The 69,113-nt window shown below is 54.8% G+C and overlaps 2 protein-coding genes across 4 annotated transcripts; both read right to left on the bottom strand.

Annotated features, from left to right (window-relative positions):
* Positions 1 to 7,634: 7,634 nt before the first annotated feature.
* On the bottom strand, positions 7,635 to 26,274 carry SLC6A12 (solute carrier family 6 member 12). Its single transcript, XM_027093135.1, has 15 exons — positions 26,200 to 26,274; positions 23,757 to 24,057; positions 20,200 to 20,334; positions 18,544 to 18,684; positions 17,709 to 17,796; positions 16,578 to 16,710; positions 15,053 to 15,187; positions 13,643 to 13,746; positions 13,279 to 13,403; positions 12,794 to 12,906; positions 12,242 to 12,379; positions 11,380 to 11,482; positions 9,576 to 9,676; positions 8,966 to 9,136; positions 7,635 to 7,784 (listed from the first exon to the last, which is right to left on the bottom strand). The coding sequence occupies exons 2-15, from the start codon at positions 23,977 to 23,979 to the stop codon at positions 7,641 to 7,643; spliced, it is 1,854 nt and encodes a 617-aa protein (XP_026948936.1). The 5' UTR covers positions 23,980 to 24,057; positions 26,200 to 26,274; the 3' UTR covers positions 7,635 to 7,640.
* A 7,478-nt stretch (positions 26,275 to 33,752) lies between these two features.
* On the bottom strand, positions 33,753 to 68,903 carry SLC6A13 (solute carrier family 6 member 13). 3 transcript variants are annotated; one of them, XM_027093270.1, is made up of 17 exons: positions 68,155 to 68,897; positions 67,602 to 67,749; positions 66,476 to 66,901; positions 63,566 to 63,772; positions 54,082 to 54,216; positions 51,053 to 51,193; positions 47,492 to 47,576; positions 46,754 to 46,886; positions 45,782 to 45,916; positions 39,777 to 39,880; positions 38,835 to 38,959; positions 37,179 to 37,291; positions 36,811 to 36,948; positions 36,031 to 36,133; positions 35,451 to 35,551; positions 34,221 to 34,391; positions 33,753 to 33,917 (listed from the first exon to the last, which is right to left on the bottom strand). In XM_027093270.1, exons 4-17 carry the CDS (start codon positions 63,765 to 63,767, stop codon positions 33,810 to 33,812), a joined length of 1,794 nt encoding a protein of 597 aa, XP_026949071.1. In that variant the 5' UTR covers positions 63,768 to 63,772; positions 66,476 to 66,901; positions 67,602 to 67,749; positions 68,155 to 68,897; the 3' UTR covers positions 33,753 to 33,809. The 3 variants fall into 3 exon arrangements, 2 of the variants coding, with proteins under 2 accessions (XP_026949071.1, XP_026949072.1); XR_003430033.1 differs by lacking the exon at positions 33,753 to 33,917 and adding an exon at positions 34,833 to 35,026 and having other exon boundaries at positions 34,294 to 34,391; positions 68,155 to 68,903; XM_027093271.1 differs by lacking the exons at positions 66,476 to 66,901; positions 67,602 to 67,749; positions 68,155 to 68,897 and having other exon boundaries at positions 63,566 to 63,614; positions 63,647 to 63,736.
* Positions 68,904 to 69,113: the final 210 nt, after the last annotated feature.

Below are 69,113 nucleotides of genomic sequence, written 5' to 3'. Positions count from 1 at the left end.
GGAAGGGGAGGGTGGGACGAATTGGGAGATTAGGTTTGACATAAATACACTACCATGTGTAAAACAGTGGGCACCTGCTGTATAGCACCGGTAGCTCAGCTTAGTGCTCTGTGGTGACCTAGATGGGTGGGATGGGCGGGGGGGAGGTGGGAGGGAGGGGATATATGTATACCTATAGTTGATTCGCTTCACTGTACAGCAGAAACTAACATACCATTGTAAAGCAATTATACTCCAATAAAAAAATTAATTTTAAAAAAGTTACAAAAAGGACAACAGGATAATCACAAAGTAAGCAAAAGGAAGGAAGGAAATAATAAAGACAAGAGCAGAAATAATGAAACAGAAAATACATATACGATAAAAAGGCTTAACAAAGCCAAAATTTAGTTCTAGGTCATGACTAATAAAATTGACAAACCTCTGGTAAGACGATCATGAGAGAGTCGGCCCAGAGAAAAGACTTGAGGGTGAGGAAGTGGGACTGTTGTCCCGCAGAGATTTTCTTATGAATGGAGACAATACTACAAATAAGCCATAAACTCTGACAGTAAGTTTGAAAACCTTCACAGAATGAACATTATTCTAGAAAATATCTCACCAAAACTCGTTCAGGAACAAGTAGAACATCGGAGATGGATAACCCTTAAAGAAATTTGAATATGTAGTTTAAAATCTATTTACCATCCTCCCTAAAAAGCAGCACCAGGCCAGATGATTTTTTTAAATAAATTTATTTATTTATTTACTTTTGGCTGTGTTGGGTCTTCGTTGCTGTGCGTGGGCTTTCTCTAGTTGTGGCGAGCGGGGGCTGCTCTTCGTTGCAGTACGCAGTCTTCTTGTTGCTGTGGCTTCTCTTGTTGCGGAGCACCAGCTCTAGGTGCGCGGGCTTCAGTAGTTGTGGCTCGTGGGCTCTAGAGCGCTGGCTCAGTAGTCGTGGTGCACAGGTTTAGTTGCTCCGCAGCATGTGGGATCTTCCCGGACCAGGGCTCGAACCCGTATCCCCTGCATTGGCAGGTGGATTCTTAACCACTGCACCATCAGGGAAGCCCCAGGACAGATGATTTTATAAAATTCTACTATATATTCAAGGAACAGACAGTTCTGATCTCTTGTTAACTCTTTCAGAGAAGAGAAAAAGAAGAGAAAATTCCCAAATGCCTTTTTATGAGTCTAGTGTAACCTTAAAAACAAAAACTAAACCAGACAAAGACAGTATGAGAAAGGAAAACTCTAGGCCACTCTTGCTTGTGAGCATAAATGCCAAATTCTGAACAAAATATTAACAAACTGAATCTAGCATTGAATTACAAAACTACCATACACAATGACCAAATTAAGGTTTGTCCCAGGAATTAAAAGATGGTTAAATGTTTTAAAAATCCATCAATATCATTCACCACATTAAAGACTAAAGGATAAAAACAATATGATCCTCTCAAAAGATGTAGAAAAAGCAATCGCTAAAAATCAACACTTATTCTTGATTTTTTAAAAAAAACAGCAATCTTGGAAGAAAACTTCATAGCCAAATAAATAGTATCTATCAAAAATCTGCAACAACGATCCTACTCAGTGGTGCAACGTTAGAATTCCTTTCAAACTGGGAAAGAGGCAAGGATGCCTGCTACCACCACTTCTAGTTACCAAGTGAAGGAAGACGAGAAAAAAAAATGAAAGCAGTGAGGATCGGAGAAATAAAGTATCAGTATTTCCTGACAGTCTGATTATCTATGTAAAAACCCTACAGCATCAAGAGGGGGAGATTTAGAATTAATTCAGAGGAAAAGCCTGCAGCTGGTGAGGGGCCCTTCCTCCTCTGGCCCACTGGCCTGCTCTAGCCACCCTCTGTCCCTGTCCCCACCCTCCTCCTGGACCCTCCTCAGGATGACAGACCCAGATCCAAATGCACTGCTGAGGCTGGACCGGCCACCTGCACTTGCGCCTGCAGCTGGGAGTCTATGTCTTGCTGGGAGGGGCTTGTCCGCTGCTGGTGACCGTGGATCGTGGGAGTTCTGGCCTCAGGGCCAGGCCCTTTCGGTGAGATGGTGTGGGCAGCAAAGCCTCAGAATGCGGCTGCGTCAGGAGTTCGGCTGGATTCTTGCTACAGCAGTGGGGTTGGGCACTGACCCTGCAGAGGGACCCCTGCCATTGAGGGCTCCCCTCTCTCTCTGTGGCATCACCTGGCAATTCCCTGCTCACCTCCTGGACCCCTTGCATGACAGTAGGGCCCTTCAGACCACAAGAGCGAGTGACCTGGCCGTGCTGGCTGGCGGTCCGACTGGAAGCAGAAGGTACTAGAATGCAGGGCCCCGGGGCCTGGGCACCAGCCGGCCTCAGCCGCACTGTCTTCCTGATGGGTGATTAACAAGCTTTTCACCCCTGTTGGGTCCAGTCAGCTCTTGTCACTTCGCTGAGCAGCTAACCCTGCAGGGAAGCCAGGCACACTGGGTCGTCAGGGAGTGGGCATGTGAGGCTGAGGGCAGCAGGCCTTCACCGGCCCCAGAGCAGACAGAACAGGGCAAGGCCAGGGTCAGGGAGGGCTCTGTGTGGGTCAGGAGTGGTGAGGTTGTAGAGGAAGACAAAGGACTCAGTCAGGAAGAACAGCAGCAAGGCCGCCCCTTCCCAGACCCTCAAAGAGGGTGCTTCATGTAGCCGGGGAAGCCGGGGGGCTGTATCAGCTATCGACGCTGCCTAACAAGTTACTCCAAAACTCAGTGGCTAAAACAACAATACGGTTCACTCTCTCTCACTTGGGTCAGGAATTCAGGACCCACCTGGCAGGGCGTTTCTGGCTCAGGGCCCCCTCATGAGGTCGCAGCCTCTGTCGGCCAGGCCCACAGTCGTCGGCGGGCTCGCTGGGGCTGCGGGACCCACTTCCACGTGGCTCACTCACTGGCGGATTCCCGGGGGTGGCTCCGTGGGGGCCTCTCTGTTGGGCGGCTTGAGTGTCCACACAGCATGGCAACTGGCTTTTCCCAGGGTGAGTGATTGGAGAGATCAAGGTGGATGCCTCAGTGGCTTCTAGACCCACTGCCGAAGTCACCCACCTGCAGTCCATCCACATCCCTGAGGGTCACCGGGCCGTCTTGGAGGCTGGCTACCAGGCCTGAGGGGCCAGCAGGTGGAGGGGCTGCAACGTTACCCAGGGAGCTCCTTCCGCACCCCTGGCCACTGAAGGATGAGGTGCAGGCCTTTCCAGGGAGCTGAGCTCTAGCCCTGTGATTATGCGATTATATTTCCCCACACCTCTCTCCTCCAGGCCTCCTCGTCTGTGTCCCGCTGCCTCCCTCCTGCCCCGCCGAGACATGATCCCGTTCCTTTCTCCTGCCCCCCATCCCACTCCCAAGCCCAGTCCCCTCACCTCGGCAGCTGAGGCCCTACAAGGCTCACAGGCTGAACGGCCTGCATTCTCCCTCTCTGACTGGGGGGAGGGGGGGTCCTGACCTGAGGCCCAAGAGCCTGCATCCCTGAGCAGCACGGACACAGAGCGGGAGGGCACAGCTGATGTTTCTGTCCCCAGCGGGGCAGAGCAGCGTGAGGCCCCGACCAGAAGTTAAGGGTCTGCCGCAAGGTGGTCTGGACCTGGAGGGTGGTTTGGGGAGCTGGAGGGGGAGCCCAGGCCATTCCTCTCTCGTGGTGCTCTGTGTGGAGTGGGTGGGAAAAGCTGTGAAAGGGTGATGGCAGGCTGGGTAGGGGGGCAATTTGCCCTGGTCAGGTGCCCTTCCGGCCTCACACACACAGACCACAACCTTGCAAATGCAGAGTGCACTTACAAAGGGTTAGGGGCCCCAGTCTCAGCAGAGCTCAAGGCCCTCCTCAGCTCCCAGATCTCTCCCAGCCCGGGGGCAGGGGGTGCGGGGCCCGAGCACACCTGAGCTCACTCCTGCAGGGCACAACCTGCACCCAGACAGAGGGAGGGGCTCTCAGCTGAGACAGGAGGGGAGAGTCCAAGCCCAGCCAGCACCAAGGCTCAGCCTCGGCAAGGCGGACATACGGGAGGACCGAGGTGAGCGCAGGGGACACCATCGGTGGCCCTGGAGAGCCAGCTCGGCAGGAAGCCCAGCCTGGGGAGGATGTGGGTGGTGGCGGATTCCCAGGAGGAGCTCCAGGCACCAGGAAAGCAGGGACATAGAGAGGAGGAGCGCCTGTCAGGTAAAGATGCGCCTGCCTAAAATAAGGGAGAAGGGGGATGATTACTGAGCACATCTGGATGGACTGATGGGGTCGGAGACAGAGGTGACCCCAATCTGCAGAAAGTCCAGCCGAGTTCTTCTGGGCTTTGGCGTCCACTCTGCCATGGCGCGGGGTGGGGGGTGGGGCTCTGTGGCCTGACACTTCAGACCTAGTTTGTAAATAAACTTAGCCAGCACCCTTCTTTGGGAAAGGGAAGGGCCTGGTGGGAGGGGGATTGACCCGGGATTAATAAACAGCATGAAAGGGTCTACTGAATGGGAGTCCACACGTGAACAAGCTGGGGTTGGTGGCTGTCTGACAACTACCCCCTTCCGAGGCACCGGGGCTCCGGAGGCCGCTGGCTTGTGCTTCCCGCTTCTGCTCAAGCAAGGTTTCTGGGCTGCTCCACCAGGGCGCGGGCTACGAAGGTGTGAGAAGGTTGGATAAGGGTAGTAGGGAGTGGTGGAGCCTGTGGCTAAATGGAGAGGGCCTAAGGCATTTACTTGAGATTTCTTTTTAAATGCCGCACTGGCCAAACAAATCATAGCTGCCCGCTCAGGCCATCAGTTTAAAACTCAGCGCCAGAGATGAGACGAAAACACCCGAAGTTATAAGCTGCACTTGCTCCGTATGCACACGAGTGTGTACACGCACGCACGCACACGCGCACACACACACACACACACACACACACACACACACACACCCTCACACCCCTGAATCAGTGCTCTGGGCACTTTAAAGAGTTGAAACACTTGCTCCCTGCCCATGCCGTGGACCTGATACGAGCGGGTTCCCATGAGCTGTGCAGGGGCCTGAAGTCCCTTCCCTTGCTCTGTTCCCTCCAGCCCACACCCACCCATCCTGACGCCTTTGGACTCACGGGTCAGAGGCTGTACTGAGTGCCAGGACAGGAAAGCAGTCAGAGGGAGGGATGTTACAGACACAGGCCTTCAGCGGTCCCCATGCCAGAGCAGAGAGGCTGTGAGTGTAAAGTGGGGATCAGGGCCGCTGAGAGAGCAGGTGAATTATGGGGGGGGGGCTGTGAACAGTGTTCAGAAACGTGAGGCCCGGGGCCCAGCGAGCTGGAGACAGCCTGTGCGCCACCCACGCACAGAGCTGCCCGACTGCCTGTAGCAGGCGATGTGGCGCCCTGGCTGCTCGGCACGCAGCACTCGGGGCAGGTGGCCGGTGGCCGAGAAGCCTGCTGGCCCTCACCCCGCGTCCCTGGCAGCTGGGCTGCCCCAAAGGCAGCCGACTCTCTTGGGCACACCCGTCGGGGCCACGGGGAGGGGGTGTAGGAAGCTTTCATTTCTGGAGGTGACAGCTTGCACGCGGAGGGGGCAACGCTCAGTCTGTCCATCTGTCCAGCGAGGGCATTGGGGAAGGGGCTCAGGAGGTGGGAGGCAGGGCTGGGGAGGCGGCACTGTCCCCTTATGCCACTAGGCGGCAGCAGAGGGCACCATGCCTGCCCCACTCAGGTCCCCAGTTTGGTAAATGAGGGCGATCTGGCTGGCGCAGACTTCCTCTCCATCCCCTTCTGCTGGACCTCCTTCTTTACCCACTGACTCGCCAATAAAAGTGAGTACCAGGGACTTCCCTGGTGGCATGGTGGTTAAGTATCCGCCTGCCAATGCAGGGGACACGGGTTCAAGCCCTGGTCTGGGAAGATCCCACATGCTGCGGAGCAACTAAGCCCGTGTGCCACAACTACTGAGCCTGCGAGCCACAACAACTGAGCCCACGCGCCACAACTACTGAAGCCCGCGCGCCTAGAGCCTGTGCTCTGCAACAAGAGAAGCCACCGCAGTGAGAAGCCCACGCACCGCAACGAAGAGTAGCCCCTGCTCGCCACAACTGGAGAAAGCCCACACGCAGCAACGAAGTCCCAACGCAGCCAAAAATGAACAAATAAGTAAATAATAAATTAAAAAAAAAAAAAGTGAGTACCAGTGCGCGAGCAGTCCGAGGCAGAAGGGAATGTCCAGAACCCAGGGGTCTGGACGTCTGCTTGTGCCCAGGGTGCCAGCGTCCCTATTCTCACAAGCTGAGAAGCCCTTGCAGATCTGGGCGAAGGCTGGCGGATGATCTGAGGATGCCTGGGGCTGTCAGGCTGGAGCTCACCCTGGCTGGACCACAGATTTTTCCTCCAGTCACCAGGCAGTGACTTTTCCTACCTTCGCATCACTGCAGGCGGTGGCCCTTCTTCCAGACCCCAGGTTCTCCCCAGGACACTGTCCAGAAGTGGCCTACCCCCCACAGACCACCCCCCCACCTTGCCGTTGGAACACAAGACCACAGAGCCTCCTCCAGGAAGCCTTCCCCAGCCAGGGAAGGGTCTGGCGCGGTTTGGCAGGGGCCTGGGGAGAGAAGCACCCCACACCTCTCTCCGTGGGAGTCAGGGGGTGGCTCTCCCAGATGCCCAGGCAAACCCTGGGGGAGGGGAAGTGGAAAGTGGGACGAAGACCAAAGTCCAGGGAGGAAATCCGGTCAGAGGGGCATGGGCTAGTGGAGGAGCTGCCAGGGTAGGGCTGCCAATCTGGGCGGGCTGCTCGAGGGGGACTCTCTCCCTCCCACCCCAGGAACCACAATGAACAGAAAGGAGGCTGGCACACACGGCAGGTGACCCACGGGTGCTTGTTAACAAGGCAGGAGGGGGCAGTGGGAGGGACACCAGCCCGAGAGCAGGACACCCGGCTTTAGTCGTGTCTCTGGCCCCGAGGCGCTTCATGAACTTCAAAAGTCATTTTTGAAGTCGGGGTCGGGAGCTGCCAGGGGCACTGTCTCTGGAGGGCATCAGCTGGGACAGAACATGCAGCCGACCAGCCATGTCTGTCCTGGGTGCAGGCCCGTGGTCGTGCCTATTTGCCAAGTGTGCGGGCCCTCCTGAGCCCCTACCTCCCCAATGCTCTGTGCGTCAAGGACACCGCTGCAAGGCGGGCGTGGAACTAGGGCTGGAGCTGGGGACACCTTGCGACACCGCCTCCGGGAAAATGCAAGACAACGGTGGCCGTTTCTCTGGTTCCTTCCCGCGGGCTCCAGGACACTAAGCCAGGTGAGGAAGCCCTCCAGTGGAACGTCAGGACCCAGCATGGGGTGTTCAGTTGTCACATGCAACATGGCGTGTATCTCTATGGGCGCTACCCTCCCCAGGCACAGAGATCCTAAGTGCTAAGAGGAAGCCTCCCTACAGTGGGTGATCCGCTGTTGCACACTGCAGTTGTTCTAACCAGACGGTGGGCTCCGGAAAGACCACCTCCTTCACAGATAAGACGGGGTGTTCCAACAGGCAAGGCAGGCTCTGGCGGCACCCTCTCTAGCCCACCGGGAGGGGATGCCCACGGACATCACAGAGCTTCTCGGCAGGGCTGCAGGAGGGGGCAGAGGTGAAGGCTGTCCGCCGGGGGCACAGGGGCCCTGACCCAGCTTCCTGGCTCAGTAGCCACCTGGTTTCCAGCCACATCCTACAAGTGCGTCTCCTTCTCCCCGGCCATGAGACCCGCCTTCGCTGGGGAGGGCCCGCAGTCCCGGCTGCTGCCACCGTCCAGACACAGGTGTCGCTTGGGCTGTGGCAGGCTGGGGTCAGGGGTGACGAGCTGCCGCAGGCGCTGCGGGGAGAAGAGGAGTCAGTGGTGCTGGTGGCAAGAGAGGCAAAGACGTGTCCTCGTGTCTGTGTCCCCAGGGCCCAGCACACAGCTCAGCGTGAGTGAGTGAAAGGGCACAGAGCTCGAGAAGCGAGAAGAGGCAGTAACGTGTGACCGAGCGTGTGAACCGCCTGGCTCCCGTCCTGGCTCTGTTACTGACGCCTGCGCGGTCGTAGGCACCCCACTGAACCACGCTGTGACTCGTCTGTAAGGTGACAGCACGCACCTCAGAGAACAGTGCCCGGCACAGGGTTAAGTGATCAGCGAGCGTCTATTTTGTTCTTGTTGTTACTGTTCTTACTGCTGCTATTATCACACGCTCAGTAAGTGTCTATCATTGTTCCTCCTAGTAGCAGTCCTACGATTACCGCTGTTACTGGTGCCACCTCCTTCTTGCTTTGAATGCAGACGTGATGACTGGAATCAGGACAACCTTCTTGTGAGCATGCGGTGATAAGCATGATGATGAAAAGACAACATGACCAGGATGGAAGTCCAGGAATAGAGGAAGCGTCTGGTCCCTAACGGCCTCCTTAAGCAGCTGGACCAAATGCCAGGAGCCCCCGTCTCTGGTCCTCTTCATATGTAAGAAGAAACCAAGCCCGTTTGCTTATTGCACGTTGGGTTTTCTGTGACTTGTGGGCGAGACAGATTTCCACAAATGTAAGGTCTTTGTGGGACACTGGCTCTATCCCTTCCAGGAAGACATGTCCCGAACCCTAAACAGGGAGCCTTTTGCATATGGTTCACAGGCAGGGCTGAGAGGAGGAGAGAAGCCGGGAGCCTGTGTGGATGAACCATGGCTGCTGGTCCCAGTTTCCAAGAGCAGGAATCTGTGCTCTATGACCCTCTGCGTCTGGCACCTTGTGTTCTTATTTGTGACTTACTCTCCCCCTTAACCCCTTGACAGCTGCCCTTGGTCAGCCTGCCCAGATGATCTGCTGGAGGTCAGATGCTGAAGGTCTAGGACTCTAGGACTCTTGAACATTTCTGAAAATGAAGCCCTTCTTCAAAGGTCCTTCTCCTTAAGATTCCCTTAGACCGAAGGGCAGCCCGGCACTCAGAGCTGGCCCGGCCGTGGTGTCCTGCCCAGAGTCCAGCCCCTTCGGTGCCCTCCTTTGATGCGCCACCTCCCCAGCCCCTACCTTCCTGAAGGAACCCTGGGTCTTCAGGAGGGCGACGACGACGAAGAGCGGGACGCAGCTCATGGAGGAGCCAGCCAGGAGCCAGCCGATGAAGTAGCCCCAGGCCGGGTACACGTAGACGTTGTTGTATCTGAGAGGTGTGTACTTGCTCAAGGAGAAGAGGAAAGTGGCCTAGAAAGACAGTGGGAGGACGCAGATGCAGGAGGAGCCCGGGAAACCCTCTCCTCGGGATGGAGCAGTTAAACACCAACACACTGGCGCCTCTAGAGATGGAGAGCAGAGGCTCCCTCTACAAGTGCGTCACAGACCGCGGGCTCAGAGGCAGCGAGGGGAGACCAACAGCTGGGAAATCACGCAGGCAGACAGACAGACGGAGGTGAGGTGCGAGGGAGGGAGGGATGGAGCAGGAACTAGACCAGATGGTAGTGCTGGTAAAGCAAAGAGATGGGTGAGAAAAGGGGGGCGGGGAACCAGCACATAAGAAGGCACGAAGCAGCCCCTGCAGGTAACTGCGCAGGCGTAGGAGGGAAGGAGCCCCAGAACTCTGCCCGTGCCCCGAGATGGCTAGAGGCAGGAGGAGATGGGGGTGGTGGTGCTGGAGGGCACATACCAGGCAAAGGCCCGGGGTCAGGAAGAGCCAGGAGATCTTCACTAGGGGCCACGGCCGGTAGCCAATCATGTCCTCCACGTTGTCATAGAAACGGTCGGCCCCTGACCAGGTGGGTGGGGGGAGAATGTGAGGACAGGAAGGGGACGGCGGTGGGCTCGGGGAAGGACTCACCTGCTCTGTCCGCCTCCCCGCACCGTGGTGGGGAACCTGGATCTGGACGCGTGAGTGACACTGGAGGCAGGGAGGCGGCCACCAACCGAGAGCCCCTAACCTCCCAGTGTCTCTCTGCTCTCAGGTCTGCGGATGAAGACCCGAGTCCTAACACAGAGGAGGGGGTGAGCCCAAACGGGGCTCAGCGGCTATACACATGCTTATTGCGTTGCAGAGGTGAACTCGGCTTCAAGTAAAAATAGCAAAACACCAAGGGAGCCGATGCTCGAGCCCAGCGCTGAGCCCTGTGGGGCGGGGGCGGCACCTGCACCCCAGACTCCAGGGGGCCCCTCTGTGCTCCCAGTGAAGCACAGAAGGGGGCTGGGCTGTGGCCATGGAAACACTGCCTCCTGCACTTGGTTTAATGTCCTTAGGTTTCCACATTTGCTCCACCTTCTAAGAAGTAAAGAGCCACTGACTGGGAAAGGCCTGGGAGCCCTCTAGCCACCCCCTCACCACCACAAAAGGAACACTGCGAAATGCCACCGCTAGACAGTCGTCCCTGTGGCTTCTTAACCTCCCCCCAGGTGAAAAGGAGATACCGCTGCCGTAGGTGTGACATATCATCAGCCGTTTACACCTCGCTGTGATCGAGTTTGTCAGATCCTCTCTGAGAACAAGTGTCGAAAAGCAGTGGGGAAACCAGAGCGAAAAGGTAGGAGACACGTGGGGTGGGAAGGACGCCAACGAGGAAGGCCTAGGGTAGCAAGATAAAACCCTTCCTATTCGGGGCTCGTCCTGAGGCCCTGCTGCATGGTACCCACGCACCCTCTCTGCCCTGAGCTTTGGCACACTGACAATCCGTTCCCCCAGCTGGTGCGGTGGAGCCAGAGGGACCTGCGGCATGATGACGGCTCCTCCACCTGCCTGCTGTGTGAGCACAGGCAAGGGACCCAACCTCTCTGAGCCTCGGTTTCCCCTGTGAAGGGCTGTGGTGCAGATTACGAGACAGCACTCAGCACTCAGCAGTGCAGTGCTCGGAACATAAAGGCTTCTCCTCTAACCTCACCCCAGACCACCGCCGCCGCCGTCATCAGGAACGATAACAGCCTGGATACCATGTGGTCAGCACCGCTGGCTGACTTCCTCGGTGCCGAGGGGGCGGGGCTGTTGGTGGGAGTCAGTGGAAGCCAGAATTCACCAAAGTATCAGAAAGAAATGCACGACCACCACAACAGAAAAGGCTACGTCAAAAACACGGGGATGAGCTTCCTGTCCATGGAAGTGTTCAACCAAAGCCTGGGTAATGACTTTGAAAGCGCATGTGGGAATCTCTGAAGGATCAGACTAAGTGGCCCTGGAGGTCCCTTTTGACTAGGATTCCCATGGGAGAAGGCCTCCAACAGCCTCTGCACCCAGAAAGCTGTGCACAGTTATTTATAATCATTCTCACTCTTCAAAGAACTCCGTTGTCATTAGTCCAGCTCCACTGCCATAATGAGAAACACCTGGGTTCCCAGCAACGGCTAAACTCCTCAAGTAAAAAGGACCAGGACAGCAGCACAAAGACCCGCAGAGACCAGCGGGCCCGTCCTCACCCTGGGCACATCCTGCCCTTCGCATGGCCCCAAGCCTCCCCCACCCACCCACTTACCGTACACCCAGCCGATGCAGATCACTTCAAACACGGAAAGGAACAGCAGGCACGTGCCACTGCAGGCGTAATAATCAAATAGCTGGAAGATGTACATCCCGCCCTGTGGGGCAAGAGGCAGAGTGAGACCTCGGCCGGGGGGCAGGGGACATGCCCCAGCCCACACGAGATGACAGGAGCCCATCTGGGAGGCCACCCTGCCCGGTCCAGGGAATTCATCCCTTGCAGCCAAAAAGAGTTTGCCCCGCCTGTCCCTGACTCCCAGCCTCCCTGCCCTCATCTGACAACATCTCTGACATCTGCAAGGACACCGGGGACTGTGGTGCACGTACACCGTGCTGTCTATCCAGCATCCCACCTTCCGGAAGTTGCCGAGTTGCGGCCACCTCACTCTGAGTGTGCGCCCCTCCCTGCTCCAGGCCTAAAGAAGAGCAATGGCCAATTCTCAGGGAAAGAGCCCTATCCCCCCAGGGGTTGGCTGGTGGCAGAAGGGAACCCTGAAGCTGCCCAGAGCTGTCTGTAACATCCCAGGAGGGAAATCTGCCCAAGAATGACATCACCAGAGGAAAGGGAAGTCAGGAGATAGAGGGGAGCATCCCCAAGGATGCCATTGGAGCTGCTGGATACAACCGTGCCTGAAACCGAAGCATCTCTAGACTTTTCTGTTTCCTAACCAAAAAAATTCACCTTCCTGCTTAAGCCAGCTTGTTTGATTTCTGTCACCTGAAACCAAAGGAGAGGGAACCAACACAGGAAGGTTCCGCAATGTGGTACCTCGCAGTGAAGGGCCGGGCAGGCGAGGGGAATGTGGCTCTGAGGGTGTCAGGGGGTCGCCAGCCTGCAGGCCGCCCCCGCCACTCACCTCGGTGACCAGGAAGAGCCCGATCAGGTAGCACAGGACCACGATGGCAAGGATCAGGAGCTCCCGCCGCCCGCTCTTCCGGAGCTGCCTGGGGAACATGTCCACGGAGGCTGTCACCAGGCACTCCACACAGACAAACTGTGGGCCGGAGGGGGCTGGTAAGAGGGGCCGCTGCCTCCTCGCTCCCCAACCCCACGCTGGCCCACAGAGTGCATGGGGCCAGAACCGGGGTGAGGCCAACCCTGCCTCAGCCTCGTCTCCACCACGGAAGGTGCCAGCCGCGAGGGTTGGCTGGGCGGGGCTGGGCGGCCCGAAGGTTTGGGAGGGCGCGTCCACATCTGCGCGCGGAAGGGTCGGGCCTGGGGGAGCAAAGCAGGTGGCCCCTCCCGGAAAAGGAGGCCGGGCGTCCCCCGACCAGCCTCAAGGACAGGCCCCGGATGCCGGGGCCAGGGCTGGGAAGTCCGGTCGGGGGCCAACGAGGTCGGGGAGGTTATGGCGGCGGACGCAGAAGCTAGTAAGGGGGTCGCAGGGCGGGCGGGGGCGGGGGCGAACCTGGCTGTCCAGCCCGAGGAAGATGAGCATGATGAAGAAGAGGCAGGACCACAGCTGGGACAGGGGCATCATGCTCACAGCCTTGGGGAAGGCAATGAAGGCCAGACCGGGGCCTGCCGGGTACAGAGGCCATCAGGAGCCCGCCCCGGTGTTCGCGCGCATGTGCGCGCGCCTGCGTGCGTGCCTGCGTGCGTGCGCCTGCGTGCGTGCGTGCCTGCGTGTGCGCGCGCCTGCGTGCGTGCGTGCGCTGGTTCCCGAGGGCCGGCTGGCTCTTCTACTGCTCTGGCGAGCACGCTTTCCACTCGTGCGTCCGTCCTCCCACCCGTCCCCGCCTCCCTCCTCCCTCCCCTGGTTTTGGGGTTCTGCTCTGTGCCTAGCACGGCCGCCTGATGTTGAAAGGTTCCTACAGTACGCAGCTTCTGGGACCCCTGGCCTCCTGTCCCCTGCCCCTCCTCCCCGGCCCCAGGCAGCAAAGCAGCGCCCACCTGACTCGGCCACCTCAGAGATGGGCACCCCCTGCTCCTGGGACATGAAGCCCAGGATGGAGAAGACCACAAACCCGGCCACGAAGCTGGTGGCGCTGTTCAGGAAGCAGAGGGCGATGCTGTCCCTGCAGAAAATGGGAAGGAAAAGGGAGAAAGAAACCCATCGTGGGGGGGACATCCAAAGACGGTGAGCGGTAAAGAGGACAGAGGAAAGGAGGTGGGGGAAAGGAGCCCAAGACCTGGTACCAGAAGGTGAAGAGAAGAAAGGGAGGGAGAAAGACCAGGTCTGGAAAGGGGACCACAGCTTCGGGCCCCTGCTCACAACGGAGGAAGGCCCCCCTCCCAGGACCTGCGCCCCGCTCACCTGTAGCAGTTGTTGTGGTACTTGTTGTAGCTGCCCAGGGCCGTCAGGCACCCCTGGCAGATGGCGAAGGAGAAGAAGATCTGGGTGCCTGCGTCCATCCACACCTGCAGGAGACCCCGAGGAAGCGGTGGGAAGATGGGGGGAGCCCGCCAGGGCCTGGAGCAGTGACCGCCCCGCACCTCCACAACCAGCGGCCCCTCCGTCCCCGCAGAGCCCACGTTGCAGCCTACGCCCACTCACGCATCCTCTTCCGCTGGGCACTGAGCACACACCACGTCGGTGCGCGTGACTGTAACTTCTAGTTGGTTCACCACAGACGGTGAACCAGAGAAGGAGGCCTGTCTGCAGGGCGGAGCTGAGGACCTGGCCGCCCTCAACCTGCAGGTGCCCCCAGGCAGCCATGTGGGCAGAGGCCCTGGCCTTCAAATATAGAGAGAAGACACCCAGACTCCACGGGGGGTGGGGGGGAGTGGGAGGGGCAAAGAATGTGCTCAGACAAGTCCAGAGGGGCAAAATGTCCAACATCGCACTAGTAAAAATGAAAATGGCAACATGCTACTACTTTTACCTATCAAAGGTCAAAATTCACTCTACTTCAATCTCTCATGGGCCACAGAAGGAAGGGTACCCACCAACACGGGCGATCAAAGTCCACAGCACACGTCAAGAGCCTCAAAAGGTGTGTACTCCCTGACTTTAATCCCACCTCTACGTCTGACTACTGTCAGGAAATAATCAGAGATGTGGTCAAAGATTTAAACACAAGGTGTTCCTCGCAGCTGTCTGTACAATCATAAAAAAAAAAATACATGACCTAAATGTGCAGGAACGGGGAAGAACTGAGTAAAGGCCGAAACCTGCCCTAGGTGTGGATGCCCAGAGGTCATATGTCCGGGTCTGTCCGCCCGCTGCCCACACCAGCTCTAGAGAGGTACCTGGACTTATGGGACCGCAGTACATCCTGGCTGGATGAGTGAGCGGATGCATGGGGGATGGAGGAAACATTATGCAAATGATAAAATGACATTTACAAATGGGTTTAATAACAAGGAAGATGCTTACACTATAATTTAAATGAAAATATATTTATCTCCACGAATAATTGTCTCAACTACGTGAAAACACACACACACACACACACACACACACACACACACACACACACACACCAGATAGAAAAAAATATTGGAAGGAAATATACTAAAATGCTAACAGAGGTTATAGCTGAGTGGTGGGGTTACGAGAGGTTTTTAGTTCCTTTTTCATAATTTTCTTCTATATTATCTACTTTGTCCTCCAGTGGGCACAGATTGCTTCTGAACAGCGAAAAGCAATCAAAGGTTTTCAAAACTCCAGATCTGGTTTGGGGCGGGAGATGCCTGGGGAAACAGTCCCCCGTGAGGTTCCTACCTGGGGGTCCTTGAGCCGAAGCAAATCTGGTTTTAGATAGTAGATGATGCCCTCGTAGGCTCCGGGCAGGGTGATGCCCCGGATCAGTAGGATGACCAGCATCAGGTAGGGGAACGTGGCTGTGAAGTAGACAACCTGGAGGGGAGAAGACCGAGGTCACCCTTCCCCAGGCAGCGCGAGCCGCCTCGGAGGAGGGGTGAGCACAGGAAACTTCCCACCCCTTCCTTTACACATTCTGGGGTGTCTGGGGCTCCCCAGCAGAGGATGAGACACACATCAGTGAGGCAAAGGGACAGGAGGAAGGACAGGGAGGGGTATGAGTTTCCACCTGTAACATTTCAAGACCTCTTTTTTTTTTTTTTTTTGGCGGTACGCGGGCCTCTCACTGCTGTGGCCTCTCCCGTTGCGGAGCACAGGCTCCGGACGTGCAGGCTCAGCGGCCATGGCTTACGGGCCCAGCTGCTCCGCGGCATGTGGGATCTTCCTGGACCGGGGCACGAACCTGTGTCCCCTGCATCGGCAGGCGGACTCTCAACCACTGCGCCACCAGGGAAGCCCTCAAGGACTCTTTTTGAATCCAGATCCTGGTCTCTCTTAATCCCTTATCCCTGCTGTTCGCCCGCCCCTTGCCCCCTTGAAGAGGGTGGGACTCCCCCGCCCAGGGGGAAGGTGAGCAGATTTGTACAGTGATCAGTGGGGAGATTTAGACTGAACTTTTCCAGGCTTAAGGTTGGGGGAGCAGCATTGGCCTGAGCTCTGGGGGACGGGAGACACACGGGGGGCTCCACTCTGCCCCTTCCCCGAGAGGGCGGCACTGTCCGTGTCGTTATTACTACTATTTTTATGTTATCATTATTACAACAATCTGTGGAAGGGGGAGGCTGCCTTGGGAGGGGGCTAATCAGGGAAGGTGGGGCCCTGTCTGTTCCCGGCTGTAACAAGCGTGGAGCACCAATGTCAGACTCCCTGGGTTGGAAATGATGCTCCAGTGTGAACTCTGTACACACAACAGGTCACTTTGTCCACCCTCAGCCTGAGCTCCTTCAGAGGTTGGAAACCCACCACCTCAAAGACTGTTCTGTTTGCCACTTCATCCTAGACGTGGTCTTGGTGTGTTGTTAAACGAGACAAGCACGTCGTACGAGTGTGTGATCCTGATTGTGCGATATTCACACAACACACTCACACACATGCGTATAAAGGAAGCTAGAAGCCGACCAGCAAAACGCTGACAGGGATGAGCAGACACCCCTCCAGCCCGCTGGTGGCTCAGCTCTGACACCGGGACTTTCGTGGTTCTTATTTTGCTCTGCACGTCACTTACGTAAACAGGCCTTTGAAAGTCATACCGAAAAAGAAAGCCTTCCCTTGTGTTGAGCTAAATCCTGCCTTCCCGCGACGTCGCCCTGTTCTCAGCAGGCCTCTCCCTTTCACTGCTTTCTCTTTCAGGTCTCCAGAGGGATGCCATGTGTCCCCGTGGACCCTGGGGGCCACAGAGAGTGGTCCCGGAGCCAGGACCCCTCACCTTGCCCGTGGACTTGACCCCCTTCCAGATGCAGAAGTAGCAGACAACCCAGGCAAGCAGGAGGCAGAGGGCCAGCTCCCAGCGCAGGGCCCCCAGGTCGTGGATGCCGGAGCTGATGCCCAGAACACGTCTCCTGCGGACGGGGAGACACACAACCAGGTGAGGCCGAGGGGACAGTGGCCTCCGCCATCAGGTGTCCTCATCCTCAGAGCTGACCCCACGGGTCTCAGAGTCCACGCCTCCCTGCCCCCACCCCTCCCCTGCCCCATGGCCAGCACGTTCCCACCTGTGGTCTCTAAGCCCCTGGCCGTTAGACGGCCACGTTATCCCATAGATATCTGTCTAACTCATTCAGCTTTCTCTGTTGTCAGAGAGATAGAGACAGAGGGTGAGGGCAGTAAGCGTCTGAGCGAGCTCGAGCCCATGGGGAGCAGAGACCCACACGGGCAGTTGATGAGCAGGTGCTCGGGAAGCAGACAGAGGGGCAGGATGGGCGTCAGCATCTGAAGAGTGACTGGGGTGATGGGAACACGTGTGTGCTGGGGTCGGTGGGCATGAGGGCGGCGTGGATGCCGGGAGGGCGCCCCGGGGAGAGTGTCGGTGAGTACCTGTGGGCCAAGGTAAGTGTGAGGGCGGGTAGACTTGTATAAGCGCAAGGGTGGACACGTGTGGACGCTGGGGTGCAAGTGCTCGTGTGGAGGGTGCAGGCGTGAGTGTAGAAATTTGCCAGTTCCTGTGGTGTAAATACTCCCACTTCGGCCAATTTCAAGCCACCACCAGGACATCAGGGCACACGGAGCTGGCGCAGACTATTCCCAGCTCGCGTTGGCCGTCGGCCGTGGCCGTCTACGTGCAGGCGGGCGTGTGGGTGCGGGTGGGTGACTGTAAGAAGGCATGTGTGCGATGCAAGTCACGTGGACGCGCGCGTGAGTCCAGGTGGACACAGGTGGATGCGGGGCGAGCGTGAGGGTGTGGACGGTAGGTGTGGAGGGTCCCTCATCTCCTAGTGACGTGAGTGCTGGAAAGCATGCACAGAGAGGTGTACACCTGCACCCCCAGTCCCGGGCCCCAGACATCCAAATTCCCTCCGCCTGGGGCCCCCGGGAGGCGGCCTCCAGGCCGGGCACCTACTCCCAGAATTCCATGACGGGGGAGGTGAAGTTCACGGGCGGGGCCGCCGCGCCAGCTGCTGAGCGGTTCGGGAAGTCCATGCAGTGTTCTGCAGGGGACAAGAGGGGCGTCAGCAGCGGGCCAGGCGGGCAGAGGCACCCTCACACCCCGTCTGCCCCCCTCTGGCCTCGCATTCCCGGTCCCCAGAGCTTCCTCTGGAGCCCCCGCTTTCCAGCATCAGGAGTCCCTGCTCGGGTGGCTCGGGTGACCAGCCCCCGTCCCTGTGCGCCTCACACTGCTCTCGTCCTGGTGAAGCTGGCTGCTCCTCTGGCCATGCTGCCAGCCACCTCTGACCCTGTCCAGACCTCAGGCCAGGCCCCCATGCCCACGTGTGCACCTCACTCCCCAGCGATGGGGGAATGGGCTCGCGGGACGGCCCCGCCGGGAGTGGTCCCCATGCAGGCCCCTGCCCGTCCTTCCGTGGTCACCCGTCGAAATCTGCCACTGTTCTGTCCGCTCGTCTGTTCCCAGCGCTTGACTGTCCCTGGTGCGGGCTGGGCTGGATCAACCGGGCCCACCACCGGGTCTTGAAGGTCTGGCACACAGTAGGCCCGCAGTGAACACTGGCTCGGTGGGTGGACGTTGGGGGGGTGTTAGCGCCTGGCAGCCGCTCGTCACCCACCGTCCCACCGGGTTGTCGGCTGTCCTGGCGGCTGGTTGGAGATCCCACACGGGGTCGGCCAGCAGAGTGGCCACCTGTGCCCGCCCAGCTCGGCTTAGGGGCTGTTCTGCCGGGAGCTCCATCACTGTTCGCCCGGCCCCAGCTGCCCCGTCCCAGGGCCGACACGACAAGTACCTGTGTTCCAGGAGTGGGTGCAGGCAGTCCAGGGCAGCTCGGAGGTAAAGGAGCTGAACAGGTAGAAGAGGGCCCAGGAGAGGATGATGATGTAGTAGACGTTCAGATAGGCCTCGATGACCACAGACGCCAGGCCAATGCCTTGTGTGGGGCGGGGAGTAACAAGGGGGTCCCAGAGACCAGCGTCAGCCTGGGAGCCGCCCACCGTGCTGGAAGGACGGAGGCCACAGAGACCCCGCGGGGCTCATTCACGGGCCTGAGAGGCCCTTTACTCCTTATCTTTCTAAGTAAGAAAAGCAGGTGACAGAGCACCACCCTAGGCATTCTCCCAGTTTTATGATGTATATCTGAATGCATTTGTTTTTTCATGAGAGAATCTCCGGAAGGAGCATCATCCAGAGGTTAACAGGTGGGTCTCTGGGTGACAGATTTCAGTTCACTTTTAAAAGTTCTTTTCTTTCTCTGGTTTTTCTAGTTTTTCTGTGACAATCAGCATCACTTGTGAAGTCGCAAGGGACAGGAGGAACAAGGCACGAGGCCAGAGGCAGGAGGTTCCTGAGTTCGGGTCTCACTAGGCGTCTGAGCCTCTGGGGGGTGGAGGGAACCCACGCGTGTGTGGGCATCAGGCAAGGACCCGGGCAGCCTCGGTGGGGCCGTGGACCCCAGGGAGCAAGCCGAGGACAGACTCCACGTGGACCACACACAGCCCACACGGACCGCAAGGATCCGAGGAAATCATCCCAGACACCCCACAGGGTCCCCATTCTGATCCCACAGGGACCCCCCCCAAGGACCCCACAAAACCATCTGACGCCCCAAGAGGGATCAGCTCCAGACTAGCCATGCCCCGCCGCCCAGCCCCTGGTCAGGCTCCCAGTCTGCTCAGGAGCCAGCGTGGTCCCACCACGTTCATGCTGTCCAGCGGAGGCTTGGCGGCCCCCAGACAGGCCTGTCCTGGGCCCGGCCCCTTAGGGCCTGGCGTCTGAGGCAGAGTCCTCCCTCCCCTGCAACCATGCAAGGAGCCGCTCAGGGACCAGGAGGTCCCTGGGTTTCCCACTGGCCACCAGGGCGCCATCAGCTGAACAGAGGGTGGAAGAGGACATCCCCACTGCTCACATCAGTGCCAGCAGATCCCCAGAGGGAGGGCAGGGGCTGGGACCAGCTTAGTCCCTAACACAGGACACAGCACAAACCCACGGAGACCTGCGTTAGTGAATGGCCTCATTTTCTCATCTTACGAGGGTAAAGCAGACGCTCCCGGAGGGTTAGGTGAGGACACAAATGCGTGTGACGTGCTGACGTGAGCCCTGGCACGTCATCACCATCATCACCATGATTATACCCCGCGGAGGCGCGTCTGGGACCAGGCCACGTGCTCAGGAGCACATTTCCCGCGAAGCTGTGAAGACTTAGCTTCAGGGTTCCTCACTGGCAAGGACTCCTCCCAAGACTCTGCACCTCATGTTGTGCCCAGTTATAATTTTGTATCGTCCTTCCTGGAGACTGCTTCCACCCAGGTTCTAGAAGCTTTGGGCCCCAGGAAGCCTGATGACACGTCCTAGCTCCTCTGCAGCCCTCAGCACAGGGTGGATGAAGGAAGCAGGGAGGGTGATGGCCGGGGGGTGGGGGGGTGGGGTGTGGCTGGAACGCACTCACCCTGGAGGAGGGGGCAGATCTTCCTCCAGGCTGTGACGCTGCCCTGGCTGGTGTACTGGCCCAACGCCACTTCCAGAAAGAACACTGGGATGCCGCAGGTGAAGAAGAAGATGAAGTAGGGGAAGAAGAAGGCTCCTGCCGAGGAGGGGGAAGGGGGCTGAGCTGGCAGCCAACCGCTCAGCCGCCCCCCGCAGCCCCCAGGGGCCCAAGACAGCAGCTTCCTCCTGCCTGTGAGCAGGGCCCGGCGGAAAGTTTCCAGTCCGCGCCCCACCCGGCATAGGAAAGGCCTTCGAAGGGAAATGAATGATAATGGAGATGGAGACCCTGATATACGCCCTGTGTATTTTCTCAGTGTGCTTCACAAGTCTAACCCATTTATTCTTTTTGGAACCGAAAACGTGTTCCGTATAATTTGATATATTAAATCATCAAGTTTGTTACGTTTTCGAGAAAAACAAACAAACAAAAACACCTGGGAAAACGATTTTCCCTGTAATCATTTTCAGAGGGTATTTCCCCTCCCTCAGGCTCTGGTCTGAGCTGGGCCCCCTGCAGACAGGGCCGCTCCTCTGCTAGCCTGCTGCGGTGAGGACCTGAGGACCGCTGCCCACATTCTCGTGCACTTGTCTACTCTGCTCCTTAGTTTAAACTTCCAGCAGAGGAACTGCTGAGTCAGAGGGCAAGAGAAATGGACCTTTTTTTTTTTTTGCTTTTTCTGTCATAAAATGTACGTAACATAACTTTTACTATTTTAACCATTTTTAAGTGTACAGCTCAGCAGCTTTCAGTTCATTCACACTGTTGTGCAACCATCACCGCCGTCGGTCTCTAGAGTTTTCTCATCCTCCCAAACTGAAACTCTGTCCCCTTTCAACACTCACTCCCCTCCCCCTCCCCCAGCCCCGGCACCCACCCTTCCTCTTTCTGTCTCTACAAACTTGATCATTCTAGGCACCTCATGGAATCCTACAGTATTTATTCTTTCATGACTGACTTATTTAGCATAATGTCTTCAAGTTTCATCCATGTTGCAGCATGTATCAGAATTTCCTTCCTTTCCAAGGCTAAATAACTACCCAGTGTCACTATAGGTCACATTTTGTTTATCCATTCATCCACTGATGGACGTTTGGGTTGTTTCCACCTTTTCAGAATAAACTTTTTTTTTTTTTTTGGCCATGCCACGAGGCATGCAGGATCTTAGTTCCCCGGCCAGGGATGGAACCCGGGCCCATGGCAGTGGAAGCGCCACAGAGTCCTAACCACTGGACCTCCAGGGAAGTCCCAGGGGTGAACATTTTTAAGGTCTTTGACCGGCATTTCCAAATTGCCCTCCCAAACTCTTGTACCATCTGCCCTCCCAATAGCAACACGTGAGAGCAAAGACGGACTGGTGAGTCTTCCCAGGCCTGCTGCTGCCAACCAGCTCCGTGGTCCCAGGCAAGTGGTTGAGGTCTCTGGGCCCCTGTCCTCCTCTGTGGAACAAGGGCTCTGACGAGATCATCTTTGGTCATAGCCACCTCTATGTCTGTGACACTGCGGCCGGGGCAAGAATAAGCCACCTCATCCTCCCCCAGCATTAGTTCTCACCCCAGCCCTGGCCTGCCTGGGAAGTCCCATTTCTATTTCTTTGGAGTCATCAGTTTAGGCAATTTGCAGTAAGAACTGTAAGTTTTAAAACAGAGAGCAAGGGACTTCCCTGGTGGTCAGTGGTTAACACTTTGCCTTCCAATGCAGGGGGTGCAGGTTCGATCCCTGGTCAGGGAACTAAGATCCCACATGTGGCCAAAAAAACAAAACGTAAAATAAAAGCAGCAATATTGTAACAAATTCAATAAAGACTTTTAAAAAATGGTCCATATCAAATAAATGAATAAAAGGGGCTTCCCTGGTGGCGCGGTGGTTAAGAATCCGCCTGCCAATGCAGGGGACACGGGTTCGAGCCCTGGTCCGGGAAGATCCCACATGCCGTGGAGCAACTAAGCCCATGTGCACCACAACTACTGAACCTGTGCTCTAGGGCCCGCGAGCCACAACTACTGAGCCCACGTGCTGCAACTACTGAAGCCCACGCGCCTAGAGCCCGTGCTCCGCAACAAGAGAAGCCACCGCAATGAGAAGCCCGCGCACCGCAACGAAGAGTAGCCCCTGCTCGCCGCAACTAGAGAAAGCCCACGCACAGCAACGAAGACCCAACGCAGCCGAAAATAAAATACATAAATAATTTTTTTAAATAAATAAACAAAACAGAGAGCAAGACACGTGGTAGATGTTCACTAAATATTGTCAAATTAAATAGAAACAGTGTTTAGAAGGATTTTCTAAACTGGTTATTTTTAAACAGGAATGTTCCTTCTTTTTTACCTTTCTGGAATGTTTCTAATATCCACATATATCATTTCCACAAGAGGAATACAGTTATTTTCAAAAGGCAAAAATGAATCTGGCCAGTCACACATAAACTCATCTAAATGAATTCTTCCATTTACGTGAAATATTCCAAATAGGTTAATCCACAGCCACAGGAAGTAGATGAGTGGCTGCCCAGGGCTGGTGGAGAGAGGGCTCGGCGGTGACTTCTAACAGGTACAGGGCTTCTCTGGGGGGTGATGGAAATTTTCTAGAATCAGTCGTGGTAATGGTTGCACGAGTCTGTGAACATACTAAAACCACTTAATTGTACCCTTACAAAGGTGACTCTGATCCCTCCCCACCGTGCCCCTGCTCATTTTTACTACCAGCGCTGAAAAATATAAAACTGTTTCTTGAATTAAAAAAGAAAATCATAGGGCTTCCCTGGTGGTGCAGTGGTTGAGAGTCCGCCTGCCGATGCAGGGGACACGGGTTCGTGCCCCGGTCCGGGGGGATCCCGCGTGCCGTGGAGCGGCTAGGCCCGTGAGCCATGGCCTGGAGCCTGTGCTCCGCGACAGGAGAGGCCACAACAGTGAGAGGCCCGCGTATTGCAAAAAAAAAAAAAAAAAATCATAGACAAGATAATGTCATTTCTTTGATCAACATTCCTCAGTGGCTCCCATGTCACTCAGAGCAGGGCCCGGAGGGGCTGAGCCCCGACCTCTGGCTCCTCTCCCGCCTGTCATTGTCCCCTTGCCGTCCCCTGCGTTTGGAATGTTCTTCACTTGAACTGCATCCTTGAGACTGGCTCCTTCACCTCCTTCAAGTCTGGGCTCAAAGGCCACCTCCCGGACGGACCCTTTCCTGGTCCCCTCGCTTCCCATCTCACGCCCCTCCCCGCCCCTCCTCCCTGCTCTGCTTCTGGCCCGTCCGCTCCCCACCATGTGACAGACCACAGTGGACGTATCTGTCTGTGGTCTGCTGCCCTTTGCTGGAGTGTAACCCGGAGTGTGTTGTGCTTTGTATCGAGCACGGTGCCTGGCAAGGGTGGCCAGAGTGTGAGCTGCGAGGAGCTCACCGTGAGGAAGCGTCCCCATTTCACAGCGGGGGGATGCTGGAGTCAAGCTCCCTGCCAGCCTCCCTCCACTGCCCAGGCAGGAGGTGCCCAGGTGGGCACTGCTCTCCCCACCTCAGAGTGAACTCACCTCCCCCGTTTTTGTAGCAGAGGTAGGGAAACCTCCAGACGTTGCCCAGCCCGATAATCTCCCCGGCCACGGACAGCACGAACTCCATCTTGTTGCTCCACTGGCCCCGATCCTTCACCTGGTCCTTGCCTTCCTGGTCCAACTTCTCTCCCTCCTCAGGGACCCAGGAGACCACAGAAGGCCCATCCTTGGGGACTGCCACTTTTCCGTCGTTTGCAGCCATGGACGGGCTGGGAGGCCACAGAGGGGAGTGGGCAGGACGGCAGGAGAGGCGCGGCCTGCGGGGACAAGAAGGAATGAGCTGGGCAGCCCCAAGGACACCCGTCACCCCCGCTCTCTCCATCCTAACCTTTCATTATTGCTGGAATGCTGTCGAATAGTGTCAGACTATTGATTTTCCTCCCAAATTCTTGATATTTACACCTAAAGTTACACTTTGCTCTCACAGCTCTGAGAACAAACAGGGAGCAGTTTGTTCTTAGTTTGCCCATTTTGCAGATGGAAAAATCCAGGCCTTGACAGGTGAAGTGACTTGCCTGAGACCATTCAGGACCAGATTGGGATTGAAACCCAAGCTCGGGGACTCTTATTCCAAGTCTCTTCTGATCTTCACAGTCAGCTGCCGTCCCCGCTGGCCCTTCTGCCCGGCTGCTCAGTGTCAGTGGGTGTCACCCGCCCAGCCTCTGGCCTCCAGGCCAGAAGGGATCAAAGGCTGTCGGGGGTAACAGGAGGTCAAAGGGCAGGTGTGGCCCGGTAACTGCATGGTCTTCCCTGGGCCAGCTGTGTGCTCGTAGCTGTGCCAGCGTGATCGATTGCCTCTGGGTAAACATGGGAGCCCGCTAACTCCGGGCATCTGATTGGGAGGGCAGAGGAGGGTGGGGCACAAGGCCAGGTCGGGACAGGAGCGGCCTTCGAGGGGACCCTGGTTCTTGAACCTCTGTCCTGAGAGCAGGCGGGGTTCTGGTGGCAGAAGTGGCCACCGGAAGGACCCTCACTTGGGCGCTCACCTCCGGATCCGAGCGGTCCCCTCAAGGGAGACCCAGAAGCGACTGCTCACCACGGCAGGTCACTGCCCTTCCCACCTCCCTGCCCTGCTAAAGAGCAGCTACTCTCTGCTCTACCCTGTCCCTCTCGCGGGCTGTTTATCTGCTGCCAGGAGACAGACCGATGCGTGCTCTATCCACAATCCTTGCTGGCCTTCCCTCCCCACACTCCGCCACCTCCACTCTTGTTTCTGCCAGGAAGACGTGCCGGGCTGCTGAAGGGTCCTCTCCCCCAGGCCCCCCGCTTCTGCCTCCAAGGGGCAGTGGGGAACCAAAGTGACCAGGAGCTACCAAGGGCTCTGCTCCTCCAAGTTTCTAGAGAAACACAAGGGATTCTTTTTATTAAAAGAAGAGTCTGTGTTTACTTGTTGGTGCTTTTAACCCAGGCAGCAGCCCAAGCCCGAGTCAGTTAGAAAGGTGTGGCAGGGCCATCCGAGGTCATGGAAATTTTTGAAGGTGACTTGGAGAGTGCAGGTTATCCCAGGAATGGCAAAGAATGTCGGGGTGAAACTCTGGTACTGGGACCTACTCGGAGGCTTCCGTGGCAAGGTCAGCCCAGGAGGGAAGGCGCGGAGAGAGGCACCCCGTGGAATCAAAGGCCTCACCCTCTGATATAAAGGAAGGGGCGGGGGAGGAAGGGAAGGAAAGAGAGCTCCAGGTTCAGAGAGATCAGCCACACCCCAGGGGCTTTGAGAACCAAGCCTCAGGTGGAAAGAACGGGGTGGTTTGGCCCCTGGGGCACCTGAACCAACTGTGGATACTGCTACAGAATTGCGGCTGGGGGACTCTGAGGACTGACCCCTGAATCATTATCCAATGAATGAATGGACTCAGAAACATGGATGAAGAAGCATCCAACAGGAGACCCAAGGTCTGGTCCAGACCTGGCTGGTAATAGTAGAAGTTAACGGGGGACCTCCCTGGTGGTCCAGAGGTTGAGACTCCGCGCTTCCACTGCAGCGGGCACGGGTTCGATCCCTGGCTGGGGAACTAAGATCCCGCGTGCTGCACAGCACGGCCAAAAAACCCCAAACAACAACAACAACAAAAAACTTGACTCCATTTCTTGTCCAACACCTGTTCCCCTCAAGATTGAGGGGTATCAGAGAAAAGGGAGGACTAAAACAGCATACCAGCCCCTGTGTCCCTGTCCTTTGAAGTAAAAGGCTTAAAAAAAAAAAAAGAAGTTGACATTTGAGTCAGCACTGTGCTGAAAACATACACATCCTCACATGCATTATTAAGTTTCATCTTCATAAAAATATTTGAAGAATTACTATTAACTCCTTTTTTTAAATGAGGAAATGAAGCCCAGAGAGATTAGGGAACAGGCCCTGACACCCCCAGGTGCTCAGTAAACCATTTTTGAATGGTTTGAACAAACTTACCAGTACAGTAACTGGGGAGCTGAGCGGCCACGTTGCTGTGTGACCTTAGGCAATTCACACCTCCTCTCTGGGCTTTAAGTCTCCCTGAAAGAGAGAATGACCCCTACTCAACTGTGGTGTTGGGAGGGCAGGGTATACGCATGAGATCCGTAAAAGACAAGGAGAGATACTGCCTTTTCTCGCCAAGCCATCGCGTAGCCCAGCTCGGGGTCCGAGCATAGGGTCACCAACGGGGTGGCCAGGAGACAAGCCTCCCTGTCCCCAGACCAGAGGCAGCTGTTTCAGGGCCAAGTTGTCCTCAACAGCTGGAGGTGGGGGAGACCCGCCTGGGAAAGGAGTAAATGAAGGGAAAGCCAGAGGGGAACACAGGCTGAGGAAGCAAAGCCCAGAGCCCAGGGTGGGCGCAGGATTTGGGAGAAGAGAACGCAGATGAGCTGACCTTCACGTGACAAGTTTGTTCTTTTTCAAAAAGGCTGTTGAGAGGAGCATGATTTATGGGTAAGAGTGAAAAACCGGAATGGCAGAATGAAAGCAAGAGCATGTGAAAAGGGAAGCTGGCCCAGGGCCATGGCAAGTCAAGGGGAAATAGGCTTACCTTACAGCAAGCGGGACTCAAGTTAGACTCAAGGAAGAACTTTCCAGGAGGACGTTAGACATAAAAGCTGTACTGAGCTCTCCTTTTGGGGATTAAAGGCCAAAGGAGAGCACCCCTCCCTCCTGCCCCCCTCCCTGCCCCCCTCTACTGTGCCCTTCTACCCCCGGCCCGTTTGCCAGGAATGCTTAAACACAGTGTTATCCTCAGTCACGATGACTTTCAGAAGTCTCCACCATCCCGAGGGTTCACGCCAGCTCTCTCACCTCTCCAACCCCTAGCACCAGCTGCCCTGCTGCCCATCTGCTCTGCTAAGCTGGGGCAGGGTGTGGGGCAGCCTGGACCTCACCACACGCCAGTGCTCTCCAGAAGCAGAGGAAACCTTCAGGAGTCTGACAAGCCCCAAATTCACTGTTTTCAGGGTCTGGGCAGGTAGGCGGAGGAGCGGACACAGGTGGAAATGCTGCTGCCCTCCACGCGCCCCCGGGGGCAGCAGCCCAGGCCCTGGATGTCCCAGCCCCACTTCAGCCCACACCCACATACCAGCTCCCCGTTCAGCACACACGCTGTTGCCGCTCCCGTCACGTCCCCTTGCACACACATACCTGTGTGCACAGCACCAAAACATGACCCCCGTTGAGTCCTTCACACCCCGTGGGCCGCCTGCACCCCCGATGCCCGCCGGGGCACAGGCCGCCCTGCCGTCTGCACCCCTGTGTGGAGCCCGCGGGGAGGCTGACGGGTCTGGCCCCTCTGCTGGCCGCTTCCTTCCCAGCTGCGGGGTGCCGTCTGTCTCCCCCTCCTCTCGCTCTCTGGCCCGGGTCGCTCCTCTCTCCCCTGCTCCCTGGAGTGAGCCCCCTCCCCGTCTCAGGACTTTCCGCCAGCCAGGCTTGTCCCTGAGCAGCTCAGATGCTGCAGAGGGTGCAAAGGAGCTGGGGTGACCCCCTTGTCCCAGGATTCCCCAACACCAGACTTCCCTCTGGCCCCGCTCACGGCATGGACACACACTGCCACCCAGTCCCCCTCCCAGGTGTCGCCCCACCCACCCACCCCGCACCCTCTGCGAGGAGCTCACCTCCTCCCGTCTGGCTCCCCGGGTCCCGCAAGCCTCGCGGCCCCAACAGAGTCCCAGGGAAGCCACTAGGAGACCCGACCTGAAAGGGAAACTGTCCCCCACCTTCGCTCCTTCTCTGCCTCCCAGCTCAGAATCCCATCCAGTCGTGGTCCTGGGACCCCCAGACAGAAAGCGACTCTGTGTGTGTGTGTGTGTGTGTGTGTGTGTGCACGCACACACTCGAGTGTGAGCTGGTGTACTGGGAAGTGGAGGGGCAGAGAAATACCACAGCAGCAGGAGGGACTGAGGCCAAAAGTTTGTGAGCCAGGATTACAACACCCAAGCTCAGAAAGTCAAGTCCTCTGTCCCCAGCCCCTCCCCACCTCCCTCCCGGCCAGAGCTCCCCCAAGGGCGGGCGCTGTCCCAAGACGACCCCCCAGAGCTGGGCTCGGAGACTCACGCCCCCCTCGTCTCCCCACCTTTGTCCCTTGTCCCTCCCCCCCCATCTCACCGTGCCCCCTCTGGCGCTGGCTCCTTCTCCTCCGGTGGGCACAGCCCTCTCTCACCGGGGCGGTAGGATGGGCACCACCAACAGCCAGGCTGGAAGCTGAGATCTCGGGAGGGGAACTGGCCTCGCTGACGAGGGGGTGGGAGGAGGTGACTCACTGCTGGACTTTTCCACCAAGTACCTGCCCTCTGTGGTTTCAGAGCAAGGCTCTGGACCTTCACAGCCACAACCCTCTTCCTTGGGATTTTCCTAGAGAAGGTGCCAGAACACCTCAAGAACCTAGAAAGGACCCAGGTTTGCAGGTAGACAGGCCTGGGTTTGACGCCTCCTTTGTCTGTCGGCCAGACAAGCATCTGAGCCTCTGTCTACCGACCCGTCAAGGGTGCGTGACAACACCTACTTCACAGAGTTGCTGGGAGGGCGAAAGGCAGTCTGGGAGACTGCTTAGCGTGTTGTCGGTGCTTCAGGGCACTTGCTGATGTTTGCTGAAGGGTCGTCTGGAAGCAGGGGCTGGGATGCTGGAGTGTCCCAGGCAGCAGTGACGATGCTCTGGGGACCTCCGGGCACTCAGCACACAGCTGGGACTTGTCTGATTGCCTGACGGCCATCAGTGGTGAACTGGTACTTGTTGAATAAATATCTGTGTCCCCACGACGTGCCCGGTGAGCTTCTCCAGAACGGGGTCCTCATCGCTGTTTCTGAGATGTCCTCGCGGTGCTCATACAGGACCGTCCGGGGCCATTTACTCAGGACAGACAGTGCCCCCTTCCGGATAATAAAGACGCTTCTTCGGGCCCAGGTGGTGGGGGGAGGAGAAGCTGTGAGGAGAAAGGGAAATTTCCCTTTGCCTGTTCCTCCCCTGTGTGTCCTAGAACTTCCCCGCAGGGCTGGGGTGTGAAGCGCGAGTCTCAGTCTGTAGTTTTCCATCGAGCACCCCCCGCTCAGTGTCTCAGGCCCCTCTCAGCATCTCCCTGAGGCTCCCCGTGGAGAGCAAGCCAGGCGGGCTGGGGCGGAGAAGGGCCGTGGCCCCGGCCGAATTCACACGGTTTCCCCTGTGCTCGGCGGGCCCGGAGTGATCGAGTTGCTGCAATGCCCTGTCCCCATCCCCACCGTGTGTCAACTGTACAGCTCGCTGCAGAGGGGTACCAAAGTCCGTGTGATTACCTGGCCGCAGCCACTCAGAACAGAAGACCCAGCCTCTCCGGGAAGGGGCGCCAGAGGGAGGAAAACCAGGCTGGGCAGAGGGTGAATTTCCTAGCTCTGTCATTCAGTCAAAAGTGTTACTTCACGCCTACAGTGTGTGGGGCTTTTCTGCGAGGACCTGAGGATACACATGTCACCTCCCCTCCACCTCACGAGAGAAGAGCTGCCGTGTTTGACCTCGCCTCCCTCTAACACCCGAACTCCCGCACTCAAGCCCACCCAACCCCGCAGCTTCAGCCCCCACTGGGCATTCAGAACAACTGGTGAACTCTTGGGGGCAGGAGACCCCATTTTACAACAGATAGGGCTCCCTAAGTTACCTGGAAAGCCTACCTAAGACAGGCCTGTTTCCATACTGGGGAGGGCCCAGAGTCGAGATGAAATAATGAATCCGTTATCTTGCTGCAGTGAAACCCGTCGAATGTTCTCCTCACCACAGTCATCTTCTAACCCGTGCACACTTTTAGAAGGCCTGGCGTGGAAGGAACCTAGTTCCTGAGCACCTAACTCAGCCTAGGTGCTTTACATGTCACCCCATTTTGTCCTCACAAGAACCTTGAAATGTAGAAATTATTAGCCCATTTTACAGATGAGAAAACTGGGGCAAATAGAAGCTAAATGATGTGTCCTAAGGCTTCATTTACTGGCGGTAAATGAGGGAGCTGGGATTTGAAGCTGGGCCTCTTGGCTCCAAAAATCTTTGCTTGTTCCACTGCAGCAAACTGTTTCCCAGACCAGGAGTATCTAGAGGGCAGGGGTCACTTTTCATAATTCTTTGTTTCTGCCTCTAGCATTTAATATAGTGCTGGCTCAGAGTAGGCATTTGGATGGATGATGGAGGGATGGAAGGATGGATAGAAGGAAGGAAGGAAGGATGGATGGATGGATGGATGCAACTCGAGGGAAATTTTGATTTCAGTCTTCCCTCTTCTGAAAGGGCATTGCTCTCCCAGAAACAGGGGATAGACTAGGGCTTGGAAGGACGCATGTCTTGCTTTTCTTGGACAAAACTACTGGTGCTGAGCAGGACTCTCAGGCCACAGGATGCAGGTTCTTTCAGCTCCGCCTCTCTCCTGCCTCCTGGCAAAAATGCTTAGTTAATAAACGTGTAGCCTTCTTTCTGGGGCCTAGTGCAACCTGACGCCTGTGGCTGGGGAGTCCAGGGGGCAGCAAGGATGTCACTGAGCTCTTTCTGGGCTTTTCTGTTTCATTGACAGCCCAATGCAGAGGCGGGGGGAGGGTGGAATCATGGAAAATAGGATGGATTTGCTTGAAATATGTCCCCAAGGCAGCTGTCCCTACACCCTCCACTGGACTCTAACAACACAATGATGTAAATACTACTATTCCCATTTTATAGAGGAGCAAATTAAGGATCGGAGCGATGAACTTGCCCAAGGTCACAGAGCACATAGACCCAAACCAGGCCTGCCAGCCTCCGTAAAGGGGTACGCCTGGCAGACTGTGGTGTCTGGGTCTATGCACATTCATCTGAGGAGAGTGAGGCACTGTGTGTGCGCATGTGTGGATCTGAGACCTGGGTGTGATCTGAACACGGTCTGAGGTCTGAGGCTCCACAGCAGCCTGACGGGTTCAGTGCCCCCTCCGTGGCTCCCCAGTCCCCACGGGCTCCAGTCCTAACTCTCCGGGTACCGCTGCGCTCCTCTCTCCTTCCAGCTATCGCTTGACCTGAGGCCCTATGCCTGCCTCACAAGAACCTTGAAGTGTAGGAGTTGTTAGCCCATTTTACAAATGAGAAAATTCGGGTGAATAGAAGCTAAATGATGTGTCCTAAGGTCTTCTTCTCTGACAGGTGTGGCCTCTGGACAAAGGGCTCCCCTTCCTTTTCTGTCTTCTTCCTCTGGGACCTGCAGGATCTGAATCTGCCCTTCCAAGCAGAGCTCCAGTAGAGGGGACAGAAAGCGGCCCCGCCCCCACTACCCCTTTGAGGGGGCAAAGCCACGTCTGGGTATTCCTGCTGCCGTTCCCTGACGTGACCCCTGGCTTTTAGAGCAGGTCCCGATCAGCCCTCCCCCCACTGGTCTCATGACCTCACCGTTGGGCTCTCACACCCGTGACCCCATCCAGCCCTACAACAAACCCGTGTGTGGGCGGGGTGCCCAGTGTTACCTCCATCTGCAAAAAAGGAAGACCTGAATTCCACCAAGAAACACAGCAGGTCCGAGGCCGCTGACGACTAGAAGCCGTGTCTCCTGACCCCAGTGCCAGCGGGTTACTTTCACACTGTATCACACCGTCAACCAAGCTCCGAAACAGGGTTCAAACCACCGTGACTGAACTGCTCACCCCCCGCCCTGGGCCTGGCAGATCCCTGCAACTTTGCTAGGATGGAGAGAGAGACATACCTCAGCCTCAGAACAGCCTTCCCAGACCCCCAACCCTAGACCCTCAGGATCCTTCCCACGCCCACTATTCCTTCTGAGACCTTGCTTCTCTTCCACAGCGTTTGTCATCCTTTGTCCTTCAAGAGATGTATCTGTCTTTGCTCCTCGTGAATCCTGAGCACAGCACCATGCAGTAGGTGTCCTGGAAATGTCCTCAGACGGGTGGAGACGCCAGGTGTGGGACCTCGAGGCCCACACGTTTCTCTAGCAGACTTATTTCTTCCATCTTAGGACTGCCTTGCTCCTGGCACACTGGGGGGTGCCCAGCCACTGTCCAGGAAGGAACCACCAAGGCCAACACACAGCAGGGCTGCTGTCACCGATTTTAATAAACTCTCCCAACGGCGAAGAATCAAAACCTGAAGCCTTCGGTGCATTTTCCCATTAACTGACTCGTAAGAAAATCGCCCAGGAAATGCCCTGCACCTCCCAGGAACAGCTCGGGAAGAAGAGCTACATGAACAGAGGTGGGGACACAGGAAGACATGCGGGGGGAAGGGCTGCTGTGTGTCCCCGCTCCCCCGTGGGCCCCGGACACACGCGCCCGCTCCAGCTCCAGGCACCTGCCCAGAGCCAGGCTGCGGCGCACGCCTGTGGGAGCCGGGGGCGGGGGGCGGGGGCGCCAAGGCCAGACCCGCTGACCCCGACGTCGCACAGGCTCTGCCTCCCACCTGGCTCCTCTCTGGGCGCGTCTGCGCGCTCAGGCCCCGCAGCCGAGCGGAGGTCCCCGCGGTGCGCCGCCATCGTGGCCGCGCCGGGGCTGCCGCATCCGCATCTATCCATGTTCCTTCCGAGCGGAGCAGCGTGGTGGTCCCGAGGCAGCGGCTCCCTCTTCTGGCCCAGCCGGGTAGTGCCCTGCTCCGCCCGCGGTCCCTGCTGTCCCGCTCTCGTACCCCTGACACCAAGCCCCTGGCGGGCGCACACAGTTTGGACAGGCGAGGTCAAGGCAAGGAGACGGCAGGGGAAATCGGGCAGGAAGAAGCCCAGCCGCTCTCCTCCTCCTTCCTCCAGCGGGGGCTCAGGTGCCTCCTCCTTCTCCCCTCCATCGCCTTTTTTTTTTTTTAATTAACTGATTTATTTATTTTTGGCTGCGTTGGGTCTTCGTTGCTGTGCACGGGCTTTCTCTAGTTGTGGCGAGCGGGGGCTACTCTTTGCTGTGGTGCACGGGCTTCTCATTGCGGTGGCTTCTCGTTGCTGAGCACAGGCTCTAGGCGCGCGGGCTTCAGTAGCTGTGGCACGAGGGCTCAGTAGTTGTGGCTCACAGGGTCTAGAGCGCAGGCTCAGTAGTTGTGGCTCGCGGTTTCTAGAGCGCAGGCTCAGTATTTGTGGTGCACGGGCTTAGTTGCTCCGCGGCATGTGGGATCTTCCCGGACCAGGGCTCGAAGCCGTGTCCCCTGCATCGGCAGGCGGACTCTTAACCACTGCGCCACCAGGGAAGTCCCTAAAAGCCCCACTTTAAAGTGAGGAGGTGGGCAAGGCAGCAAGGCGGGGGTGGGTCGGGGCAGAAACCAAGCGGAACTGCTAGCAGCTGGTGGGAAGAACGTGGATTTAATGGAATGAAGGGCGCCAAACAGAGCTCTCCCGCCCCGCCCCCGCCTGCAGCCTCACCCCACCTCCCAAGGCCCCTCTCAAAGGGGATGCTCTTGATCCTGGCCTTTCACACCTGTCCAGCCACCCCTGGAGCAGGGAAGTTGGGGTGGGAGATGCCCAGCTCAGAGGTGGATTCCAGCATGTCCCCTCTTATCTTGTCTACCCCGGGTGGTGCGGGGCAGAGAAGCACAGCAGGGCTGCTTCTGTGCCTTCCTTCTGCAACTGTCCCCACAGCCAGGCTCACTGGCCCCTTGTCCCAGGGCCTGCCCCCTAGCAGTGAGACTCCAGTTCCGACGTCCTGGGCGTGGCCGGGGCAGAGGGTTCCGCTCGGGCCCACTGGGGCAGGTCCTCAGCTGGGCACATGAGCTGGCGAACTCTCTGCAAGCAGAGTGGAGGGGTCCGTCATGAGCCGGAGAGGGGGCAAGTCTGCCAGCGTCCCGCATCACTGCCTCCCCAGAGGTGCCAAACCTGCTCTCCAGGTGCCAACACCCTAACCACAGCGGTGTCTTGGAGGCATCCTGTCTCTTCCTGGGACTGCTCAGCACTCCCTCTGTCCCTCTGACCCCACACCAGGGTCCCTGGCCCTCCTGTGTGCCACCTGCTACCCAGGCAGGCAGCCACCTGCCAGCAAGGGGACCCCAGCTCATCCTCTGACTGCTTTCCTCCCCACCAGCTCCCTACCTCTCTGAAAGAGCCCTTGAGGGTGCTGAGTTTGTAGCAGCTCCAGGCGGGAATGCAGATCATGGAGGAGAGAGCCAGGAGCCAGCCCAGGGCATCGCCCCACCACGGGTACAGGTACTTCTTGTTGTAGGTCAGTGGGGTGTACTTGATCAGGGAGGACAGGAAGGTGGCCTGAGGGTGAGAGGAGAAGAGACGCGGCTGGGGGAGCATGGGTCCCCCCGACCAGCTGGGCCAGTCTGCCTCCGAACTCCATCCACATCTGCTCAAAATCCACACCCCCAGGAGGTACTTCCGGGGCACCCACCCTGTCCCTCCAGGGTCCCCGTGCCCCTGGGCATCCTCAACTGGGACATGGCTCTGTGCCTGGCCGTGAGCACCTGGAGGGCAGGGGTCATGCCTGGGCCGCCCCGGCCTCATCATACTTGGCACACAGTGGGTGCTGCTGACACAGGTAAAGCCAGAGCAGCAGCGCTTAGTGGCTCAGGCCCAGACTCCGGAGCCAAGCTGCCTGGGCTTGAGCCCCAGCTCTCGGCCACCTTCCAGCTTGGGCGAACTGCTTAACCTCTGGGGCTTCCGTTTCACCTGAAAAGTGAATATAAGGGTAATTCTTACTTCGTGGGGTTCTTGTGAGGATTGACTGGGTTAAATGCGTAAAGCATTTGGTACCCGGCAGGAAGTAAGTGCTCTGGAACTGCTGCTGTTATCTCGGTGCTTATCGGTATTGTTCTCAGCAGCCCGATGCACCTGCCACATTAGACTCACACCGTGGGGTTGAGTCTGACAGCTCTGGCCCTCAGTTGATCCTTCTGTGAAACGGAAAGGAAGAATCTATCCTGCTGGCATTTTCTAGAACCCAACAGGAGGATGAATGAAACTTTTAAATGATTTTCAATGCCCACGGGTAAGTACCTTCTAGGGCTATGGCCCGTCTACCCTTCTGCTCTACCATCTCTCTCCCTTCATCTGGCTTTCCTCCCGGAGGTCATCGTTTTTTTGTTTTTTTCTTTCTTTTTTTTTTTTTGCGGTACACGGGCCTCTCACTGTTGTGGCCTCTCCCGCTGCGGAGCACAGGCTCCGGACGCGCAGGCTCAGCGGCCATGGCTCACGGGCCCAGCCGCTCCGCGGCACGCGGGATCTTCCCGGACCGGGGCACGTACCCGCGTCCCCTGCATCGGCAGGTGGACTCTCAAACACTGCGCCACCAGGGAAGCCCCCCGGAGGTTATCTTACTGTGCACACAGCCGGTGTGAGGAAGAGCCAACAGTATTTGATAAGGGGCCACGGCCTGTACCCAATCATGTCTTCAATGTTGTCATAGAAGCGCCCGGCACCTGCCACGAAGAAGAGAAGGAAGGGGGAGAAAGGACATCCTTTCGCATCCAAAGCATCAGGATGGGGACCACACCAACCAGGAAGGGCAAGGACAGTCTGTAAAAGACATCGTGGCTGTCTTCTCCAATCCCTGCTGGGAGCAGAGCCTTCCCCGGATGGAATTCGTAGGCATAAACAGCAGTGGGAAGAACCTGGCTTAGGCAAAGGCAGGAACTTTCTGGTGATCAAGGTTGTTAAAGGCTAAAAAGCTCTGGGTAGGATGGGACACGGGCCCACCTGGGTGGCCCGGGAGCAGCCAGCACCAGGAGGGTGGACAAGGCCGCCTCTGGAGGGCTTTTCCAATGGTAGCAATGTAGGTAGGATTCTTGAGATGTTTGAGGTTGGGAGGGAGAGAAGTCTGAGGAGAAGGTGGGTGTGAGCAGTGAGGTCTCTCTTTTGTCCGAGGGCCCTGGGCAGGACCACGGGAAGAGTCACTCACCGTAGGCCCACGCCACACAGAGGGACTCAAAGATGGCCACGAACAGGAGGCACGTGCCACTGGCTGCGTAGTAGTCAAAGAGCTGAAACACGTACATACCGCCCTGCCCGGGAGGAGAGAGACAGAACTTTAGCCAGAGGAAACAGGCACCCTCGGGGCACGGAGCAGAGGTGGGGAGGGTCACAGGAGACAGAGACTAAGGGACAGTGTAGTTTGTAAGCTGTAAAGCACTCGGCAGACGTGGGACAATAATAATGTTTGATTATTGTTTTTGGAAGGAAGATGCATGAGAGAGCCCTTGTTAGCTCACCCCTGAGAACACGCAGGGGGGGACCCAAAAGTCCAGGACAGCGTGCATTTTGGGCAGAGGGTCAGAATAGGGGCCGCCACGGGTGTCATCAGGCTGATGAGCTCCATCCCCCTCCTCCCCTGAGACATCACTCAGAATGTCACCCACCCCAGGGCTCCCTTTCTGCCTTTGAAGTCTGTCCCTGGAACGTGGGCCAGCTGCCTGGGAACTCATGGGATCTTGCTGGAGAGGCGATTCTTCCCAGCCCAACATGTCTATACCTCTCAGCTTCCGTGGAGGCAAAGCACCCCTCCGCCACGCCCAGAGCCAGGTGCTCAGTGCTTCCTGGGGTGGGAAGGGGCCCTCGGGCCCCAAAGCCCAGAAGGCGGTGACCTGAAACTACAGCAGCCTGCCCCCCCCGCCAGGTGGCAGTCACCCACCTGGGCTCTCCCCCTCGCCGGGCCCCACCTGCAAGCCGCCCAGCCCCTCACCTCTGTGAGCATGACGAGCCCGACGAGGAAGGAGGTGACAGACACCCCCAGGATGAGGACCTCTCTCCGGTTCTTCTTGCGGAATACACCGGGGTACATGTCCACCAGCGCCGTCACCAGGCTTTCCACGCACACGAACTGGACGAGAGGGCGAAGAACTGGAGGACAAGAGCCCTCACGAGAGGCTCCGTCAACCAGCTGGCGCCTCGCTCCCGGGGCAGCCCTGCCAGCCTCCTGCCAGCCCAGGAGCGGACCCCCCTCCAAAGCTCCCTTTGTTCCCCAGCAGGGCATCTGCGCCTGACACTCGCCCAGCCCCCAGCCCACACACACCACCGTCCCTCGGGCTCTGAGCGGCCACCTCTCGATACCTGGCTATCCAGTCCCAGGAGGACGACCATGAAGAAGAAGCAGCAGGCCCAGAGGGGCGAGAAAGGCAGCATCACCACAGCCCGGGGGTAGGCGATGAAGGCCAGACCAGGGCCTGCGGCAGGGAGAGAGGGACACGGCCCAGTGCCACCCCAAGGTGGGCTTCCCAGTGTGGGACACGGGACAGCGGAAGCCCAGAGCTACTCCCCTGCACCGTCCCCACCCGGGAGAAGCCACCCAACCCTGACCCGGTCCCCAGTCTCCAGCGCATCGCCCACTGTTTTCTCACTGGCAGCAACAGAACCTGAAGGCTGTGAGTATTCTACGGGATATGCAAAGAGAAGAGGACGGGGGTCCGTCACCTGCATCTCTGTAAGTTCTACCTCACATCCTGAGGGCTCACTCTCCAGACCTATTGCCCCCAAACCAGAGCTTTCAAACTTAAAAAGAGCTTGGGGGCCAGGCAGGCCGCGGACGCTCGTGAAGCTGCCCCAGCGTAAAAGGAGGGAGCGGCGGACCTGGAGCCGTCCTGCCCCCTAAGGCAAGCGCTGTGTGGTTTCCGTAAAGTTCCAAAGAAAATACCTCCAAGACTAGACTGGGTCTGGGGCCACCGCTGGCCACCGCTGCTCCCCGAGCCTCTTCTGTCACCCTACAGCAAGTCAGCTGGCGTGAGTTTCAGAATACCCACGACACACATCCTCTCAAACACACTGCTGCCCTCAGCTGGCTCAAACGGCAGGAACAGGTCACATGCCAGTGCCGGGTCCTCGATAGGAAGCTTCGTTTGAGAGGAAGGGTATGACCGAGGGACCCGGGACAGTGGTCAGCTCCTCCGCCCGTCTCCCGGCTGCTGGGACCTGCCCCACGCACCAGCGGACACACGGCACCGAGCCTGGCACAGGGCTGTGCTTCGTCAAAGAGAAACACGATCGTTCTTAATAAGAACCAGTGATGCCAGTTTCCCGTTGCTCGGCCCCCTGTGTGACGGGGGGAGCTCGTGAACCCCACGATCAAAATCATCTTGTTACAGGTGCAAGTGGGTGGTCCACAGGCATGGGGGGCGAGCCAGGCAAACACCGGCCGCTTACCCAGATGGGGGATCCGTCTGTGATTTTATTTAAAAGCAAGAGCAGCACCGCGTGGTGGGAAGGCAGGCACTTAAAGGAGGAGACTCCACGTGCCGGGAGTTAACTTACCTCTGAGACACACGTTAAGGGGAACGAGACACGGCAGGATGCATGACAATGTATACAGCACGTTATCACTTGGTTGTTACGAGGTGTAAGAGACAGAAACAGTAATACGGACGCGTGTTTGAACGTGTACGTACAGATGTGTGTGTATTCTTTTTCTCATAAAAGCCTAAACTATTTCTGGAAGTAAAACTATGAACCTGGTAACACTGGTTGCTTCCAGGGTGAGGAGCTGGAGGCCAGGGTGCAGGGGACAGTGTTCTCTGCACACCTGTTCGCCTTTTGAAGCTGGAATCGCTGTTTAAGTCCATCCCAGGTCTCCCTGGGACGCAGCCACTGAGAGGTCACCCACAGTGTAGGTGACAATAGGAATGCCTGTAGATCCAGGCGGGCTGGTGAAGGTTCAAACAAAGCTCACAGAGTCCCCTGTCTTAGGCCCCCCGCACCCCCCAAAACACCACCCACCTGACTCGGCCACCTCAGAGATGGGCACCCCCTGCTCCTGGGACATGAAGCCCAGGATGGAGAAGATGGCAAACCCGGCCACGAAGCTGGTGCCGCTGTTGAGGAAGCAGAGGGCGATGCAGTCCCTGCAGGCGGGGCGGGGAGGTGGGGACAGCAGGGTCAGAGGGGCAGCCAGCGCCTCAGGCTAGGACACAGGAACCCCAGGTGACGCCGCCGGCCTGGCAGGGGCAGAGGGAACCCAAGGGGCTGGTTCTGTCCCCCCCAACTCCATGGGCTCAGACTTGGACTAAACCCACAGTCATCCTGCAAGAATGAGACCCTAAGGAAGTAACAGAATCTAAACACTACCCATGGCCACACAGCTCCCCTTTCCCATCACGCTGCCACTGCGCCTCCTGGGACACTACCCCTGTGACCCCCGCATGCCGGTACGTTAATGGAGAGGAGAGGGGCACGGAGAACCCAAGCAACAGGTGCTCTGTACTCACCTAAATTCAATTTTGAAATGCATGATGTGATTTTGTTTAGCTAATACTAAAACTGGCTTAAATTCTCTGACATGAGTCAGGTGGGCCCGAGGGAACCACAGGGAGGGGATTCAGTGTTTGCTGGGGCGCAGGTACAGAGCACACAGGACCAGGCTCTGTATGACGTCACTCCCGAGCTGGGCTGCTTGCACACCTGTGCCCACTGCCCTCTACATTAGCCCCAGGCTGGGCCCTGCTGGGGGTTCCCGGCCACCCATCACCGTCCCGTCCTGGGGGAAGCAATCCCTCGCCCGTGCTGCCACTGGCTCCTCTCACCACCTGGCAGCCCTGGGGGTTGGAAAATGGCGTGAAGGCAGGTGGGGCGTAGGGAAATCCACGAGCTGGCGCACCCTCCACATCTCCCCTGCTCTAGCACACCTGGAGGGACAGGCACTCAGGCCCTGCCCCCGCTCACCTGTAGCAGTTGTTGTGGTACTTGTTGTAGCTGCCCAGGGCCGTCAGGCACCCTAGGCAGATGGCGAAGGAGAAGAAGATCTGGGTGCCTGCGTCCATCCACACCTATGCAGGGAAAAGACGAGAAAGCTGTGCCTCAGGGGAGCCAGGCTGTCCGGGCTCCACGGACCACACAGGCCTACAGCCAAGCCAGGCACAGGACGGCAGACCCCTGCCCTCAGCCCGCGCAGGCAGCCCCGCGGCCATGCTATTCCGATGCGCTCGACTTCCCGGGCCCCCTAGATGGAGTTTCTCGGGCACCCCCAGGATGGCACGGGCATCAGGCATTGGAGAAAGACTGAAGGACCCACGATGGAGGCCGACGAGCTGGTGCTCTAGAACCGAGTGGGGCCTGGCCCGTCTTTTCTGTAATGGAAACAAAGCCCAGGGCTCTACCTCCACGTCCCCCACCCCAGGTCCCCCGGCAGCGTGCCGAGATTGGAAGGATCCCAGCGACGGGCTTTGCGGGGATGCGGGTCCTTTGCGTCAGCGCCTTCACGGGCACGTAGCTTTGCCCCTTGCGCCTCAACATCCTCTGCAAAACAGGAAGAGCGAGCCCCAGGTCACGAGGCGTCGAGAGGATGGACAGAAGTCATCTGTGAAGAGCTCTGTACTCCCTGGGGGGAAGATAGCTCTCCAGCTAAACACAGGGTGTGGCTGTGCTTGTTATTATCTCAGCTGGCTGGCCCAGCCTGTGCATGCTAGGATTTAGATTTAACAGCTAGAATAACATCCCACAGGGAAAGAAGATCAAGGAGAACGGGACTTGCGGCGCTGCAGACCCACAGGAGGTGGGGTCCTGCGGCCACAGACCCTCCCGGGCACCTCCTGCCTTCAGGGGACCTGAGCACCAAGCCGTGGCCGCGGACATCGCCAGGCTGGTGTCCTAACACTTTTGGGTCCGCGTTTCTTGTCTCATGTCCGCCCTCCTCGTGAGCCCCCAAACAGGCCTCCGTTCTCCTTCCACTAAAATTGGGCTCGCAGGGCCCACGGGCACCAAAGCCTCAGCTGCTTCTGTGTACAGCTCCTCGGCCCCTACCTGTTCCCTCCCCACACCCCTAACCTCCCTCCTCTCTCACCACTCACCCCCCCAAATGCCCACTCTCCTCGGCATTGCGGTGCGTCTGAGGGAACCCGTGCCAGCTGACAGCATCAGAACGCAGACTCCTCAGCCAGCATCCCCGGGTGAGACCCTGAACTAGGCCTAGAGGAGAACCCGGAAACCTGTATTGTTTCAAAGCTTCCTGGGCGACCCTAATGACCAGTCAGATGTGGGTATCCCTGCCTTCCAGCCCCTGAGCACTGGCATCCACCCGGGCACTCTTTCCTCCTGCTCTCCCTCCGCTTCTGCAGGGATGGGGACAGAGCGGGAAAGAGGGTGAGGACAGGGGGAGACTGTCTCTAACCTTCTGCCCCTCCTGCCCACGGGGACCCCCATCCCCAGGCTATGAGGGAGGCAGGAGCTGCCACCAGGGACAGGGTGTCCGGGGCAGGAAGCACAGAGGAAGACCCCAAGGGAGGAGCCAGGGCCAGCAAGGAAATAGGCAAGGTCGAAAACACCAAGGGGAGCTTCTTTAAACCTCAGGAAAAATGATCATGGGGAAAGGAGAGGGGGTCTCGGAAGCTGGAGAAAGAAAGGGCAGGAATGAAAGGAGAGAAGCCGAGGACAGGCCACAAAACTCCGAGGACGCCCCGGACTGAGGACGTGCCTCGGGGAGCCTGGTTGTTCCTTTGCAACGTCTCAAATCCTTTCCTCTTCTAAACCTGCCCCAGACTCTGTGAGGAGAGTCCTCCCAGGAAGACCCAGTGGCCTCTGGTCTGAAGGTCACTGTTCCTTTTTGTTCAACCCCCAAGTGCGGGTTGCTGTGGCAAGAGGTTCTAAGGTTGTACAGGAAGGATCCCACCAGGCTGGGATGGAGGGCCGGGGAGGTGTCTCCAGGCCGGTTATCCAGGACGCGGCCCCGGACCTGCCCAGCCTCGGGCCCCCGAGGCCCACTCCCCGTGCCTGGCGGGTCCCAGGCTACAGCCTGACCCGCCGTCCACGCAGGAAACTGTTTCCTCAGAGATGTTCCGTGGCTGCGCACGTGCAGATCCCACGGTTAGGAAGTGTTGCAGACTTGGGCTTGGGAAGAAGAAACAAGAAAAGCTGTGACTTGGCAGGTCACCTCGCCCAGAGGGGGAGAGACTAAGACCGAGTTGGGAGGAGAGGTTGAGGAGGACGGAGGAAAAGGCAGCAGGAGGCGTCAGCGCTCAGAGTGCGGGGCTCAGACTGGCTGGAGGCTGGCGAGCCGGCTCCTTGCAGCTGCTCCTGGCCAGCCTGCTGGGGCGGGAGAGCCGCGGGGCCGCGGGAAGGGCCGGAGGACAGCAGGGCAAGCCATTCTCTACCCCCCACAGGCGACCTGCCACGTGCCCCGTCCGCGAGCCCTGGTTTCGGGAGCAAAGCTCCAGGGTGTGGTTGGCTGGCGCAGAAGACTGCCCGACAATACAAGCGAAAAGCGCTTCAGGGAGTGTGGGCTAAAGAGAGGTCTTGGAGGGGCGACAGAGGAAGAGAGAATTTCTAGAAGGTCCAGGAAAGATGTTTTCAACCTGAGTCCAACCCCAAGGACTATTACATTTTCTATTTTCAGGAAGGCAATCGTATGTAAGCCTGGGCTTTGGAGTCAAACTGAACAGAGTTCAGTTCCTAACTCTGTTAATAACTAGCTGTGTGATCTTAGGCAAATCACTTAACCTCTCTGAACCTCACTTTTCTCATCAGGAAAATGGGTGTAATAACAAGTAAAATAACAAATGGGTATATTAAGAAATAGAATGGGTAAAATAACAAATAAAAATAATGTATGTAAAATGCCTAACACATAAAGAAATATTAGTTCCCTATCCCACTTCAGAATTAATTCTAGAATAATAAAAATCAACTCTTAAAACTAATCATTCCTATTCTTTGGGAAATGTATATCATGGTGATTAAGGCAGAAGACCCCCAAAAGACGACTTGGGATGAAACCCAAGCTCCCCCTCCATGCTTGTTTCGTAGTTTGGGGCAAATTTCTTAACTTTTCTAAGCTCCAACTTCTTCATCTGTAAAATGAGGCTACACCTAACTCGTGGGATTAGTGTGAGGTCTAAACTGTCTTGTGCTCTTAGGGAAGGGCCTGGCAGACAGTAAGCACATAATACACGTGTCAGCTATTGGCCTATTTGTCGTTGCTGTTATTTTAAAGAAGCAACTCACCTTCCAGTAATAATAAGGTCCCATAGGTTTCAATGCATGACAGCAAAATGAAAAGACTCGTTCTAATCAATGGCTCCAACCTCCTTCCCTAAATAAACCCTTCCTTAGAGAGCTTAAGGTAGAGGTTTCAGGTGTTCAACAAGGACTCTCCGGACACCTCGTCCCCAGCCCCTGTCCTTATCGATCTACCAAAGTGCAGTGGAACAAAGGGTCAGCGTGAGGGAAAGAAAAAGCGCCAGGACCCAGCACATGCTGCACCAGCGGAGTCTCCCGGGGCCGCTCCCCAGTGGGAAGGAGACGGCGCTGGGGGGCCGGGAGAGGCAGCAATCCCCCACCGCACAGCAGCCTGGCCAACGAGATAAACTCAGCAGTGTCTCCGCCTGGCTTCCGCTCCAGACCGAGAGCTTGGCCGAGAGAGGCGCTCTGGTCTTTGTGCTGCAGGAATTTTGCAGCTTTCTCAAGTGCCAGGCAAATGCAGGTTGGCATTGGCACACTTCCTGGGGAGCGCCAGCTACTTCCCATTAGGGCTCTGGCGGGGGGCATCCCGCCCTGCAGAGGCTGCTCTGCTCACTGACAGAAAGGTGGGCTTCAGCAGGAGGCCAGGACCAGCCGTTAGGAAGTCTGCTCGGAAGCTCAGGACCAAGCCTGGCTCTTGGAACGTCTCCCTCCCTGGGCTCAGAGGATTCTGAAGACATCGCTGCCTGCACAGCCTGCAGCTGCCCAGGTTGGAAGGATGGTGTCCTGGAGAGAAGCCTGAAAGAGGTCTTATTCCCTGCAGTAACCCAGACACAGAATTACGGCCTTTTAACTCTCAGAGTTGAAGGCGCTCTGGTCCACCTTCTTCTTATTTGCCGGCAGCTATTACGTAGCAAACGTTACACCTAGAACATACCTGGCACAAAATAGATGCTCAATAAATCTTTGCTGAATGAATGAGCTGCGAGAGAAACAAAGACAAGCAGACAGGACGTTGCCTTCAAGAGACCGTAAAACCTGTGGGACTTGTCACCATGCAGACCTGGATTCCAGGTGCAGGTGTGCGGATGGAAAGTTCTTTAAGCTCTCTAGGCCTTAATTTCCTGTCTATAAGATGGGGATGCCTCATTGGTCAGCGGTGAGGATTAGCTGAAATAATGCATGTGACCCTCTTAACGATGCCAGGGCCATAGCGGGCGCTCAGCAGTTGTTAGCTAAAAAGCTGGTCAGGACAAACAGAGCGTCGATCACAGAAGCCATAGGTCAGTTCCAGAGACGCTGGACCCTCTCTCCCTTTCTTCTTTCATTCTACCTGCCTGTCTCCCAGCCTGATCTCCAGGAGAAGGTGGCTTGCGGCTCAGCCACCGGTTCACACCGCTGCCCCAGAACCGCAGCGGCTCCCTCCTGCGTGAGGGATCCAAGCCGAACCCACCCCCGGCCTCCGAGGCCTCGCCCAGCTCTGCTGCCCCGCAACCTCCTGCTTGCTGCCTGCCTTCCACCACGGCACTCTGGGTCCCGGCCTGCCGTTCCTTCCACGTGACCTTGGGCCCTGTCTGCTCATCTGTGCAGCGAGAAGTTTGCAGAGATGACGTTGGTTTTCTAGCTTCAGCAGCTGCGGTCCTACAGTTTGGCTCCGAGGCCCGACTGCAGCCCTTGGGTCCACGGGGAGACGAGGTGGCTGCCCCTGTGTCTCTATCTGTCTCAGAAACGGGGACGGGAGGGTGAGCTCCCATCCCACCGGATGTCGTGGGGAAAGAGCCCAGGCCGAGGCTGGGGAGGCTTCCGGGCTCGAGTGGTCTGCTGCTTCTGGGAGCCCTGGCAGCCGCAGGACTCAGGATGGAAGAGCTCGTAATTCATCCGGGGGTGCTGGGAGGCTTGAGAAGAGCCACCCCAAATTCTGCACAAGGGGAGCCACTGCCTTCATGGGAACGGTCCCCGCCTCGGAGGGAGCTGGGGGGCTGTTCCCTCCTCTGCTGCCCCCTCTCACCTCTCAGCAGTGACAGTGCCACTGCCTTACTATAGAAACGTACGAAAAGCCGTTCGATTTCTGGTTTGCTCTGAGCTGGGCGTCCCTTTCAGGGGCACAGCCCTTCCAGCCCAGGAGGAGGCCCCGGGAGGTGACCTCTGTCAGGGAAGCGGGCTCAGGCCACAGCCGGGCCGGGCGGGGCTCTGGGCGGTGCTCACCCGCGGCCTCTCTACCCCCGGCCCCCTCCTGGCTTTGCTGGCCTTCAGAACGGCTGCCAAAGAGAAGACGAGACCCCGGCAGAGGCTTCTCAGTCCAGGCCCTGCCGTCCAGACCCTCGTCAGCAGACAGCCCCCTCCCGGAGGGTGGACCCTGAAGGAAGGGCCGGGGGCCTCTGGACAGCACACAGGAAACTCAGCACCACCAGCCAGCTGGCCCTGGGAGGCGCTGGGGGCCGTGGCCAGGAGCGGGCGTTGTGGGCAGAGGGCGGGCCAGAGGGGCCAGTGGAGGGTCAGGAGAGAGAGAGGCTGCTCGAAATGAAAGGAGACACCCAGAGGGGATGGGAGGTAGTGGAAGGGGAGAGCCTGGGGGAAAGGCTGTTAGGACGCATTTACAGCCCCCCAGAAACACTACAAAACACCACGAGGGCCTCAGGGCCCCTGGGTTCCCTGGCAGCTGTGAACCCAGGAGGGGGACATGCGTGGAGACACCCCCCTCAGCGTGGATGCCTGGGGTTGTCCAGGAGCAGAGATGCCCAGCTGAGCACAGGGACGGCCCCGTCTGTGCATCTTACCTGGGGGTCCCACAGACGCGTGAGGTTTGGGTACAGGTAAAACTGAATTCCTTGGGCGGCCCCAGGCAGCGTCACCCCTCGAATCAACAGGACCACCAGCATGAGGTAAGGGAAGGTGGCTGTGAAGTACACCACCTGGCCAAGGGGCAGAGGAGAAGGTAAGGAACTGGGGCAGCCAGCAGCGGGGGGACGGGGAGGGGGCAGGCGGAGGAGCCGCCAAGCCCACGGCAGAGGTCACCCCTTCTGCGCCCTCCCGCTCCCCCCGCAGCTGCTCAGTCCTCAGCCTTCAGCCCTCCCCCCTCCCTCTGTCTCCCTGACACACACCCAGCAAATATCTGCTGAGTGACTGAGCGAACTTAGGCACGCTCCCAGCAAGAATCTTAGAACAGTGGCAAGGGTCGTCAGGGACAAGAAGCTCTGTCACACATGACCCCTGTCCCCACAGAGCTCACAAGCTTAGCACAACCGGGCAGCCAGCTTAGGAGGGAAGCCTGGTCAGAGGCCGCCAGGGCAGGAGTCCAGGAGAACTCGGGATGCCCTCATGCACTCCAGGGCAACGAGTCTCCCCAGGGTCTCGGGGTGGCTGACAGTCATGTTGAGATTAATAGTCATGACGGAATTGCTTTCCCAAAGAACAGCTGTATGAAACGGGGAGCCGTGAACCGTGTTCAGTTTGCGGTGTGCCCACACGCATGGTGCATTCCAAGATCAGATTCCTCCCCACGTGTCCCTCCTGCCTCTCTCTCTGTCCTCTCTCTCTCTCCCCTATTCCAGTTCCCCAAATACCAGAAGGACATACCACTGAATCCAGGAAAGGCACAGAATCAAGCGAGAGAGACATGTGAACTCCTCGTGGGGTCATTCCCTCCCATCCCCGACTAGGTACAACTTGGGGAACCCCTGGGTGGCTGAGCCCCCGGGGGAGCAGGGTGGCCCAGGGAAGGGAGGGGCCTGGGGCCCTCGAACACAGACCTTGCCCGTGGACTTGACGCCCTTCCAGATGCAGAAGTAGCAGATGACCCAGGCAAGCAGCAGGCACAGGGCCAGCTCCCAGCGCAGGGCCCCCAGGTGCTGGATGCCGTCCGAGATCTTCAGGACCCGCCTCCTGGGGAGAGAAGGGTGAGCGACTGCACCTGTGCCGCCGGCCTCAGCTTGGGCAGCGGAGCCGGGCCTCCGGCTCTGGTCCGAAGGCTTGTCGGCTCCTTTACCCTGATCCATGAGGCTCTGCTTAGCCCAGAGATGGGAGTAGACAGAGAGGAGGCAAAGACAAACTGTTCCCAGGCGGGTTTGCTCTGGCAGGCTGAGGACCAGTTTAACCCGGAGAAGGGGGTGCGAACACGTATTTTCTCAACCGGAGGGTTAGGATGCTTTGATGTGAGGAACCATGTCTTCGGTGAACGCCAATATTTCGGGGAGGGGCAGTAGAAGCAACACACATGCAGCCGCAGGGGAGGGCGGACCCACATGGCGGGCGGGGTGGGGGTGGGGGTGGGGGGAGCGGGGAGCGACGCAGGCCCAGCGCCAGGAGAGCCTCGGGAAGAGTCCTGCCCTAACCACAAATACAGGCACGGTGGGAAAAAGCCACTCGGGTGACGGCGCCACCAAAGGAGGAGGCAGAAACTCGTCCCCTGCAGCCCGTGGGGTCCCCAGCCCCGCGCCCGTCTATGGGACACGCCGCCCACACTGCGATGGCGCAGGGGCCTCACTTACTCCCAGAACTCGATGACGGGAGAGGTGGCGTTCTCAGAGCTCACGTTCACGGAGCTGCTGGCCCTCTGGAACTCCACGCAGTGCTCTGCCGGGGGTCCAGGGCGGGGCGGGGAGCGAGAGAAACATCACTGGCCAGTATGTAACATGAGCAGAGAGTGGGGCGAAATTTCAGGAGACTGGGAAGCACGGTATCTGGGCTGAAGGTGCCTAAACAAAACAGCCTCATAATAAAACACAAAACGAAACACATAATGACCTCAGCAAAGCCACTGCACCCTCTCCCACTTCTCCGGGGTGGAGCCGGGGCGGGGGTGGGTGGGTGTAGCACATTCTCATTAAAGCACCATCAGGCGGCCTCAGGAAAGATGCTTTGCACGCCATCAGCTTCAAACATACGAACATTTCTGGGCCACTGTCCTGTAGAGAGTGGCCTTTGAGGAACAATAAGGATGCCTTCTGGGGAAGTGATGTAGCTGAGGGCTAAGAGCACAGGTACAGATCAGAAGACTCTGGCTTGAATCCCTGCCTCCCTCCGGTTATTCGCTGTGTGGCTTTCTAACTCACTTCCGTGGTCTCTAAATGTACACGAGGGGACTTCCCTGGTGGCGCAGTGATTGGGAATCTGCCTGCCAATGCAGGGGACGTGGGTGCGATCCCCGGTCTGGGAAGATCCCACATGCCGTGGAGCAACGAAGCCCGTGTGCCACAACTAATGAGCCTGTGCTCTAGAGCCCGCGAGCCACAACTACTGAGCCCATGCACCTAGAGCCTGTGCTCTGCAACAAGAGAAGCCACTGCAATGAGAAGCCCGAGCACCGAAACGACAACCCAACATAGCCAAAAATAAATAAATAAATAAATTTAAATAAATAAATGTACATGAGAAGATCCCAGTGTAGGACTGATAAGCGGAGACTGCCCGGCACTCCATAAATAGTGGCTTTTAATTACCCGTCTACGACTATGGACTTTTCACAAAGTGTTCACACTCTTCTTTACGTTTTATTAGGACAGTAATCCTGGGAAATATCAATAAAGACAGAGAGCGTTTCCCCACTGTGCACACACGAAAGCTGATCTTCTTAGAAATGGCCCGGCATCGCTTGTCTGTGATGACGTGAAGGCTGGGATCCAGCTCAGCAAATTGTGTATGTTCCACCTTCAGAAAATCTGGGATCTGACTCTTCCCGTTACAGGTATGAGCACCAGTCTGGTGCAGGTCACCACGGCTCCCGGCTCCCTGATGGGCCCAGTTTCTGCTCTTGCCTCCAGAGTCAAATCTCCAGAGAGCAGCCAGGGAGGCTTTGCTCAAACTTCAGTCATGGCATGGCTCTGTCATGTCCCAGTTCAGAAACCTCCAAAGGTTTCCCATCACGCTCAGAGAAAGAAGCCCAAACCTCATCATCGCCTCCAAGGCCCCATTCCATCCACCCCTCTCCTACTGCCCCGCCCCCACTCACCTGCTCCGGCCACACCTGCCCTGCTGCCCCCTGGATGCCACCCCACTTCTGCACTGCTGCTTCTCCTACCTAGTGTCTGCCTCCACATGCCCTCCTCCTTCAGAGCATGACCCAGCGTCACCTTCTTAGAGATGCCTTCCCCGATGACCCTATTTAAAATCACACCCCACCCCTAAGATTCCCAGTCTCTCCTCCCCGTTTAGTTTTCTGCACAGCAGTGCCTCTAGCATGCCACATGGGATGCACTGATTTTGTTTCTGGTCTGTCTTCTGCCGCTAGAATGAAAGCCACGAGGGTAGGAGCTCTGTTTCTGCACCTTGCATGTCCCCGGTACTTGGAACAGAGCCTGGGGTAGAGCCAGGGCTCCACACACATCTGCCGAACCACGGGATATTAGCGGAGCCCCCTCTCCTCCAAACCAAGTCACTTTCCTTGAAGCCTCAGCACACCCAAAAGGGCTGTTCCTTCTGGACAGGATGGGATGTCCTGTGCTACTCAAGACGCTAGGCTCCAAGGACTCCAGACTCACCAGGAGAAATGCCCAAAATGTCATGGAGCCAAAGCCCTGGTACTGAGTTTGCCTCAGAGATGCTCCCCCTGCCAAGTCAGCCAGAAGCACACAGGCCTGATGATGGCCTGAGGCCAAGCCCCTGGGCACCAGAAAGGCAGAAACTTTCTACAAGAGGAACTGCGCTGAGACCTGGATAAAATCCCCATGTGAGAAGCTGGCAGGGCGGATTGTAGTGCAGAGAGAGAGAGAGAGAGAGAGAGAGACGAGGGAGGGAGGGAAGCAGGAAGGAAGGCAGGAAGGAAAGAAGGGGGAAGGGAGAAAAAACACATAATAAAGAAAATATTAGAATAAAACAGATTTTAAAAACTTGATTCATTCCATGAATATTTTTTGAGAGCTCATGATGCTAAGTGCAAAAGGTGTAGAGATGAAGACACCATTTTTGCCCTCAAGATCTTGCAACAAACAGAGGAAAAGCGGGGTGAGCGCTACAGTCAAGGGCCGGGGCCAGTGTAGGCGCTGGCAGACACACTAGAGAAGAACCTAGCAGATCTTGGGGTGTCCGGGGCGGTACCTCCAAGATTTGACTTTTCACTTGACAAGTAGTGGGACAAAGTGGTGACAAGGGAATGAAAGCCTGGAGAGACAGCATAAAATATGAGGGCGAGGGGGCCTTGAACGCCAGGATAAACGTGCAAAACCACTTCCCTGGCAAGTGAGTAAAAGATTCATACTCTAGCTCAGAACTGAGTAACTTATCTGAACAAGAAAAAGTTCATCACGGCACAGGTAGGGCCTCACTGACAGGCACGAGAGGTGTTTGGACATTGGGAGCAGGACAGTGTCCACCTGCGCGGGCCAACAGGGCAGTGACCAGCCCCGTGTGGCTATTTACATTAAATTAACTTAAATTAAATAAAAACTTTAAAATTCAGGTCCTCACACGCACTAGCCATGTTTCAAGTACTCGATAGCTACCGCATCAGAGAGTAGTACAAAGCACATTTCATCACCACAGATAGTTCTTTTGGAAAGCACTACCCTAGAAATTTTTAATTTGTATTTTTAATTGAATATTTTCTTTCAATTCATTAGACTTAGTAGTTCTATCGCCATAGAGGCTCTTGTCTTAAAAGAAAATCACGGGAGAAAATTAATTGCTATGGTAAATTATATTGATGTCATACAAAACAGCTTATCCCTGGTTAAATCCACATGACTTGGGAGTTGGAAAGGCCTAAAATAGTATCAGAAAGAAGACATGAAGAATAAATAAATGAGAAAACCATATATCCATATATCAAACTAACCACGTTTCAAATCAAAACCCATAAAGGGCTAAACTGCACAAAAAGAAGTCAGTTCTATCTTCATAATAACATTGCTTCAACACATGAATTTTTTGAAAAAGTCTGTGATCTTTTTCCTGTGATGCTGGTGGACTCTCGCTCTTATCTTTGACATTAGACCTCTGTCACCTCCTTGGCAGATTTCTAGCATGTCCCAGCTGAAGGATGGGGCCTGGGGACCAGGATATGGGGACAATCCCTCTCCTGGTCACCGCAGCAGAGCAGGTGGAGGTGACCTCACCTGTGTTCCAGTCGTGGCGGCAGCTCCCCCAGGGCAGGTCGATGGTGAAGCTGCTGAAGAGGTAGAAGAGGGCCCAGGCCAGGACGATGATGTAGTAGATGTTGAGGAGGATGACAATGGTCTGGGAGGCATAGCCGATACCTGGGCGGAGGCACACGGGGCTGGGGACACGGGGCAGGTTTCTGGCTCCGCCCACCCCTGCTCAGGAGAGGGTCTGTGCTCCCCTGTGAGTGTCCTGAGACACGGGGTATGGGGTCTGGGCTCCTGGCTCGCTGCCCCCTCCCGTCGTGCAGCACCCCCAGGCCAGGCCGGGCTTCCTCCCGTCTCCTGCTGCCCTGCCCCGCTGCCTGTACACTCTCATCTGTATGCTGCAAGTTCACTGATTCTAAGCTATCTTACAAATGTACAAGGCTAACTCCGAGATTCCAATAGCTAATGTTCCCTGGCATTCGTCTGATATATTTCTGAAATGTAAAAACACGCGTTAAGGGACTTCCCTGGTGGCGCAGTGGTTAAGAATCCGCCTGCCAACGCAGGGGACACGGGTGTGAGCCCTGGTCCGGGAAGATCCCACATGCTGTGGAGCAACTAAGCCCATGCGCCACGACTACTGAGCCTGCGCTCTAGAGCCCGCAAACTACAACTGAGCCCGCGAACCACAACTACCGAAGCCCACGCGCCTAGAGCCCGTGCTCCACAACAAGAGAAGCCACTGCAATGAGAAGCCCGTGCACCGCAACGAGGAGTAGTCCCCACTCGCTGCAACTAGAGAAAGCCCACACGCAGCAACGGAGACCCAATGCAACCAAAAAATAAAACTAAAAAAAACAACACGCGTTAAAAGCAGGAAGAGACAGTTCACAGAGGAGCACACACACACAGGCAATGAACATCCTCACAGCACACTCATCCTCCCTAATAATCGTAGGTGTGCAAAATGAAAAATGATGAGCTACCATTCTGCACCTGCAACACTAGTGAACATGTTTACAAACGATATAACTCAGTGATTTCCAAACTTGTCCACATAGTAGTAGAATTAATTACCTGGGAATATTTTAAAAATTCCAAAGCCCAGACCAGACCCCAGACCAGTTTAATAACAATCTCTGGGGGTGGGGTACAGGCCTCAGGATGTTTGGAAGGTCCTGGGGTGATTCCAGTGTGCAGACAAGTTTGGGAGCCAGGGATATAACTCAGAGCTGTTAAAGATACGGAGGAAAGACGCTTACTCAAGTCCGGTGATGTGTACGTCAGCATAACACTTCCATAGAACAACTTAATAAGCATGGTCAAGGGACATCAACTTGGTTGTCCATTTGATCCAGTGATCCTAATCCTGAGAATTTATCCCAAGGAAATAACTCCAAAAAAGGGGGGTAAAGGCTACCTCTACGAAGATACATGACAGCAGAACATCAATTTATCAGTGACTGAAAATAAGCAGAAAGCCCAGAACAGAGAATTGTTAAGCAAATTATGATATATCCCCTTGATGGAAGTTTATGCAATCACATGATTGTTGTGTAAAAAATGGAAAATAACACTGACTAAAAAACAGAGGGACTTCCCTGGCTGTCCAGTGATTAAGACTCTGCGCTCCCAGTGCTGGGGAGGGTTCAATCCCTGGTCGGGGAACTAAGATCCCACTTGCCACACAGCGTGGCCAAAAAAACCACAAAAACGACAGAAACTGTGTATATTTCATATTAATAGATATGTAAACTTTATATAGAGAGAAAGAAATAATGAAGCAAATCTCTCCAAACTGGAAACAACCCAAATGTTCTTCAGTGGGTGAATGGTTAAATAAACCATAGGACAGCCATCGACACCATGGAATACTGCTCAGTAATGAAAAGGAATGAGCTACTGATACAAGAGCAAGCTGGGTGGATCTCGAGGGCATCATGCCAAGTGAAAAGGCCAGTCTCAAAAGGTCACACACTGTATGATTCCATTTATGTAACATTCCCCAAATGACAAAATTATAGAGATAGAGAGCAAGTTAGTGGCTGTCAGAGGTTATAGGGGTGGGGAGGGGAAGGGTTAGTGTGACTATGAAGGGGCAGCAGGATGGAGATCTCCGTGGTCATGGAACAGCGGTGGTGTTTGCACGAATCAATACAAGTGATAGAATTACACAGAATTACACACACACACATACACACACACACACACACACACACACACACACACAGCAAGTGCATGGAAATGGGTGCGATCTGAGTAAGGTCTGCGGATTGTACCAATGTCCATTCCCAGGTTTTGATATTGTTCTATATAAGATTTTTACCATTGAGGAAAATGAAAATGTCACTGGGTGAAATGTACACGTGACCTCTCTGGGCTACTTTTGCAACTTTCTGTGAACATATAATTGTTTCAAAATGGAATCTTAAAGAAAATCCTATATAGAGAGAAATGTTGAAATAAAACATCCTAAGTTTTAAATAGCTATTGGGTCAAGATGGTAGAATTAAAAAAATTTTTTTAACATCTTTATTGGAGTATAATTGCTTGACAATGGTGTGTTAGTTTCTGCTGTATAACAAGTTAAATCAGCTATACGTATACACATATCCCCATATCTCCACTCTCTTGCGTCTCCCTCCCACCCTCCCTACCCCACCCCTCTAGGTGGTCACAGAGCACCGAGCTGACCTCCCCGTGCTGTGCAAACATTTTATCTATTTATTTATTTATTTGGCCACGCCACGCAGCTTGTGGGATCTTAGTTCCTCCACCAGGGATTGAACCTGGGCCCCTGACAGCGAAAGCACAGAGTCCTAACCAGTGGACCGCCAGAGAATTCCAAAGATGGTAGAATTATTATTTTTTTCTCATTAAAATTCTCTTTTTAGGGAATTCCCTGGCAGTAATTCAGTCTTGGGCCCACGGTGGAAGGTTTAACATAAAGACACAGAGTCTTATCTGTATCAGCACTGCTGATACACCACCCAGTTATTCCAAACAAGGTTTATAACCACTAGTGCAGAGACTGTGGAGTCGGGCGCAGAGCTACTCACCCTCAAAGATGGGGCAGATCTTCCTCCAGGCTGTGATGCCCCCCTGGCTGGTGTACTGGCCTAGTGCTGTCTCCAGGAGAAAGACAGGAATGCCACAGGTAAAGAGGAAGATGAGGTAGGGGATGAAAAAGGCACCTGCGGGTGGGAAACAGGCTGTCCATTACGTGGCACTAGCCTCCTTGTGGTCCACGGTCATCTCCCCCCATTACCACCCCATGCTTCCAGTCAGAATCCCGGGGATGGGGACTGCGCAAAATGGCGGGGACATCTGTCTAGATGTCTGGAACCACGGCAGAGATCCGGTGTCACCAAGTTACTTAGGACCTAGCCAGTCACTTCCTTCACTCTGAAGTTTCCATCTATACCTTCCAAGGTTTGCTCCCCATCAACTTCAGTTGCTGCCCAAATAACACATCGCTTGTGGTCATAGAAGAAGCTCACTCAGTCACAGATATCCAGGAGCATTCCCACAGCCCACAGTCTATAATTTTTGTCAAGGAAATGATTGCTCTCAATGTTAGAGAGGGGCTTTTAGCAGACTGAAATCAGATTTCCCTTAGTAATCCTCTCTGCTTCTGTTTTCACAGGCACTGCCTGAGACAAGTCTACTGATGCCAGAAATGCTGGCATTTGCTCCACCATAGACCTCTATCTGCTGGCAACTGGGCAGGGGAGTTCACAGGAGAGAGTCCCAGGGGGAGAGACGTGCACAGAGAGACCCAAGTGCCTGCAGAGGGTCCCCTACGAGCTTGAGTGCTGGTCAGCACATGCGTGTGAGGACGCTACCCAAGGAGAGGAAAGAATCCCTCAAGAAGATAGAGCCTGGTGGTACTCACGCAAGGCTGGGGACCTTCCAAAGACTTAAGGAAGAAATGACACCAATTCTATACAAACCCTTGCAGAAAATTTAGAAGCAATTCTTTCCAACTCATTCTACGAAGCTAGCATTACTCTGATAACAAAAGTAGATAAAGACAAGAAAAGAAAACTATAGATCCAACTTTCATGAACATAGATGCAAAATTCTAAACAAAATTTTAGATATCCAACAATATATATAAAAAAAGTAATACATAGTGGAGTTTATCCCTGGAATACAAAGTTGTTTTAACATTCAAAAAAAAATCAGTGGATCATATTAATAAATTTAAAAAGAAAAACCATATAATCATTTCAATAAATGCAGAAAAGTATTTGACCAAATCTAACAGCCATTTCTGATTAAAAAAAAAAAAAAACTCTCAGCAAGTGATGAATAGAAGGGAATAAAGGGCATCTACAAAACACCTACAGATAACATCATACTTAATGGTGAAAGACTGCTTAACCCCTAAGGTCGAGAGTAAGACAAGCGTGTCCAGTCTTACTATTTACCACTTCTATTCAACATTGGTTCCATCAATATTGATTCTAGTCAAGGCAAGAAGGCAATAAAAGGAATTAAAAGTTATTCAAAAAAAAGTTATTCAGATTAGAAAAGAAGAAATAAAACTGCTTTACTTGCAAATGACATGATTGCCTATGTAGAAAATCCGTTGGAATTTAAAATAGTCAAACTCATAGAATCAGAAAGTAGAATGGTGATTACCAGGGTCTGAGGAAGGGGGAAACAGGGTGATGCTGGCCAAAGGGTATAAAGTTTCAGTTTTGCAAAATGAATGAATCCTAGATATCCACTTTAACCATAGTGCCCACAGTGAACGATATTGAATTGTTTTCTTAAAATTGTGCTAAGAAGGTAAATCTTATGTTGTGTTCTTATCACACACAAAAAATTAAAATGAAAAAAAGAGGACAGAAGGAAACTTTTGGACGTGATGGATATGTTTATGACATTGATTGTGGTGATGGTTTCACAAGTATATGTTTACCTCCAAACTCATCAAGTGGTATACATTAAATGTGTACAGCTTTTTGTACATTAGTCATACCTCAATAAAGTGTATTTAAAAAGAAAAGAAAGAAAATCCTTCGGAATGTACCAAAGAGCTGCTAGAATAAATAAGTTAATTTAGTGAGGTTACAAGATATAAGATCAGCATAAAAAATCAATTGCATTTCTTCTACTAGCACAAGCAATTATAAATTACAACTTAACAAATAATACCATTATAACAGCATCAAAGAGATGAACTATTTAGGAATAAATTTGACAAAAGATGTGTACACTCATAACTGCAAAACATTGCTGAGAGGAATTAAAGAAGACCTAAATAAATGGTGAGGCATACCATGTTCATGGGTCAGAAGACTCAATATTATTAAGATGTCAGTTCTTCCCAAATTAATCAATAGATTCACTGTAATCCCAGTCAAAATCCCAGCAGACTTTTTTGTAGAAACTGACAAACGGATTCTAAAGTTCATATGAAAATGCAAAGAACCTAAAATAGCCAAACAACTTTGAAAAAGAAGAACTAAGTTTTAGGCTTACCTCTCCCTTATTTTCATATTATTATAAAGATACAGTAATTAAAACAGTGTGGTTTTGGTGTCAAAATAAACAAATAGATCGACAGAACAGAATAGAGTCCAGCAACAGGGCCATGCACATTTGGACAATTGATTTTTGACAAAGGTGTAAAGGCAATTCATTGGAGAAAGGACAGTCTTTTTAATAAATGATGCTAGAACAAGTAGATATACATACACACAAAAAATGAATTTCAATCCATACCTTCATTTTATACAAATATTAACCCAAAATGGATGGTAGACCTAAGTGTGAAACCTAAAACTATAAAACTTCTAGAAGAAAATATATGAGACCTTGGGTTAAGCAAAGATTTCTTTCATGTGACATCAAAAACATGAGTCATAAAAGAATAAATTCATAAACTGCACTTCATCAGAATTTGAAACTTCTGCTTTTCAAAAGACATTGTTAAGCAAAGGAAAAATATAAGACAGAATGAGAAAAAAAATTGCAAAATGCATATCTGATAAAGGACTTGTATCCAGAATATATAAAGAAGTAGCAAAATTCAATAGTAAGAAAACAAACGACCTATTTTTTTTTTTTTTTTTTTTTTTTTGCGGTACGCAGGCCTCTCACTCTTATGGCCTCTCCCGCTGCGGAGCACAGGCTCCGGACGCGCAGGCCCAGCGGCCATGGCTCACGGGCCCAGCCGCTCCACGGCATGTGGGATCTTCCCGGACCGGGGCACAAACCCGTGTCCCCTGCAACGGCAGGCGGACTCTCAACCACTGCGCCACCGGGGAAGCCCTATTTTTTTTAATGGTCAAAAGATTTGAACAGGTTTTCACCAAAAAAGATATGTGGGCTACAAATAAGCACATGAAATGATGTTCAACATCATTAGTCAATATAAATTTAAGTGACAATGAGGTAATGTTCACACCAATTAGAAAAGTTAAAATTAAAAAGACAGACCAAGTATCAGTAAAGTTGTGGAAAAGCTGGCACTCAGATACGCTGCTGGCAGGAAGGTAAAAATGGTACAACCATGTTGGAAAAGTGTTCCGCAGTTTCTTAAAAAGTTAAAGGTGCCCCTATCATATAATCCCGCCATTCCACACTTCGGTGTTCCCTCAAAGGAGATGAAAGCACATGTTTATACAAAGGTTTGTACACAAAAGTTCTTAGCAGTTTCATCTGTAATAGCTAAAGCCTGGAAACAACCCAAATGTCCATCAACAGGCGAAGAGATAAATTGTAGTATATCCATATAATGGAATACTACCCAGTAATAACAAGAAGGGAACTACTGAGACATGAAAAAGATGGATGAATCTCAAAGTAATTATGCTGAGGGATAGAAGCCAAGTAAAGTATATACTGCATGATTCCATTTACAGAAAATTATAAGAAATGCAAACTACTATATAGTTTGGAAACAACCTGGAAAACTAGGCCTGGAAACGACCTAAGTGTCCCTCAACAGATGCATGGATAAAGAAAATGCTATATGTGTAATGGAATATTATCCGGCCATAAAAAAAGAAGAAATTCTGCGTGTTGCAGCCACATGGATGGACCTCGAGGGTATTATGCTAAGTGAAATAAGTCACAGAGAGAAAGTACATACTGCACGTCCTCTCCTATGTGTGGAATTCATAGAGGCAGAGAGCAGAATGGTGATTACCAGAGGCTGGGGGTGTGAGGAATGCGGACATGTTGGTCAAACTTCGTTATAAGATAAACAATTTCTGGGGATGTAACATACAGCATGGTGGTTGCAGTGAACTATACTGTCTTATATAGTTGAAAGTTCTTAAGAGAGTAGATCTTAAGTGTTATTACCACCAAAAAAAAAGGTAATTATATGAAGGAATGAAGGTGTTAACTAACCTTACTGTGGTAATCATTTTGCAATACATACATGTATTAAATCATCATGTTCTACACCTAAACTTACTATCCATAACATATCAATAAAGCTGGAAAATAGTTATATTTTTAAAAAACAAAACAGGTTTTTGGTTGCATTGGGATGGGGTAGCAGAGGTCAGGGGTGGGAGAGAGGGAAGGAGGAAATTTGGGGGAGTGATGGATACCTTCATTATCTTGATAGTGGTGATGGTTTCAAGGGCGTGTACCTATGTCGAAACTCACCCAACTGTACACTTCAAATGTGTGCAAGTTGTTGTAAGCCAATTATACCGTCATAAAATTGCTAAAACAAAAGTTAGTGGGGAATAGGCTTCTCCAGCTCTTTGCCTCTAGTCCACGCATCCGTAATTCAGGCACTAAGGAAACGCTTGGTGACCACAAGGGCAAAGAAAGATCGTAAACAATTCAGGCACGTGAGTAGATAAATCAGCCCAAGGCTTGCTGGGCAGGAAGGGGAAATTAGGGAAGAGAGAACCCAGTGGCTGATATGAACAGTACTGCTGGGAGCTGGAAACATCGCAGAGAGAGAGAGAGAAGACAGGGGGCAGGGGGGAGAGTTTTCAGCCTGGCTCAAGTCCCTCATCCCCATCTTTGTGCCACCTGCTCTTCCCTAGTGAACCGAGCCAATGTTTAACCGCACTGGGTCCGGTGGTCAGTCTGCGCCCCTCCCCCTCTGCCTCCTTGAGCTCCTGGGCAGCTGGCCAGAGGGGACAAGGTCCACACCTGCCAGGCCGAGTCACTGGCCCCAAACCGGGGAGGGAGTTAGGGAAGAGATAGAGCCCAGGAGGGACGCGGGTGCCCACCAGGCAGTCCTGGGGCACTGCCTCTTTCCCCACCCAAGCCCCAGTCACCACCACTCAAAGATGGAGCCACTCCTGGAGACGGAGGATGGAGTCAGTTATCTGCTCCCCAAATCCCCCGTTTAGTCTCCTTGCCCAAATTCTAAAATGTCCTGGCATTTTTCCCCATGGGATGGGAGAGACCACATGCCCATCCTGGAAAGGAATCATTCTGCTGGACACCCTTTTCAATAGGAACACATTCTGTGGCGTCACCTGTAAGGCTCCAGGTGACATGTTTTTAGGACAAACTGACGATATGCCACATGAGCAGCACAGCAGTGAACGTGCATGACTATTACATGCTGAAATCAACACTGCTGGACCAATACTTGGCATTGCTTCATTAACTAAAAGTGGTGACCAGTTGTCACGTACTCATAAAATAACCGTGACTCTTACATGAAGAAAAACGCTCCTTGTTTCTCTTCGTTCTTTAGTATATCTACGGACAACCTCAGGGCAAACGGGGGCCATCTAATGCCCTTGACATTGGTGTCCCCATGCTCCCTCTCCCTGACATCCAGAGGTGGGCTTTACTTGGCTATGGCCCTTCCCTCTAAGATCCCAGCTTTGAGAGGTCCAGCTGTGGTACATTCTGCGGTAGCCTCACGTGGGTCTCCAGCCCCAGGCAGCCTGGGTGTCGGGCAACTCAGTCTGCCGGTAGCCGGGGTCCAGGGAGCTGGAGGGCTTCCGGCTGAAGGCCCAGGTTCCGAAGCAGCCAGGCTTTAGGTATTTGGGCAGAGCCACCAGTTATGTGAGAAAGAAGGACATCAAGGAGACTCCAAGCTTCTTAGCCTTGTAACCAGTCTGCTTCCCCCCTTAGTCCCCTGCAATCAGTTCTCAACACAGTAGCCAGACAGTGTACAAGTGTAAGATTGGCCCCTCTGCTCAAACCCCTGGCCCGCCTCCCCATCACTGGAGGGAAAGCCAGAGTCTCACAGTGGCTGACAAGCCCTGGGTGACCTGCCCCCCCAAAGTGACTCCCCTCCAGTGGCTCCCCAAACACGCCAGCCAACCTCCTGCTTTAGGGCCATTAACACCTGTTTCCTCTGCCTGGAGCACTTTCTCCCTAATATCCACGTGGCCGGCTCTCACTCACTGGCAAGACTTCACTCTAACGTTCTCGGTGTGGTGGCCCGCAGCCCCCCTCCTGTAGCACTCAGGAACTTCTGATATGCTACGGAATTTTCTTGTTTACTGTGTTTATTGTTTATTGTCTGTCTCTCACAGACAGACAAGGAGTGTAAGCCCCACAAGGACAGGGAAGGGGTCTGTTCTGTTCATAGATTATCACAACAACTCGGAATAATTCCTGGCAGGTGGTGGGTCCACGGTAAGTCACTGTCGTTGGGTGACACAGTCCGGGCTTGGTTGGCCTGACTGTCGAAAGCCATGGGGAGGGGGGCGGGCAGGTGCTCGGGGTAGACTGGCCACAAGGCCTGGACGGCAGGGAGGGCGCTTATCTAGGAGGTGGCTGAGGCGGGCGCCCCCTGCCCCCGTCTCCTGATGGATTTTAGACAGGCTTCTTGGTACCCCTTTCTCAGCATCTCTGGTTTTCGACTACAGTGTTTCACCGTTTCCCTGTTCCTCTATCATATGCTTGCCTCAGCCTTTTCCCTGCTCTGGGACTCACTTCTATTAGGATCTACCAAATGTTAAAGCTGGAAGGAACCGCAGAAGATATCACTTATATTTTTAGATTGGAACCGAAATTACGCTTTGGGGACGTTTTCCTCCCTGACTTCCCCACCAAACAAACATTAACGATAATAAAGTCCCGAGTTTATCCCCCCAGCCAAGCACAAAAGTGGCTACTTACAGCTATGAAGTACAAGAAAGGGCCCAGAAAAAAGCAGGCTGATGACACCCGTGACCCCAGCACCCTCCTGCAGAAGCTGCTCAGAACGTCCCTCTCGCCCCCAGGAGTCCAAGCCCCAATCTGAGAACCACGGGTTTAAATAAAATCACTAAAGCAGGAGGATGGGGTCAAACCAACCTAGACGGTCTCCGTCCTCCCCACCCCCTTCCCCATGTCGGCAGTGAAGGGTCCTGTCACAAGGACCCTGTCACAAGGAGGCCTCTGTCCCCTCTCGACAAGAGACGAGAAGGTGACGAGATGAAGTGTGGGACCCGTGCTCTGGGGGGAGGGGACGAGGGGGTAAAGGGGACAGAAAGGTTAAGCCTCTGGGAACACCAAAACCCGGAAAAGCGGGCCTGTCTGGGCCCCTCTACAGGCCACACGGGTCCCGGGTTTGTCCCCTTCACACTGGCAGGGGCGCCTCCCGCGTGTCCACCCGGTGGCCCTGGCTGACTCATGCCCTTCAGAGCAAACCCGGGCATCGGCCTCGGGCCCGGCCCTAGAGCCCCTCCGAGCACTTCCTCCAGCTGCTGTTGTCCATCAAGGAGAGAGAAGAGGAAGCCCGAGGCCTTGTGCCCTATCGGGGAAGAGACCGGGGTGGTGGCCTAAGGATTCCGCGGACCGTTCCGTGAGCCCCGAAACGGCTCGTGGGGACCGGCGTGCTGGAGGGCAGGCTCTTCCCGGCACGAGGTGGCCACCCTCCTGCCTCTGCTCCCCCCGAAGCACCCACGTGAGGAACCAGGGGCCGTGGACACGCTTGCTCCCGGCCTGCCTTTCCCCCGAGACACGGCCACACCTCCCTGGGCCGCACAAGCCTACACAGAGCCCCGGGGCGGAGCTCAGACGTAGGCCTCCCCTCGACAGGATGACCCCGTGTGCCCTGCCCAGGCCCTGCTCCCCTCTTCTTTCCCTGCTCAGCCCAGTGGTTGGCACCAAGCCTGGGACCCCTCTCCCACCTCTTCGTGCCACTCCTGCTAATTCCCCAGCCACCCTCACCCAATTCCTGAGAGGCTTGGGGAAAGCGGCTCACCTCCCGACCTTCCTGCCGCGTGAGGAGCTAAGCTGGTTACCGGGTTCCAGACACGGAGCCCCAAGGCCCGGCTTAGCCCCCAGACTCCTTCTCCTCCCTGAACGACAAGCCCCATCCCTCCGCCCTCGGGCCTAAATGTCTGAACAAGCCGGCGGAGGGTCCAGGGCTGGGTCGGGACCTCCCTCCTTCCCTCGCAATGTCAGCCGAGCAAAGTCCTGCGGCTTCAGGCTGCCGGCCAGGAAGTCTTGTGGAGAGGGAACACATCAGCCCATTCCCACCCCTCTGGAAAAATACAAGTTAGCCTCCAACCCCACGGCCAATCCCCGCTTGCCACAATCCTGAAAGTAAGACTATGGGCTCAGAGCATCTGTGTGTCACCCCCTTCCCATGCTCCCTCTTCCACCCCGCATCGTGGGCTTTATCTCCCCCAAACCACTGAGACTGGGCTCACACACGGAGGCCCCCACACCCCACAAAGGGGTAGGTGTGGCATTAGGGTTCCCTCCAGGCCTCGTGGCCCACAGAACTCCCACCCCCTCGGCCTGTCCCCGTGACCCACCTTGGCGTTTCCCCTCCTCTAGCGCAGGCTGCAGCCTCCCATAAAACCAGCCCTGGGAGCCCAGCCCCGCTAAGCTCTACCCACCAACGAGGGGACCTTCCGAGCCCACTGCTCGGCCAGAGCACTTCAGCACCTGGGAAATCCCTCTGGGGCTCCCCAGAGGCCCAGGAGTGCCTGAAGGAGAGTCCCCGGTGGGAAAGTGACCAGCAACAGGGGCAGCGGAGTGGCTGCAGCGCCTGGAATGGCGGAGAATGAGAGGCAGGAGAGACGCAGGAAAGAGTTAGAGTTCATGCTCCCCCCACACACATTTCAGTGGGAAAATCTTAAAGGAAGAGCCACTGGTATCAAAGGTGACACATGGGGGGACACATGTCACAGAGCAGGAGGAGGACAGGAAGTCACGGCTATGGAGTCTCGAGACCTCATGGGACAGTTGGGTGCCGACATCCTCTTCAGCATAGCTACCGTTCGTTAGGCCCTTTGCACACGTGACCTCTACGCGTTACAACAGCCTTGAAGGGCAGGTAGAACTATCTCCGTTGACAGCATTTACCTGAGCTCCCAAGGTAAGGCTTGCCTGAGATTACAGGGTGTAAGTAGCAGAGGCAGAACCCAAACTCCCACCCATCTGGTTCCCAGCCTATACCCATGTTTCTCTGAAGCCACAGTAGGGACCCCCCAGGAAGTCGCCCCTCTGTCAAGGTGTCTCTCCTGCAGTGCCCTGAGGGTCTTTCCAACTCCAGTATCCTCTGCGTCCATGGGACTCCCCAGAGGGCAGTAAGTGCGTGAGATGGAGACAGCCTTGGGATGGGGGGGGCGAGGGTGACGCAGTGGGTCTCACCTCCCCCGTTTTTGTAGCAGAGGTAGGGAAACCTCCAGACGTTGCCCAGCCCGATGATCTCCCCGGCCACGGACAGCACGAACTCCATCTTGTTGTTCCAGTGCCCCCGCTGCAGGCCGCCAGCCTCCTCCGCCTTTTCCATGCCTGGGCACACTGGTTTTGTCTCTCCATTACTGGTTGTGCTCGAGACCCTGCTATCCATTCCACCTGGAAAACAAGCAGGGCGCTCCGTTACTGCTGGGAAGCCTGGAAGGAAAGCTGCCCCCTTCCTTCGCCAGGAACTTCCCGAGGGAATAGAGCCCTGGAAGAGATGAATCCTACTCCTGTCCGCAGATCCACGTCCTCCTTAGCATCTCTTGCTGGTAAAGGCTGGGTAACAGCTGCTGAGAGTATATATCCCTTTCATGTGTCAGGAAGAAAGTGCTGATCCTGAGCCACAGACACTGCTCCCCTAGAAGGTTCCTTGGGTGGGGCTTGTGGACATGGGGTGTTCATGTGCCCCAGGTTGTCGGAGTTCTCCCTTCCACCCTACAGCCAGCTTCATCTGCATTAGCATGTGCCTCAGTTTCTCCATTCCATGTATGGGGACAGTCACAAGGATAGGAGTTGAATGTATCCTCAAAGTCACCAATTTCCCTTTTGGGAATTTACCCTAAAGAAATAATTGCGATGGTTGGTAAAGATTCAGCACTGAGGAAGTTCACTGTTTATAACAGCCAAATATTGGAAAGTATATAAATGTTCAGAAAGGGTAAATAGGTTAATAAATTAAGGCACGTACGATGGACTACTATAGAATCATGAAAAAACGTGTTACAGAAGAAAGTGTAGTGAAATGAAAAGTTGTTCACAATGTGTGAAGTGAAAAGTTAGGAAATAGCACACGTGGCATGATTTTGCTGGGAAAATACCTTATAAAGCATTTGTATGCATGAAGATTAGGATATCCACCAGTGGATGGGCTATAGGCATGTTTTCCTTATCTATATTTTCTACATTTTCATCGAAGAACATGTTTTATTTTGTAATAGGAAAATAAATGTCAGTATTTTTGGATCCCTGCAAGGGGGTGAGAGTGGTTGAGCAGGACCAAGCGCTCTGCGTAAGATGAGCTAACTTTTGGCCGCAATACGGCATGGGGGATCTCAGTTCCACGACCAGGGATCGAACCCGTGCCCCCGTCCCCGACTGGGAGCACAGAGTCTCAACCACTGGACCACCAGGGAAGTCCCGAACTCTGGGCTCTTTTTCTTTTTTGGTGGTGGCCGGTGCACGACCCTATTAAGTAGAGAAGGCAACATAAAATGAATACAGAACCGTAGTACTACACCCTTCCTGGCCCTTTCCTAGACTCGTACTGGGATTGAGGATGCGATTGGATGTGGCCCACGTTCAGTGAACAGCTCTGTAGACTAAGTGCTTTACATACAGTTATTTCGTTCAATCCACACAGCTCCGAGACGTGAGCAGGATTCCCTCTGCTTTGCAAGCAGGAAGCTGCGGTTCAGAGAGGCTGGGTGACACGGGTGCGGCCGTGTGGCACAGCCGGGACCTGAGCCCACGCTGCCTTGCTTGTTCACTTACCTCCCGCAGTCATACTGGCTGGTGGGTCCAGCGTAAGCATCCCCGACTGTATACGGCGGCCCCCTCTCTGGAGAAGTGGGTACACGCACTTCTTTCTACTCCCCGAGAAACGTTCGCATGAACACAATTTTCTCACAGGAGCCCCAACTGGCCACAGATTCTCCTGTGGCTCTGCCTTCCCAGCGGGGCTTCCCCGAGGGATCCAGAAAGTCAGAGGGAGGTCAGGAACATATTGCGTATTTGATAAATGAATGGGCTTCAAAGACTGTGGGTTAAGAAGAAGAAACCCAAGCAGCTGGCCCTCAGAAGCTTCCCCAGTCCTTTGGAGAAGGCCTCCTCATGTCTTGTGCAGGTTCTGGGGCTGATGGATGTCTTCCGATGATAAAGCACCATCTCCCTCACTTCTCCATTCCCCCAGACCCTAGAAGAACAGACCCCTAGGGACCCCTGGGTCCCTTAGCCGCGCTGGGTACCAGTCCTCAGAGCAGCATCGTGCGACTGAAAGACAAGCCTGGGTTCAAATCATAGCTCTGCACCAGAGACCACACGACTTCAAGGAAGTGAATTAATTACTCTGAGCCTCAGTTTGTGCGTCTGTAAACGCGAGGGTGACGGGATACACTTAGCCATGAAGATTAAATGAGGAGATATATAGATATATATATATATATGCACTTCATAGTATAACAGGCACTCAAATTTTTATTTTCTTTTAATCCTGTCAAAAGTTTTATGTTCTTTCAACTTTCAATCTTGTCTCAGAAAAGAGAGCCTTGATTTTCTTAGAAGTAAACCCAAATGTCTTTCCTCTCCGTCTGGTCTCTTTCTCCAAATCACATTGGCCCTTAAATCAGCGGCCACTGAAGTTCCAGAAAGTCAAGACAATAGCATATAGTCTTTGCACATCACACATAAATGTCATAGTTTCCAGGAGAGGATCCCAAAACCCTTTGGCTGTAGGTCCCGTGAATCCTACCCACCTACAGTCTGAGACCCAGAAGCAGGAGCAAAAGAGAAGAAAACAGCACCAACCTCAGCGCAGCTGCTACCAGAGGTCCTGTCAGAGGGGAGAAGAGCTGTCCAGGGGGAAAGGGAGGTGCTGCCTATTTAAAGTGTGGCTCCCACTCCTCGGGCACTTGTAATTCTAAACTTGACCCCGCCCACATTCCGCCCTCCGTCCCCTGCTCCCCCCCCCTCCGCTCCGCTCCGCACAGACACTCAGACACACACACACACACACACACACACAGAGACACACATAGACAGACACACACACACGCACGCACGCACACGTGCACACACGTGCACAGGCGCGCTTGCACTTACCTGCATATAGAAAAGTCTGAAGAAGTGTTCGCCGAACCGTTATTAGTGGCTACGTTTGGAGAGTGGGGTTGGGGTCAGGAGAGGAAGTAAAGCTTTTTAAGCTTTAGTATTATTTGAAGTTTTAAATAATGTGCTAGAATTGATTTTTTAAATGATTGTCTCCACCAACACAGAAAAGGAAGTGTCAAGGTTCACAGCAAAGCGAAGTCCTACCCCCACCAGGGCACAAGAGCTGACAGATGGGGAAGAGGACGGCGGAGGGTGGAGTCATCGGAGCCCCAGCCCCACCAGGGCGGATGTGCAGAGTGCGTGGAGGCTGCTCGGGCTCCAAGGCCCCGTGGTCCAGGGTCTGGGTCCTGCTCCTACCCCTTCCCAGGCTGAGGCCGTGAACAAGGCGTCCAGCTTCCAAGAGTCCTATTTTCTCACCTATAGAAAGAGGAGAAGCGAATGGACCTGGAGATGATCGTACTAAGTGAAGTAAGTCAGACAGAGAAAGACAAGTACCATAGGATATCACTTACATCCTAAATCTAAAATATGATACAAATGAACTTACCTACAAAACAGAAACAGACTCACAGACACAGAGAACAAACTTACAGTTACCAAAGGGGAAAGGGGAGAGGGAGGGATAAATTAGGAGTTTGGGATTAACAGATATACATACTATATATAAAATAGATAACCAACAAGGACCTACTGTACAGCACAGGAAGCTATACTCAATATCTTTTTTTTAAGTGTTCTTTTTTAAAAATTTTAATTAATTAATTAGGTTGCGCCGGGTCTTAGTTGCGGCAGAGGGCTCCTTAATTGTGGCACATGGGCTCCTTAGTTATGGAATGCAAACTCTTAGTTGCGGCATGCATGTGGGATCTAGTTCCCTGACCAGGGATCAAACCCAGGACCCCTGCATTGGGAGCATGGAGTCTTAACCACTGCACCACAAGAGAAGTCCCTCAATGTCTTGTAATAACCTATAATGGAAAAGAATCTGAAAAAGAATAGATACATATGTGTATGTATAGCCAAATTGCTTTGCTGTATATCTGAAATATTGTAAATCAACTATACTTCAATAAAAAATAAAAATTAAAAAAAAAAGAAAGAGGAGAATATTCCTTACCTTGCAAAGTTGTGGGAGGTTTCAGGAGATTTGAGTAAAGGGCCTAACACACAGCAAGCCCTGATTTACCCTTAAGAAAGTATTCACGGTGAGCGAGGAAGTTTCCTGAAGGGGACGGGATTGAGAGACCCCTGAGCAAAGCCGGCTCCTGCCAGACAGAAGGAATGAGTCAGGGGGTATGAGGGGTGACTGAGTGGGATCGTACAGATGTGCCAGTGAGGAGGGTACATCAGAGACTCTAAGGCAGTTTCTATCCCTCTCATCCCCCATCCCCCATCTAGGACGCAGAAGCACATCCTGAAAACACCCAAGGAGCCTCGTGGGGATGATTATTCTTAACGTTTCTGCCGCCCCTTCCCTCTCCCCACCACCATCCATCTGTCTAATTTAAGTGTGCAAAGCAATAGACAAGGGTTTCCTGAGAAAGGCTGCAAACTCATGCAAAAAAGTCCATCTTCAAAAGCAATTAACTTCCATCCTTACTTATCAGCGAGCCGTACTCACTAATGACCTGGCACTTGTAATCTAAAGTCACCGGATAACTGAGGTTTACCGAGGTCTTCTGAGAAGCCGGATGCCGCGCAGCTGTTGGCGATGCTTCTCAGCCCTCCTGTGTCCTGACGCAGGGGAGCCTCTGGGATCCCAGTGTCCAGGATCAGTGGGGTAAGTCTGAGTCAGTTCTGAGTTGCCGCTCCTGTACTAGGCAACGTCTGGTTTTTCTTGTTGATCCTATTATGTTTGCATAACTGCTGCCATGTTACCATGTTGATTGCCACTTCGTTCCTCTCCAAAGCTTCATTCCTCTCCAATTTCTTTTCCTCTATAAAGCAGGAGCGATGCGGTAGGTCTTTTGCCCTGCCTAGGCTGACTAAGTTTAAAGAAGTGTGAGAACCCTGATAGATGAGCGCGCACGACAGCTCCTCACAACTCTGTCTGGGGTCGAGCACGAGTCCGGCAGGACAAGCCTTGTCTCCCTCGGGTCACCAGCATCTTTGGGTCTCCTGGGTGCAGGGTCCGGGAACTGGAAACAGTGCTAGAATCAGCGTTCAAGGCTCCCTTCTCAAGAGGCTGCTAAGTTTCAAGACGCACTTGAGATCGTTAGTGAGGGTGACTGGAGTCTGTCCTCCCAGAGCCGTATCTACGAAACAAGGCAGACCCTGGAGAAGCAGACTAGGAGGCCTTGGTTTCTATCAAATTGACCCTGGGTTGTTTTTGTTCTTGTTTTTGTTTGTGTGTTTGGGTTTTTTTTTTTTTTGCGGTACGCGGGCCTCTCACTGTTGTGGCCTCTCCCGCTGCGGAGCTCAGCGGCCACGGCTCACGGGCCCAGCCGCTCCACGGCATGTGGGATCTTCCCGGACCGGGGCACGAACCCACGTCCCCTGCATCGGCAGGCGGACTCTCAACCACTGCGCCACCAGGGAAGCCCGACCCTGGGTTTTTTAGATGCCAACATGCCATGATCTAGTCTCCCAACAATTTTTTTGGGTCTCTCCTAGGAGTGAAACAAGAGCA

Source organism: Aethalodelphis obliquidens, unplaced genomic scaffold, assembly GCF_003676395.1.
Source record: "Aethalodelphis obliquidens isolate GAN/ISIS:26980383/991018 unplaced genomic scaffold, ASM367639v1 scaffold83, whole genome shotgun sequence".
Taxonomy (NCBI): Eukaryota; Metazoa; Chordata; class Mammalia; order Artiodactyla; family Delphinidae; genus Aethalodelphis; species Aethalodelphis obliquidens.
This window is presented reverse-complemented; position numbering and strand designations above follow the sequence as displayed.

Bases quoted from the DNA above. Each gene is read 5' to 3' on its own strand.
- SLC6A13 (XM_027093270.1), bottom strand. From the start codon at position 63,767: ATGGATAGCAGGGTCTCGAGCACAACCAGTAATGGAGAGACAAAACCA. The intron at 54,217-63,565 runs GTGAGACCCACT...TCCCACCCGCAG, and splicing joins CTGCTACAAAAACGGGGGAG to GTGCCTTTTTCATCCCCTAC. The intron at 38,960-39,776 runs GTGAGCGGGGGC...CCCCGCCTGCAG, and splicing joins TACCACAACAACTGCTACAG to GGACTGCATCGCCCTCTGCT.
- SLC6A12 (XM_027093135.1), bottom strand. From the start codon at position 23,979: ATGGCTGCAAACGACGGAAAAGTGGCAGTCCCCAAGGATGGGCCTTCT. The intron at 18,685-20,199 runs GTGAGTGCGTTC...GCCCCACACAAG, and splicing joins GATCTGCCCCCTCCTCCAGG to GCATTGGCCTGGCGTCTGTG. The intron at 13,747-15,052 runs GTAGGAACCTCA...GGTCTCCTGCAG, and splicing joins TTCGGCTCAAGGACCCCCAG to GTGTGGATGGACGCAGGCAC.